Source organism: Dipodomys merriami, unplaced genomic scaffold (genome assembly GCF_024711535.1).
Source record: "Dipodomys merriami isolate MVZ:Mamm:240054 unplaced genomic scaffold, mDipMer1.0.p SCAF_16, whole genome shotgun sequence".
Lineage (NCBI taxonomy): Eukaryota > Metazoa > Chordata > Mammalia > Rodentia > Heteromyidae > Dipodomys > Dipodomys merriami.
In genome coordinates this window covers 4,461,217-4,522,164 of record NW_027202937.1, presented here as the reverse complement: position 1 = coordinate 4,522,164, position 60,948 = coordinate 4,461,217, and the positions used below count along the sequence as shown (strand labels likewise).

Genomic DNA, 60,948 nt, shown 5'->3' with positions numbered 1-60,948 from the left:
GCACGCACGCACGCACGCACACAGAATAATTCACTGGAAAGCAGACATGACCTTAGAGTGCTGGGACAAAGCATACACATCACCCTGCAGTCAGGTCTCCTGTGCTCTGAACCTGCCCACTTCTGCTATTCTTGGCTTTCCATACTTTTCCACAAGCCCACTCAGACCTGTCATCTCCGCTCCTTCCCGATTCTCCCGAATCTTCCAGCATCTTGGCTACATACTTTAAGGCCTCAATAAAAGTGATGTGAGGCTTTGGAGTTAGGAGTAAGAACTCCTCCAAGTCACATAGGCCACGCACTGGTGGCTCACGCCTGTAATCCTTGCTACTCAGGAGGCTGAGACCTGAGAATGGAAGTGTGAAGCCAGCCTGGGCAGGACAATCAGTGAGACTTTGTCTTAGATTATCCACCAAAAAGCTGGAAGCGGAGCTATGGCTCAAACGGTAGAGCACCATCCTTGCGTAAGAAGCCAAGGGAGAGTTTCAAGCCCTTAGTTCAAGTCTAGTGCCAGAAAATAAAAAATGGCATGGAAACCCAGCAGTTGCAGGGCCTCTGGGGTCAAGTCCCAGACCGCATGGCTTTGGGGCCTGATTCCCCAAATCACGAATGCATGGGATGCAGGAATCCTGTCTCCATCTGGACTCTCTCTAGGCCCCCCTCGGGGCTCAGGACCCAGGCCAAGGAGACAGGAGTCATCCCTGGTACATTCGTTGTCCAGAGCCCACCTCATCCCAGTGTGGCTAGGAATCCCAGGTACTGCTGCTTGGTGGCATCAGCTGGAGCCTCAAGAGATCTACCAGCACCCAGATCTGCCAGCACCCAGGCAGGGCTGGGCCAGGCTTCAGCCCTTAGTGAGCTGTCCGCCATTCCTGACTTTTAGAATTAGAACCTGCTCGGTAGGCCGTGCTTGTAAAACTGCTTTCAATAAACCTTGCTAAAGCAGATAGTACTGGATCGCAGAAGATAAGGTTCCTCCTCTCCCCCCTCCTTGCCCCTCCCACCCACCCCCAACTTGCCCACAATGCATAGCAGCACTGGTGCTCTGGGAAACAGAAGCTGGCTCCATCCTCCCCGGGTGACTATCTTCCATCTGCTGGTCTGTCTGTCTGTCTGTCTTGGGGGAACAAAGACTCCTCCGTGTCTAACACCTGCTGCGAACTCCCATCCCCTCCCTCACTAAGCAAGTGCTCAGCTCCAACCCCTTGGAGCAGAGCCGAGGACCCGGGCTCAGGATGCGGCTTTCCGATGGGCCCCGGTGTAGGCATAGGAGATGGGGTGGCGGGTCCCCGGCCGCACGGTGAATGTGTTGACAGGGCTTCTGTAGTGGCCGCTGCCGTGAGGTGACCTGGAAAGAACGAACATAGTGAGGTCCACAGGGGGTGGCCTGTACCCTACCCATCTCCTCCAGGGCACCAGAGGGAGAGTCTCCAGCCCCCCCCCCTTGCCCCAGGGATCCTAGTCTGGCAAAGGGCACTGTGGCCCTCTAGGCCCAGAGAATATGCCTAGGCCCCTTCCACTCAGATCTCTGCGCCCCAAGCTTGGGTCTGGAACCCCTAGGTCTCCTCCCGCTACCCCTCTGGGAGTAGGAGACCCCTCTGCTCACCTGGCTGCGGGAGGGCCGAGGCTGTAGTCCCCGCCGCCGCCGCCGGGGGGCGCCGCGGCCCTGGGCTCCGCCGCGGCCCGGCCGCTGCCCTCCAGGGAGGCGCGGCGCTCGTGGGGGCCGGTGGGGCGCGCGCGGCCCGCGGAGTTGACGCGCCGCATCTCGGGGCCCCCGGGAGGAGGCCCGAAGCAGTTGGGGGAGCTGAGGCTGCGCCCCGTGGCGCCGCGGGGCGTCCCGGGGTGACGGTGGGGCTCCCCGACGTACAGGCGCTTCTTGATGAGGGAACGGCCGGCGCCGGAGAAGCGCTCCAGGCCCCCGGCCCCAGGGTAGCGCGGGCAGGGAAAGCGGGAGAAGCCGGGCGCCGGCGGGGCCAGGTCCAGGGGCCGCCCCAGCTCCGAGAAGTTGTTCCTGGGGGGCGATCGCCGGCGGCCCAGATGCTGGGGGGCCGGGGCGGGGGGCTCGGGGTCGTTGCTGAACTCGGGGGGCGGAGGGATGAGCTCGAAGCCGAGCTCCTCCTGCTCCTCCCTCTTGTAGGCGGGGGAAGGGGGGGACGAGAAGGACTTGGGGAGGCCAGCGGCGGGGGCCGGTCTGGCCCAGGGAGTGGGGGGCTCCCCATTGGTCCACCGGGGCCGGAGGCTGGGCTCGGTGGCCTCCGGGTGAGGCCGGGACACCCACTGTCTGGGTGCCGCCGCCGCCGCCGCCGCCGCCGCCGTCAGCTTGGAGTCCTCGGCCTCGTGGGGTGACTTGGGGACCACCGTGAAGGAGTTGGGGCGCCCAGCGTTGTAGAAGATGCTGTCGGAGCCGGCGGCCTCGGGCTGGCTGCCGTGGCCGTGGCCCCGGAGGCTCCCCGGCAGGGAGGACCGTCCCGGGGTCCCCCCAGGCCGCCCCTTCTGCGCCCTCTGCCTGGCCGCCAGGAGCAGCGCCATCGGGGAGCCGCGCTCCACCAGCTCGCCGGTCACCGGGTGTCGGAGGAGCTGGTCTGGGGCCGGGGGGTTGGCTTCCCTCGCCTCCGCGCGCCCCTCCCCGGCCGCCTCTCCTCCAGCCAGCGTGGGGCTCACCACGGCCACCTCTCTGCTCTGGTTGTTGTGGCCGCGGTGGGGCTTGTAGAGAAAGGGGGTGTCTTCTCGGCCGGGGGACAGCTTTGATGGGAGGGCTGGAGCCCAGCCTGCTCTCTGGGCGGGGAGCCTCCCGGCCTCCGGCCCACGCTCTTCCCAGACACCTTTTACAGACTCGGGCTTCTCCCCCTGCCCGCCTGCGATGAAATCCTTCTCTCTTGGCGATGATGTGATGGGCAGAGGGGTAGCTGTGGATGATGCCGTAGGCCCAGGTGTGGTCTTGGGTGGTATGGAAGGCCCAGCTGTGGCCTTGGGTGGTGTGGAAGGCCCAGGTATGGTCTTGGGTGGTGTGGTTGGCACAGGTGTGGTCTCAGATGGTGTGGAAGGCCCAGGTGTGGTCTCGGGTGATGTGGCCGGCCCAGGTGTGGCCTTGGGTGGTGTGGAAGGCGCAGCTGTGGTCTTGGGTGCTGTGGCTGGCCCAGGTGTGGTTTTGGGTGGTGTGGAAGGCCCAGGTGTGGCCTTGGGTGGTGTGGAAGGCCCAGGTGTGGTTTTGGGTGGTGTGGCCGGCCCAGCTGTGGTCTTGGGTAGTGTGGAAGTTCCAGCTGTGGCCTTGGGTGGTGTGGAAGGCCCAGCTGTGGCCTTGGGTGGCGTGGCCGGCCCAGGTGTGGTCTTGGGTGGTGTGGAAGGCGCAGCTGTGGTCTTGGGTGATGTGGCCGGCCCAGCTGTGGTCTTGGGTAGCGTGGCCAGCTCAGGTGTGGCCTTAGGTGGTATGGAAGGCCCAGGTGTGGTCTCGGGTGTGGTGGCGCTGGGCAGAGGCGTAGTAGACAGAGGTGGTGAATTCTTGGCCGTGGGCATGGTCCCATTTTCAAAGGTTCTTCCCCTGTCTGGCGGAGGTTTGGGCGGCAGAGCCCCTCCACTGGGTCTGGCGTCTTTGTTGGATGAGGAGGACAGCCGGGCCTCCAGCTCCTCCCTGATCTGTCGCACGCTGGGGGCTGGTGTGTCCTGGGGCGTGTAGTCCACGGGGGGAAGGACCAGGCTGCCGGTGGCCTCGTGCTCTGCCAGGCTGGGGCCCTGCCCAGGCGCCCCTGTGGGCATCTTCTTGGGCAGGCCCGGGCCAGCTGGCTTCTCTGGCAGACTGTGGTCCTTCTTGCCGTCTGCATCCCGCGAGGGCCCCACGGGGCCTGGCCTGGGGCCCAGGGCCCTGTCCTCTCTCCGAGGGCCGCAGAGGTAGGCTGCCAGCTCGCTTCGCAGCTTCTCCATCTGGCCGGGGTGGCGCCAGTCCAGGGGCTCAGGCGAGGCCTTGTCGTCCGGGCTGGGGGGCTTGGGTTTGGGGATGGCTTTGAGCGCGGGGGCGCTGGCTGTGGAGCTTTTCACCAATCCAACAGATGGAGGGGCTGCCAGCTCTGCCGCGGGAGGGAGAGGGGGTGCGGGGGGAGGGGCCGGGGGTGCAGGAGGGGGCAGGGGTGGGGCTGGGGGGGGAGGCCCAGCTGGTTCATGGGCCTGGCTGGTGGGGGACAGCCTGAGGCCTGGGCTCTCTGGCTCCTCAGGCCTGGGCTCCCTGGGGAGGTCAGGCTCGGGGACACTGTCGGGGTACACCTGGGAGGCAGGGCGGACGTGGAAGCTGGGAGGCAGGGGGAGGCGGCTGGGGGGCTTCCTGGGGGACCTCGCTTCCTCTGGGCAAGCTCCTGGTGCGTCGGGCACGGGGATGGAGGACGTGCGGACCGGGGTGGGGGGAGGCACTTTGAATGAGCGCGGAAAGGTGAGGTGGGGCTCGGGGCTGGCTCCCAGGGGACCCCCTTGCAGGGCAGCGGGGCTCCTGGGGGGGCTGGTTCTGGGGGTCTCCGGCTGCCTGCCATTCAGTGCTGCCTCTGATTTCCATTTGGTGACTCCCCCAGGGGGAAAGAGCTGGATCCCCAAGGTGTGGGGAGACCGCGGGGCTGGGGCAGCTGGGGGACCCAGGGCGGGCGGAGAGGGATCTAGAGGCGCCAGTGGCGGGGCCGGGGGGATGAAGTCGGGAGGGGTGGGCGTGGATGGGGGGGAAAGGGTGGCTGAGGGAGGCCCCGTGTCCAGCAGTGGGGGCGGGGGTGGGGCCGTGCTGGGTGGGGGAGGGGGTTCCAGCAGCAGGGGAGGAGGGGGGGGAGCCGTGGAAGGGGGTGGTGGAGGTGGGGACTCCCGGGGAGATGGTGAAGGGTCCTGGGGCGGCCCTGGGGCGGGGCCTGGGGGCGGCGGGGGGATGGGAGGGTCAGGGCCATATTGTCCAGGCCTCAGGTCGCCCACGGAGCTGTAGAGGCGCAGGTTGCCATTCACCAGCGAGCTGGGCCCTGGAAGGATAGAGGAGCAGAGATGACAGCGCACCAGGGCTGGGGGCCCCGCCCAGGGGCACCGGGCGACCTCTGGGTGCCTGTGAGGGGCAGAGATGTCCAGCAGGCCCTGAGCTGACCTGGGAGGGGCCTTCCTTCCTCCAGGACAGGGCCTGTGTCTCCCATCCTCCCCCCAGACCCCACAGGCACCTACCCCTCCTGATGTCACTTGCCCGGCCCTACTACTGCTGGCTTTCTAGACCTCCAGGCCCCACCTCTGGCCCTAATATTGGTGCTTGTACTATGAATTCCCATAATGCAGAGGGGTGAGCCACAGTGCAGGGCCGATGGAGGCCCTTGGCAGGTGGTAGCCACATTAGTGCAGCCCATGTAGGCCCGCCAGGGAATGGGGGAGAGGAATGGGAAGTCTCAGGTGCGGGAAGGTGAGGAAGCCCGCGTGCAAGACCAGAGGAAGGAGTGGTTTGCACAAACGGCTTCCTCCTGCTCTCTACCAGTGCTGGTGCTGCACGCCTGTAATCCTAGCTACTCAGAAGACAGATCTCAGTTCAAAGCCAGGCTCTTTATTTGCCAATTAACCACCAAAACGCCAGAAGTGGAGGTGTGGCTCAAGTGGTAGAGTGCCAACCTTGAGCAAAAAAGCCAAGTGAGAGCATGAGGCCCTGAGTTCAAGCCCCAGCCCTGAAAAGAAGGGATGCACACCATTCCGTGCGGCTCCTGGCCTGCCTCTTCCTTGGCCCGGAGTCTGCCTTTGCTGGCAGAGCGGGGGACACCTGGGAAGGTGCACTATGGAAGCTCTGCCCTGTGGTTGTCTAACTGCAAACTACCGTGGCATGAGCCCAGGAGGATGTCAGGTTCCAAATTGGGAGTTGGGGTAGCTGGGTAAACCACGCCCAAACCCCCCACAAAATCCCAGTGGCTCTCGGAAGTTTCGGCTTGAAGAGGACAATAGAACACACAAGGGACAGGATGCATTAGTAAATGATTACCGCAATAGGTAATAAGTTTTCCCCAGGAAGGATCTTAGAGGAAAGAGAAGTCTGGAGGGGTAGAACATTCCAGCCATAGGTGGCTGCAGTGCTGGGGAGATGGGGGGAGAGGGAGGAGAGATGGAGGCCAGTTCTTCTCAGTCCTAGCAACATCCTTTCTTTGGTGGCAGGAAAAGTCACTGGCCAGGTTTGTTTATTTGCGCAGGTTCTGGGGCTTCAACTCAGAGACTGGGCGCTGCCTCTGAGCTTTTGTGCTCCAAGCTAGCAGCACTCTACCACTTGAGCCACAGCTCCACTTCCAACTTTTTGCTGGTTAATTGGAGTTTTAAAAGTCTCAGACTTTCTTTTTCCACCCGGGCTGTCTTTGAACCACGATCCTCAGATCTCAGCCTCCTGGGTAGCTAGGATGACAGGCGTGAGCCACCACTGGCGCCCGGCTCACTGGCCAGTTTTGCACAGTGGTGTAACACGGGATGAGGAGTGACACCCCCACCCAAGCACCACTGCTTTCAAGGTCACTAGAGATGGTGCAGAGGTGGGCTGGAGGTGGGACAGCTAATGTGGAAGAAGCTGGGATTTGAAGCCAGATTTGTCTGACTCCAGAGTTCCTTGATGCTCAGGCCTGGTCCCTCCACCATCCTTCCCTGCCTTCTTCCTTCTGGCTCTCCTCAGTGCCCCGCTACCATGACCAGTGGCCAGACAGCCTCGGGTCTCCAGTTCTGTCACCAGCAGGCGCTTGGCTTTCGACTCTAGGACCCGAGGAAGACAAGACAGACCAGCCCCAAGCCCCAGCCCACTTACCTGTCACTTCTTTGTCTGCAAAGGCTTCTGGGACAGAGGGGGTGGGCACAGCGAGCCCATGGTGCTCCTGGGTGTTCTGCAAGGAACCAGAGAACCATCAGGGGCCGCGGAAGGTGGACAGGTGGTTCTCAGAGCCGCACTGTGAGACCCTTTGAAAGGGTGAGATTTTAAGAGGTAACTATTTTATGGTCTACTCTTTTTCTTCGTGTGGGGGAGGGTTGAACTCAGGGTCTAACTCAGTTTTTCTCTCATGGCTGGTGCTCGTCCACTTGAGCCACATCTCCACTTGTGCCTTTTTACAGGGTAACTGGAGATTAGAGTCTCGTGGACTTTTCTGCCTCAGACTGGCTTGGAATTGAGATCCTCAGATCTCAGCCTCCTGAATAGCTAGGATTATAGGCATGAACTACTGGTACCCAGTTATCCTCTCCATTCTTGCTACTTTGTCAGCTCTGTATTAGCAAATACAGAATCACTGCTCCCAGGGGCATAGTGAGTTAACTTCCTGTAAATGTCTACTCACAGTTCTGTTCTAATCAATACACAATCTGGTTTTGTGTGTTCCTATCTAAAGGCAAAGAAATATGGGGGTGAGGGAGAGAGCGTGAGGTAGGAAAGCGTGTAAGGTCAGCTGAAACAGAAGGCCTGGGCCGGGACCGGGAAGGATGGTGAACTCCGATGATGGGAGTGCAAGCACCGACACAGAAGAAAGACACGTTTAATGTCAGCAAACTGCTCTCACAGCTGTAGACGTAGGTACAGTGTCAGCAGTCTGAGGGCAGAAGAAGGGGCTGGGGTAGGAAAGCTTCAGAGTCACAGCTGGACACTGGAGCTATCCCACAGCCAGGGCAGGCCCTTCTATCGCTGGCTTGCAGCCAGGGAAGACTTCCTATCGCAGAGACAATACATTCCATAGCGACACTTCCGGCTTTCTCTGCTAATGTGGTGCTGAGGAATCAAACCCAAAGCCTCATGCATGCAAGGCAAGCGCTCTACCACTGAGCCACCTTCCCAGCCCCAAAGTCAATACATCTTATAGCTGTCATGTAGCCAGGGAGAATATTCTGTAGCAGAGACCATACATTCTATAGCTGACATCTTGTGATTACCCACAAGAACCAGTGTGTGACCAGGTCTGAGCGTCGGGCCTCCGTTGCTAACACAGCTGGGGCCGGTGGGAATAGCTACAGCGGGGCCTGGTTTGTGGATAACCCAGGGTGAAGGCTGTCAACATGAAACAGGGTAAGTTTACAGGGAGTATTAGGGAGAGGACGGAGGATTGACAGTTTGAGGCCGTTTGGGATATAAAGCAAGAGCGTGTCTCAGAAGAAAAAAAAAAACAGACTTAGTGGCTCATGCCTATAATCCCAGCTACTCATGAGGCAGATGTGGGAGGATTAATGACTGAGGCAGGCCTGGGCAAAAATTATCTTAAAAAAAAAAAAAGGTGTGTGCTGGGCACTGGTGGCTCACGCCTGTAATCCTAGCTACTCAGGAGGCTGAGATCTGAGGATCGTGGTTCAAAGCCAGCCCGGGCAGGAGAGACTGTGAGACTCCTATCTCCAATAAATCACCAGAAAACCAGAAGTGGCTCTGTAGCTCAAGTGGTAGAGCGCTCGCCTTGAGCTGAAGAGCTGAGGGACAGCGCCCAGGCCCAGAGTTCAGGCCCCGCGACCGAACAACAACAAAAAAAAGGTGTGTGTGTGTATGTGGTGGCTTAGTGGTAGAGAGGTGTGTGTGTGTGTGCACACGGGCGTGCATGTGTGTGTGTGTGTTGGCTTAGTGGTAGAGTTCTTGCCCAGCAATTCCTCAGTACCACATACACAGAAAAAGCCAGCAGTAGCTCTGCAGCTTAAGTGGTAGAGTGCTAGTCTTGAGTAAAAAAAGCTCAGGGACAGTGCCCAGGCCCTGAGTTCAAGTCCTGGGACTGGCAAAATTTAAAATTAAAATCAAAGTGATAGGGAGGGGGCTCAAGTGGTGTTTGTACCTTGGTTCTGTGTTCATTCCCAAATAAAGGGGGGAGGGCATGCGTGGGGGGGAGGGCATGCGTGAGGGGGAGGGAGCGGGGGAGGGTGTCCTATTTTTTTTTTTTTTTGTCGGTTGTGGGGCTTGAACTCTGGGCCTGGGTGCTGTCCTTCAGCTCTTCAGCTCAAGGCGAGCGCTCTACCACTTGAGCTACAGCGCCACTTCCCTATTTTTTTTTTTTTAACCTCAGGTGGACCCGTATGCTTTGGGCCATTCAAAGTTTCCCTGTTCTGCGCATGTCTGAGAAGGACTGTGAAAACTATGTTGAATGTTTGATCCCTGGAGTGACAAACAAATTTGAGCCACTAAGCAAACGGCATCTGCAAATACAGAGGATCAACTATGGATGAATTTGATCTCAATTCCAAACAAACCAAGCCAAACACAAAAGAAGCCCCGGCACCTCCCCACCCCCACCCAGGGTATCCCCAAGTTTAAGGCTCAGCCCTGCCCCTCCCCACCCCCCTCTGGCTTAGTTTTCATTAGGAATTTACAGAAAGAACGCGGGCAGGGGTCAGTGGAGGCCCTTCTGACCTCTGGGCACACCAGAGCGCATTTACACAGCTGTAGATTTATACACACTATTTTACATTCCATGTTTTTTTTTTTCCAAACGCACATTTCCATATGTCAACAGAGGGCAAGCACCTGTTGTTTCGTGAGTGGCAGGGCATCTCAGAGCAGCCTGCCGGGCCATCTGTCATCACTACCACCTTCCTCCCTGCCACCCTGCCAGGACCACCACATGTGTCCCAGGTGCTGGGGCGGGTCAGGCCGTGCCCCCCCCTCCACTTATAATAATAATGCTTTTTGTGCTGTGTTCTAAATAACATTCGTGCTGGGCTCTGGGGGCTCACGTGTGTAATCCTAACGAGTTAGGAGGCTGAGATTGGGAAGATTGTGGTTTGAGGCCAGCTTGGGCAGAGCAGCTCAGGAGAACCCTTCCCTCTTCAACCAAACGCTGGGTGCTGTGGCATACACCTGTCGTCCCAGCACTGAGGGGTTGCTGCTCACTTGCTGGAATCGAGACCCTATCCTAAAATGACCAGCCAAAAGCAGATCTGGAGACATGGCTCAGCAGTAGAGCCCCTGCCTGCACAGTACCACCAAAGTGTTATCTTTATTTACTCATAAGCCACATGGGGAAACAGATTTTCTCTCAGAAATATTTGGAGGATTACACAACCACCACACAACCCCAGACACACAACCACCACTACCAAGCCCAGTCACACAAGTACCACTACCAACCCCAGGTCTGTAAAGCTCTCACTCCTGGGTCCTCTGCCTCCCCGAAACCTCTCATCCACCACCTCACGCCTGGAATCCTAGCTAAGAAGGCTGAGATCTGAAGATCCCGGTTCCAGGCCAGCCCAGGCAGGAAAGATTGTCAGACTCTGATCTCCAGTTAACCATCAAAAAGCTGGAAGTGGAATTATGGCTCAAGTGGTGGAGCGCCAGCCTTGAGAGGGAAAAAGAAAAAGCTCAGGGACAGCCCAGGCCCTGAGTTCAAGCCCCAGGACCCAAATGCACGCAGCATGTGCGTGTGCACACACACAAAACCACCCTCTCATCTTTGAAGGACTAGGTAGCCCCCCCTCCCTCTCCCAGGTGGCAGAACACAGGTGAAGGCTGGAACCCATTAGCCTGGAGTCAGTCTGGGCTCTGCTACTTTCTAGCATAGGACCGTGAGTCCTACTTCCCCTCCCTGTGCCTCCACCCTCACCTGTGGGCTTGGATGGTATGGATGGCACAAGTGTGGCCTTGGGTGGTGTGGAAGGCCCAGCTGTGGCCTTGGGTGGTGTGGTACCACTCAAGCAGTGTTTCTGCCTATTAGGGTTATTTAGAAAGCAAACATTACATGCTTCATGCCAGTGTGTAATGGTTAACTAGGTGCTGGTGGCTCATGCCTGTAATCTTAGCTACTTAGGAATCTGAGATCTGAAAATCATGGTTCAAAGCTAGTCAGTCCGGGGAGACAAATTTGAGAGACTCGTATCTCCAGTAAAACATCAAAAAGCCAGAAATGGAGTTGTGGCTCAAGTGGTTGAATGCTAGCCTTGAGTGTTAATAGCTCAGGAACAGTACCTAGGCCTTGCCCCAGTATGTACGTACGTACACGTACACACACACGTACACACACACGTATACACACACACACACACACATACACACACACACACACACACACACACACACACAGCAAAATAGGCCAGGTCCTAGATTTAATCCTACGTACTTAGAAGGCTGAGATCTGAGGATCTCGGTTCAAAGCCATCCCTGTCAGGAAAGTCCATGAGGATCCCCCCCCAACCACTACCCCCCCAGCCAAGTGGCCAGAAAACCAGAAGTAGAACTGTGGCTCAAAGTGGTAGAGTAACTAGCCTTGAGCAAAAGAGCTCAGGGACAGTGTCCAGGCCATGAGTTCAAGCCCAAAACTGACTTTAAAAAGAAGAGTCCAGGGAGACTTTGAATGTGTAATTGTTAGGCATCAGCACCTTTACCAAGTTCATTTCTTGTCTCCGTGTGTTCCACAGCCCCTACATTATTATTGTTAATTACAGTTGGTATTTAATAGGTTCCTACCAAATACAAGACACCATTCGATTACCTCACTGTAGCAACCCAGTTAGTCTTCATGGTAACCCTAAGAGAAAGGTTAGATTTGTTTCACAGAGGACACAATACAGACACGCAGAGGTGACCGACATTGCCATGGTCACTCAGCTAGCAAGGGGCAGGACAGATACTGGGAGCTCAGGCCTGCCCTCTGCTGCTGCAGTATTTATTTACCCTTCCTTCCCCAGGGTATAAGTCATGCCTCCTGGCCATGATCTAGGCTGAGGCTGCTGCCCAGCCTGCCCTGGCCTGAGTGAGGGTTCTCGGTTTCTGAGACTTCGTTGTGGACAATGCAACCAAATGAATCAATTCCTGGGTGAGAATGAATGGCAGGAGAGAACACAGGACAGACAGAAAACGTGTGCTCTGGTACGGGTTCCCATGAATAGGGACCAAAGTGTCTTCTGGCCTCAGTTTCCTACCTCTTCTGTAAACTTGAAATTCTTTTGAGTCTAGGTCTTAGAGTCTGTGATTTGCTCACCTGTGCCACGTGGGTGGTGACCTGGACACACCTGGATGCTCTGGGGCCACCCCTCGGTGACAGGGCATTGGGACAGCTTGCTGTCATTGCTTCTGGGTCATTGTCTAACTCCAGAGAGGTGAGAGGGGACATGAGACCGGAGGAGGAGGAAGAGTGGGAAGGGGAAGATCTGGAAACTGCTTTCCCAGGCAGGCGGAGCTGGGCTACAGGTCACTGCGAGGCTCAGACTTGGGCAGTGCCTGAGGAGCTGGCCATGCTCTCACCCTGGGAAACGACAGACTTAGGTTCCTGGGTGCTGCCTGAGGGCTGACATGGGCCTGGAACATGCTTAGGGTGGAGGGTGCGGCCCCTTGAGTGTGAACCAACCAATGAACAGTGAAGTAAAAGAACATGCAAATGAGTGTCCAAGTCCATGCTGGCCCAGCCAGCCTGCACCTCGCTCTTTGGGCCGCAGCCACACCCTGCACCAGTACCCAAGTGCCCTTGCTCAATGCGCCTGGGGCAGAGTCCAGTCCTGGTCCTTCTAGTTGGGAAACTTCACAAAACTGGGCTCAGCACTTCCTTGTCCCCACACCCAGCAGCACCCAGAAGCTCCTGGGTGCAGAGAGGTGCACGGGCCGGCAGCCCGGCTCAGCACACGATGTGGCCCAGTTCCACCGAAAAGCTTCAGGCACAGATGAGTCAGTCAATCAGGAGGAAGCACAGGCAGAGAGAACACCATCCTGAAACTATTCATATTTCTGTTCTTCCTATACTTGTCTCTGTTTCTTAGATCTGAACAATGAACTTCTCTTTCATTCATAATTTGAAAAAAAAAATACAGTTCTAATTTAACAAAATCGTTGTCAATTAGGTGGAGTGAGGCAGGCTAGATTTGTAGTCTTAACTTTATCATCAAAAACGCTGTATCTACAAGTGGAGGTGTGGATTAAGTGGTAGAGCACCAGCCTGGAGAAAAAAAGGCTAACAGAGAGACCCTGGTCCTGAGTTCAAGCCCTAGTACTGGCATGTCCCCACGCACATACACACACACACAGTACCTGAACCATTGCTCAGTCAGTGTACCCCTCTCCTGCCTGTTGAGACTCAATTTTCTCATTTATACACTGGGGGTGACCCCACCTGCCATGAGTTTCCAGGGCCCAACAGGCTGCTGAATGTCCAGAGGCCCTGAAGAGCAGAAGTAGGGACAGTGCTCAGTGGGTGAGCAGTGACCCCCGGCCCTCCAAAGCTCTGCTCTGAACACAGCCCCACCAGAGTCGAGTCACTTGGAGTTCCCTCCTGTCCACTTGATTCCCAACATATCAAGGTAGAAGAGAAGGGAGAGGTGGAGGAAGGACGCTTTTGGATGATGACTCTTTTGAAGGGGGGGAAACTGAGCCTGCTGCCCACTCCTGCTGCTCTCGGGCAGCTCAGGAGGGCAGGGCCCACCCCGCTGGCCTCCCTGTGCCCTGGAACTGCATCCCCATGCCTGGGATTCCACAGAGCCCAGCCCCCAGGGTGGGTCACCCGGGGCTGGGCCACTGGGTATTTGCCAGTGCTGAGAGTCTTAGTCACCCAGCATGCCATGTGCACCTCCTCACCAGACTTCTCCCAGAGGCGGCTGGGGGGCAGCCCTGGGGGTAGGGGGAAAGCCCCTGGGAGCCCCTCTAGGAACCCAAGATATTGGGCTGAGAGAAGGCTATCTAGCTGTCCCTGGCTTGGGAGGGGGTGCTGTTGATAGGGAGTGAATGGAGGATTAGAAGAATCATGTCTTAGACTTAATCACCCTTTGACCCAGTCCTCCAAGGTCCTGGGTCCTGGGCTATGGGAGGCCCAGCTTTGGCTTTTCCTCCAGCACAATGAGCGAGTAGGTCAGGGGTCCTAGAGTTCTCTGCTTAAATGCCCCAAGTCTGCTCCCAGGCCTCTGCACTGCTCAGTCCGCCGGCCGGACGTGGAGGGAGGGAGCTCACACACGGGTGGCCATGGGGTTTGTGGGTAAGGACAGAGTTCAGGCGGAGGCCCTCACGGTGACTGAAGGGGCGGGGCCGGGAAAGATGGGGAATGGGCTACACGTGGGCAGGGCTCTGTATTCTCACTGCAGGTCTTTTAACACCCACCCCTCCCACACTCAGCACACAACTCAAAGCCAAGGAGGCCTGCTCTGCCTGGCTTGAACCCCACCTCTTCAAGGAGCTTGGGCCTGCAGTTGGGAGCTGAGCTCCCATGGTGGGTGGGTTGAGGCTGGCAGGCCCCGCAGCCATTGCAGCTGTTTCCAGATGATTCTTTGAGCTCTGGGGCACCAGAGGGCTGGAGGGAGGGGTCCTGGAGGGAGGGGTCCAAAGCAGGTAGGGGAAGGGCCTCCCTGCAGCCCGGGATCCCTCCCCTGGCAGAGGCAGGCTTGTCTGACTCACGGGTGTGGGGTGCGGTGATCAGCCCCGGGCACCCTAGGGTACCTGTCCAGCCAGTTCCCCATGTTTTCCACATGGGCATTTAATTTTTAATTCTGCACATGCATCACCCTGGGGAGGGTGGATTGAGATGGGGGAGAATGAGGCAAGCATGAGAAAGGTCCAACCTTTCACAGAAGCAGAGGGCAGGCTGCGGCTTGAGCCGGTTCCTCTCTCAGGTGGGCCTCCCAGGTACAGGACTGGCTTGGAGGGAAGGCCCTGCTCCCGCCTCGCCTCTGCCTCACCTCTGCTGGTCTTTGCTGTGTGGCCTGAGCAGCCCCTCTGGTCATTTTGATGACAATGGGCTCCACCCAGGTCAGAAGTTTCCAATTCAGGTCTCGGTGCTCTCTTTGTCTCCCCAGCAGGAAGATGGGGTGACCTTTGGGGACCTGCCTAACTTCACATTAGGGATTCTTGTGTGTGTGTGTGGGGGGGGGGGTATTCCTGAGGCTGGAATCCGGGGCCTTGCACTGTCATTTGGCTTTTTTACTCAAGGTTTGTGTTCTACCACTTGTGCCGCGCCTCCAGCCCGGTATTTTGCGGGTTCCTTGGAGATAAGGGTCTTTCAGATTTGTCTGGCTTCAAACCTCAATGCTTAGATTCTAGCCTTGAGTGGGTGAGGTTACAGGAGTGAGCCACTGGAGCCTGGCCAGGGAGTTAAGTCACTTTAACACCGAAACTCAACTGGGGACACCCTGGTGGATCTCAGCAGAAGCTCAGTTAGTGGGTGAGGAACCAGAGGCGCAGAGAGGAGAAGGGCCTGGCCTTCATCATCATCATCATCATGGAGGACACGGCTATCTGAGGACCACTCCCCAGGCCCATCCCAGGCCCATCCCAGGCCCCGAGCGAGGCCCCGCCCTTCTCATCCTTGTTTTTTTTTTTTTTTTTTTGTCTCCAGGTACCTGAGACATACCTAACATTTCTTAGCCCTCAGCGCATGCTCAGAGCAGGAGCTCCAGTCGGCGCGCGGGGTGCAAGTCCCTGTCATCGATCTCACTCCTCTCAGCCCTACTCTCGGCAGGCAGGCAGAGGGACTGACAGGGAGGGGACATTCACAAGATGGCCCAGGTCCCGAGAGAGCTCTGAGGCCCTTCCTGGGCCTGTTACCTGCCTCCCCTGCCGCAGGTGGGCCTCACTTGGCAATGTGGGAGGAGGAGGACAGGGAGGGGCGGAGGCCCGGCTGCTAGGCAGGGCTTTGGCGCTGGCTGAGCTCACATGGGGCAGGGGGCAGAGTGTGCATGTGCAAGCATGTAAGCACAGCTCCACCCCAACACACACACACACACACACACACACACACACACACACACACACACACACACACACACACACACACACACACACACACACACACACACACACACACACACACACACACACACACACACACACACACTTCAGTCCTCCCACTTTGCCCTGTTCTCCTAGTCTCCCACCCCTGCTGGAAGCAGGTGTGAAGCCTGGCCCAGAACCCACAGCAAAACCCAGGAAGGGTCAAAGCTGCTCCTCGAGTCCCCCATTCCGAGAGCAGGCAGTGAAAGATGCGCGAGTTACTCCATATCTTGTAACCTAAAGCAGAAACAGAACTGCCTCTGAGATCAGGCCTCTGGGCCAAGAATTCCTAACTTCAAGACATTCTGTGGTGGACTTCCAGAAGAGTCTTTTGTTGAAACATTTAAATAAAACTGTGAGCGTGGCCTCTCATCTCACCGTGGCATCAAAGAGTCTGTGTTCAGAAGAAGCAAGATGGTGGCTCAAGCTCACTATTGGGAGGCGGCCCACGCAGGGAATTCTATGAGATTCTTACCTCCAGTTAGCCAGCAACACGTCTGAAGTGAAGCCTGGTGCTGGTGGCTCATGCCTGTAATCCTATCTACTCAGGAGGCTGAGATCTGAGCATCCAGGTTTGATCTCCAATTAAACACCAAAAAAAGCTGGAAGGAGAGCTGTGGTTCAAGTGGTAGAGCACTAGCCTTGAGGGGAAAAGCTCAGAGAAAGCACCACAGGCCCTGAGTTCAAGCCCCAGTACTAACATGGGGGGGGAGGGGAAGAGTCCTGGCCACTCAGAGAAGGGAGTAGGGAAGCCTGAATACCCTTGGACCTTGAAGGCTGGCTGCAGGGATTCAGATCCTGCCTCTTTCTGGAGTCATTTTCCTCCCTCAGCGTCATTGCCTCCAGGTATAAAACCTGCACCAGCCTGGTTTTGGTGCTCAGCTCAACCACGTGCTGGCTGTGGTCACGTGGCCATGCCACTAGATGGGAGGGGCCAGGCCAGGGGCTCCACCCGGCTTTCCTGGGTCAGCCAGAAGGACTGTGACTGTCCCCTTTCCCAGCTTCTATAGACAGTCCCTGACTCTATAGACAGAGGCTCCTCGATAGGGCCTCAGCATTCATTCTCTCAGGCCCTCCCCATGGAAGATAGGGATACACCCCGTCCCATGGACTAGCCCTGGGGATCACTCAGAGGGCTGTTCCTCCATCCTGGACCTGACACCAGGCATGCAGACCAGGTCGCAAGCAAAAGGGACCAAAACAGAAGGGACCTAAAGTAGGTGGAGAGGTGGGGGAAGATACAAGAGAGCCAGATCAGAAGGTACTTCATTAACCCTTTAGACGCTGGTTCTTGGATGGGTCGAATCAGGGAAGGAGCGGGTCAGCAAGAGCCAGCCAAGGGAAGCAGCCATCTCTACCCATGGAGAATGTTCCTATTTAACAAGCAGAACAGGTATACATGAGCTGGCTCTTGGGCATACGTGTGTGTGTGTGTGTGTGTGTGTGTGTGTGTGTGTGTGTGTGTGTTGAGGAGTGGTAAGGGGAATTCACTTCCTGAAATAGAGCGTGTCAAATGGATTTCATCAGCTGGGCACCAGTGGCTCACACCTGTAAAGCTAGCTACTCAGCAGGCTGAGATCTGGAAGATGGTGGTTCAAAGCTAGCCTGAGCAGAAAAGTATTTGAGACTCCATCTCCAAAATAACCACGGAAAAGTGAGGCTGGAGGTATGGCTACATTGGTAGATTGAATACGTAAGCAGAGTCAAGCAAGTCATCAGAGCAAGTGGGGCTTTGAGTCCAAGTCATGATACCAGAAAGAAGAAAAAGAAAAAAGATTTTTATCTGCACTTCTGAGTACAATGGCTCCTACAGTTATTTTATGCATCTCTAGAAACAAAGGCGAGGGCTGACTTCACACCTTTTAAATGGTGGTGGTTTGCATTCTGTATGTCTATAATGTCCATGAACTGCTTTTCTAAAATGAATGACTTGAAGTCGTGTACCCAGAGATGTGTGTGCTCAGCCATCCTCACCCCCACTTTGCTGGCCTTGGAATACGAATGCAGCCGGCTGAGGTCAGATCTTGTCTCAGCTAGAATCTCAGGGTCTGGCTGGTAGGTTTGGACAAACTGGAGAAATATCAGAGATAGAGAGGGAAGTGGTTGTACCGGGAGGGAATGTGCCAGTACCTGGGGCCAGAAAGTGGCAGGCTAGGAAATCTTAACAGGCCCCCAGAGCTCAGCCGGGACGAGGGGAGGCAGGTGTGGGTGCGAACCCCATGGAGCGAACCCCAGGGGCGGCTGGGCCTCTGGTGACAGTCCGGTCTCCACCAGGCCCCTCACCTGAGAGCCAGGAACAGACAAAGTCAGCTGTTTACATCTGGGCTAGCTGATACACCAGCCACTGGCCAAAAGCAGCCATCGAATACTTGAAATGCTACTGGTGGGAAGTAGGGAGCAGATTGAATGTATCATTAATTAATTTTTTTTGGTGGCACTAGTGTTTGAACTGAGAGCTCCTGCTTGTAAGGTGGCTGCTGGACTGTTGAGCCATGCCTCCAGCTGCTGGTATATTTTTTGCAGTGCTTGCTAGGCAGGTACTTTACCCTGAGTTACCCTGAGTGCCGGGGGTGGGGGGGTGGGGGGGTGGGGGGGGGCGGGAAGCATCTAGTCTTGCCTGCTTCTCCCATCTAAACCTAAACACAGCATGGATGGGGCCGTGTGCAATGGGCCCCTGACCCAGCAAGGGGGGGGAAGGGAGGGCGGGGGAGGGAACTGGTCCCTGGGTCCCCCTCCAAGATTCCTGGGACTCCCAGCAGCCATCTCTCTCTTGCTACTCACCATTCTGATGACTCATCTAGAACATTCTGAAGCACGCATGAGCTTTGCATTGTGTTTCTAAGAGACAGTACTCTTGTGCAGATTGTCTCAGTCTTTCCTCTCTCAACCACAGATTCTCAAACGGTTCCTGGCTTCCTGTGCTTTCAGACTCACAAATCTATCTCAAGTGCTCTTCTCCCAAGGGTCACTGCTCTATGTTCCATGAGACAGCTCAGGAGTCACCTCTTCTAGGAAGCCCTCCTGACTACCACTTGCTGGCCCAGTTATGCTTGCCCAGCCTGGCTTCTGTTCTAATCATCTAACAACCATCTCAGTCACCCCTGCCTGCACCAGCACCCAACACACCCACCGGCTTGAGGCAGTGATCAGCGTCGGTGAAGAGCAAACCACTGAGCTCGGTACTCACACAAGTTCTCCCTGGCGCCTCTTTGGGCTTCAGCCCTGAAGGAGCCGATGCTCCTCATCCCAGCCTTTCTGCCTTAAGCCTCAGCCCTGCCTGCCTCTTCCCAGTAGGGAGAGAACAGACACCAGGGTGAGGCTGAGGAGCAGTAGGGCCAGGGCAAGGCAGATGCCGGCCCTGAGCCCTCTGCAGACCCTGGAGCAGGGCTCTACTCACCAGTGGAAGGAAGGTCAGCAGCGGCCGGACTCGGGGCCGAGCTTTCAGGGTGGCTGTCCCCGACTCGCTCACCGTGTCGAAGCGATTATCTCCATAATAGATGCCATCTAGAGGACACAAGTTTGGAGACACAGTGATCAGAGGCAGGTGCCTAGGCCCAAGGAGTTGTCTGCCCTAGTTCCAAGTGAGGGAATCCGGCCCCGGGGTTGCTGTCACAGCCCCTCTAACACAATACCAGCCTGGAGATGCTGTGGTGGGATTCAAACTAACTGCTCCACTATTCAGGGGACTCTCAGCCACCCAGCGGCTATTTCTCCCCTCCTCTCCAACCCTCACAGATCTGATTACTCCTCCCAGAGGGCCCCAGCAGCTTGGCCAGGGCCCCAGGCAAAGCTTATCTCAGATAAGGAAGAGAACAAGATGACAGGCCTCTTTTCTCTCCTGAGTGTTTGAATTTCAAATCTCCAACACGCAGGGCCAAGGCTACCTGCTTGTCTTCCACAGCCAATGCCCCTCCTCCCCCACTCCTGGATCCCTCCAGCTGACCAGCTCCTCAAACCACTACTGATCCATGCCTGACTCGCTCGCGCTGAAGGATCAGGACCGCAGGGCCTATGGACCAAAAATCCCAGCTCTGAGCCGGGCGCTGGCGGCTCACACCTGTGATGCTAGCTGCTCTGGAGGCTGAGATCTGAGGATCGATCTGAAGCCAGATGCGGCAGACCAATCTGAGAGTCTCTTATCTCCAATGAACCAGTTAAAAAAAAAAAATCGCCAGGTGCCAGTGGCTCACGCCTGTAATCCTAGCTACTCAGGAGGCTGAGATCTGAGGATTACAGTTCAAAGCCAGCCCGGGCAGGAAAGGCTGTGAGACTCTTATCTCCAATGAACCACCAGAAAACGAGGAGTGGCGCTGTGGCTCAAAGTGGTAGAGTGCTAGCCAAGAGCTGAAGGACAGCACCCAGGCCCAGAGTTCAAGCCCCATGACCAGCCCCCGCCCCCCAAAAAAATCCAGCAGTGAAGGTGTGGCTCAAGTGGTAAAGCGGAGCAAGAGTTCCAGGCTCTCAGTTTAATCCTAGTACACGGTACATGAGCATGCACACGCATGCACCCATGCACAAAATCCCAGCTCTGCCATTGGCTGGCCATGCTGCTGCACCTCTATGTGCAATGGGGGTGATGATAGTTAATAAGACAGCTGTGACTAGCATATACAAGTGCTTGTCAAATGTGTTTCCTTCATCTGGGAACAAAGCCCCACCCCTGCCTCCCGCCCCCAGGCTGTGGACTGGGCTTTCCATAGGAGGGAGCAGCCAGGCTCATCTTAAGTGTCTCCCTCCCAGCCCTTGACATTCACTCATTGATAAGAATTCCTCATTCCCTCCCAGGCTGCCACTGCCGCCGTAGAGGCGGGGTTCTCTGTGGGCCCCTGCTATGTGGGTCAGGAGCAAAGAGGACTTTTGTCCATTTACCAGGGGTGCGGGACTTTGCTCCTGCTCTGTAGCCAAAGAGAAAAGAGAAAAGTCCAAATCCCAAGAGAGGGGCTGGGAAGGTGGCTCAGTGGTAGAGCGCTTGCCTGGCATGCATGAGGCCCTGGGGACGATTCCTCAGCACCACATAAAACAGAAATAGCCGGAAGTGGCGCTGTGGCTCAAGTAGTAGAGTGCTCAGCCTTGTGCTGAAGAGCTGAGGGACAGCGCCCAGGCCCAGAGTTCAGGCCCCACGACCGACAAAAAAGAAAAAAGGAAAGAAAAAAAATCCCAACTAACCAGAAACTTGCTACCTGGAACAATGAGCGGACAGGCATTTCTCTTCCCTATGCCTGCCTTCGGGAGGAAATTACAAGAAAACCAAGCAACCAACTCAAAAGAGCCTGGGCTGGATTGGAGGTCAGGCCGTGTGCAGCTCCAGTTCTACCTATTGATAGCCACAGCCCCCATGACAATGGAGGATTTGGATGTTATTGGGAGAAAGTTGGCAGGAACTGTCAAGACTCTCCATCTCTCCAAAGGAACCGAAATGCCAGGCGCTGCCCAAGGGTACTCACCCATTCCTGGAAGCCCCAGTTCCCAGTACTGCCCTGCCCCGTGCACTCAAAGCAAACACCACTCCCCGGTTGGCACTGCCAGGTTCATGTGCCCAGGCAGAGACTGGCCAGGCCATAGAGGAGGAGGAGCAGATTTGGCTCAAGGTACAGATTTGGCCCAAACAGAAACCACAGGGCAAAGATAACTGAACGGCGCCAACAGCTCCCGCTAAAGCTGCCTGGACCTCCTCAGCTTCTGAGAGTCTGAGAGTTGGTAGCAGGAGCTCCTGGGGTTCTGGTAATACATGGAGGCCTGGCCCCTAGGCGCATGCTCTGATCACCTCGGTTTATCTCTGCACTGGCGCCAAGCTCCTTTCTGCCCTGACGTTATCCAAACACTAATGGCTGCTATGATGGTAGGGCCTACATCTAAGTAAGCGGAGACTTTAATAGAAATAAGAAGAGGTAAAACCTACTGAGTATTTTTACTGGTCTGGGCACTGTTCTAATCACTCTATGTATTACGAATTCATTTAATTTGCAAAACAGCTCCATGCAAATTGTTTTATAGATGAGGAAACTGAGGCACTGGGAGGTCCAGTAACTTTCCCACTGGAAGTGCTGAAGCTAGGGGTCTTCCTGGAGGGTCTGGCCTCTGAATTGTGCCCCCTGCAAAGGGAGGACTCTGAATCCCCTCATTTATCTGCGTGGGATGGAAAGGGTAGGGGCGCTGTTTGGGGTGAGGGAGGCTTGGCTGTGGATGGGGAACAGTCTGGGGAGCGGCAGCTAACCCAAAGCCACACCCGGGTCAGGACAAAGCCGTGGCTCTGAGTTGTGGCCATCTGATCCCCCAAACTGGCCAAGTGGGCATTCTACTACCTCCCCAAGATTCCGTGACCCAGCCCTAACTCCAGGTGCCGGTGCTCTGCGAGCTCGGTGCTGGCTGGGAGTAGAGGATTCCTTTCTAAGAATACAATTGTTCTCTGCAAACTACCCCAAAGTGACTGAAGGGGCTGGAATGGATGGTGGAGACAGAACAGAGGTGCTCCCCAGGGTGCTCCCCTCCCTCACAGAAAATCCAGTTTGCTTTGCTTTGCTTTCCCTGCACTTAGGTGTGGCTAGAGTCGGGTCTGGTGATAAGATATGATAAGGACTCTGGGCCCTGGCTTCGTGGTGGGAGGGGACTGCCACCCAAGGAATGGTGGCTGCCTCCTTCGAGAGAGCAGGGAAAGTGGAGAAAATAGGCCCCTCCCCTAGAGTCTCCAGAGAGGAGCAAAGTCTGGTTTGCACCTTAATTTTAGCCCTATAAGACTTCTAGTGTATGGAATTCTACAACAATGACATAATGAACAATAATTTACACAAAAGAAAGAGAAAGAGAGAGAGAGAAACAAAGAAACAAAGAAAGAAAAAGAAAAGAAAGAAAGAAAAGGGGGTAAAGGAAGTATGGTTAGACCAACAGGTTTGTCCCAGGCTCTTGGCTCAGTTCCCGCTGGCTCTGGGGATACCATAGAGGGGGCGCTGGTGGCCTCCACCTTAAACCTGGTCCTCCAAGGGCTCAAGGTCATGCTGAGGCTTTCCCAGCCTCAAGGTCAAGGACCAAACTAAACTGAAAGTCATCAGAGTCCAATCTTGGGGTGTTTCCTCTGAATCCTTGCTGGGTGGTGGCTGCTGGAACGGACAGTCCTGGGAGCCAGTGCCCTCCACAGGCAAGCGATCAGGAGCCCAAGCAAGTTCCATGCTCCAGGAGAGGCGCGGCAAAGAGGTGAGGGCTGGGAAGGTGGCTCAGAGGTAGAGCGCTTGCCTAGTGTGCATGAGGCCCTGGGTTCCATTCCTCAGTACCACATAAATAGAAAATGCCAGAAGTGGTCCTGTGGCTCAAGCGGTAGAGCCTTGATCAGTGCCCTTGGGACAGTGCCCAGGCCCTGAGTTCAAGCCCCAGGACTGTCAATAAAAAGGTGGTGGGATAGGGGCTGCAAACTCTCCTTACCCCTCTGTTCTGGGAGAAACGGGCCCTGCAGTGGATGGAGACTGAGCTTTTCCCCAGGTCAGAAACACACAGGCACCAGGTGTCAGTGGCTCACACCTGTAATCCTAGCTACTCAGGAGGCTGAGATCTGAGGACTGAGGTTCAAAGCCAGCCCAGGCAGGAAAGTCCATCAGACTCTTATCTCCAATGAACCACCAGAAAACCGGAAGTGGCGTTTTTGGCTCAGTTGGTAGAGCAAGCACTCACCTAAAGGACAACGCCCAGGCCCAGAGTTCAAGCCCCACGACCGACACAAAAACAAAACACAAGGCAAGGCAGGTCCTCATCTGGGAAGACAAGCAGGTTCTTGTAGGGTCAGGGCTACAGATTTACAACTTAACTTAGGTTCCTGTCCCTGCTGGTCACTTAGCTGTGGGGTCCCTAGATCTCTCTGAGCCTGTTTCTTCACCTCTATTAATATGAACTAACAGTCCCTACTAGATGGACTGGCCTGAGGCTGAATGAGGGCATTGATGATGTGTGCACAGTGCCTAGCAGATAGTTTTTCCTCAGTGGCTGCATGGGTTGGTTGTCATGATCATCATCACCACCATCACCACCATCACCACCGTCACCATCACCACCATCACCACTGTCACCATCACCATCATCACCATCAATATCACCACCATCACCACCGTCACCATCACCACCATCACCATCACCACTGTCACCATCGCCATCATCACCATCACCACCACCACCATCACCATCAATATCATCACCATTACCACTGTCACCAGCACCATCACTACCACTGTCTTCATCTTTCTGCCCCACCTTTCTTTCCCCCACCAAGTGGTGCGTCGGAAGCGGCTCAAGCCTACAATCCGAGCTACTCAGGAGGCAGCCTGGGTAGAAAAATGGAAGAGATTTTTAACCAAGAAAAAAAAAACCTCAAAGTGGAGGCATGGCTCAAGCTGTAGAGCTCCAGCCACATGAGAGAGCTCAAGACCTTGAGGGCAGGCACCAGCACCAACTTTGAGCTTGAACCGGGTCATGTGACTTGCAGACTGAACAGCTGCACCCACAAACTCAGAGCCATCAGGGCAGTCACCCTGTACTCTCCTGCTGGAGCTCATTCTGAGTCCTGGTATTTGGGGCCGGCTTCAACATTGCCCTTTGCAAATAGAGGGTCTCTGGGGTTGGGAAGCCCAACCCCATGAAGCCTTGGTGGACTTGGGCTCCTCCCTTGACTTACAGTGTAAGGTTCTAGAACACACTTGCAGCGCCTTCGACCCGGCCAGTGCTCACTGCTGCCCTCAGAGCTGGGGCAGGCGGGGTGGGGTGTGTGCATGTCACCCAGGAGATGCTCTGGAAAAGCTAAAGACCAGCTGGGTGCCAGTGGCTCCACTTGTAATCCTAGCTACTCAGGAGGCTGAGATCTGAGAGTCACAGTAGGAAACCAGCCTGGCCAAGAGACTCTTTTTTTTTTTTTTTTTTGTGGGGGGGGGGGGTCCGGTCGTGGGGCTGAACTCTGGGCCTGGGCGCTGTCCCTCAGCTCTTCAGCTCAAGGCTAGTGCTCTACCACTTGAGCCACAGAGCCACTTCCGGCTTTTTTCTTTTTGCTTATGTGCTGCTGAGGAATCGAACCCAGGGCCTCATGCATGCAAGGCAAGCGCTCTACCACTGAGCCAACTTCCCAGCCCTGGCCAAGGGAGTCTTATCTCCCATTAAGCAGCAAAAAGACAGAAGTGAAGTGGTGATGTGGTAGAATGCCAGCCACTGAGCTCAAACTGTCCCCGCTCACGGCCCACCCCCCTCCACAAAAGACCGGAATCAAAAGCCCAGCCACCATACACTAGACTGGGCCTCCCCCTGGTCCCAGCAGGAAGCCAGCAGGGTGCCAGGCCAGAGTCATGGCCCGGATCCCCAAACTCCCAGGAGCCCCAAGTGACCTCAGGAGCATTGGCCACAGCCAAGGATTCCTGGGGCTTAAGAGGGGTGGGGCCTTGGCTGAGGAGTTTATTGCCTTGATCCACAGTGACTTAGAACCCCCAAACAGGTTTCTCCCTGCTTTTTTGTGTGTGCCGGTCCTAGGGCTTGAACTCAGGGCGTGGGCACTGTCCCTTAGCCTTTTCCCTCATGGCTAGCACTCCACCACTTGAGCTGCTTTTTGATGGTTAATTGGAGATAAGAGTCTCACCGACTTTCCTCCCTGGCTGGCTTTGAACCTCAATACTCAGATCTCAGCCTCCTGAGCAGCTGGGATTACAGGTGTGAGCCACACACTGGGGTACTGGACTAAGTAGTATGACTCCCAATCTCCATGAAGGGAGCGGCCCCCCTCCCCCTCCCAGGGAAGCAGCAGGGAGCCCTATGTGAATGCAACCCACAAATGACATTAATGAGGCCCTTTCCTTGCTAATTAGCAGGTTCACATGACAGAAACCTGAAAAGACTAGTTTGTCCCAGCAAGCCCCAGCAGGCCTGGCCGGAGTGAGTACTACAGAGGCCTTTGTCCAAGGGCAGAGGGGACGCTGGAGGCTGGGCTGAGTGCAGGGGAGGGGCAGCAGGGTGACACAGAGCAGAGGAGGAGGGGACAAGAGGGACAGAGCCCTGGAGTGGCAGCTCAGTGTACAACACCCCCCCCCCGCCCCCGTGTGGGGACTGAGGAAACCTTAATGTCCAGCCCAGTGGGATGACTTTACCTGGAATTTGCTAGAAACACAACTGCCCTTGTTGCCAGCCTACTGAATCAGGATGGGCTCCTAACAAGACCCCAGGTGACTGGATTCCTTTCTGGTCTCAGCTGCCCTCAAGGACTTGACTTTGAGCCATTCAAGGACTCTGTGCCCTTCATGCCACCGCTCAATCCAGATGTGTAAGAGTAGGTTTTAGCCCAGGGCCTGGTTCAGGAAATGGTAACAATAAAGAGGGGGGAAGGGGCCACTCATGGTAGAGCACTTGCCTAGTATGACTGAGATCTGGGCTCCATCCCCACTACTGACCCTCCCCCCCAAAGATATTAATTGATTGGCTGGGAGAGAAAGGACACTATGGCTATCTGCAGGGTCAAGAGTTGGGGGGGGGCGGCTTCCTGGAGTTGAGCCATGAGAGGGAGATGGGGAGAGGGACAGACACAGACACAGAGACAGAGAGACAGGTGCTCATGTAACAGGGCCCTGGAGAGAGGTGTGTACACAGAACTTCCCACACAGTACAGCACACCTCCAACAGGTTGCCTGCAGGGGCCAGGAGTAATAAGTCTTCTTCCAAGCCAGGCCTTGGTGGCTCACACCTGTAATCCTAGCTAGTCAGGAGGCTGAGATCTGAGGATTGTGGCTCGAAGCCAGCCAGGGCAGGAAATATCTGTGAGAGTCTCATCTCCAATGAACCCCCAGAAAAAAACCAGAAGTGGCACTGTGGCTCAAAGTGGCAGAGAGCCAGCCCTGAATCAAGAGAATTTCAGGGACAGCACCTAGGCCCTGAGCTCAAGGCCCAGGACCAGCACCACACACACAAAAAGGCTCCTTCCTACACCTGCAAACCTCAGAAAGCCTCAGCTTTCCCTGGAGCTGGAGCTGGCTGGGCCCTGGCTGGAGAAAGGTACTGGGGGGAGTGAGGGGGGCACAGGGCTCCCTACCCTTTAGGCTGGGGACCCCCAGAAACAGGGACCTTCCCCCTAGGGGACTGTTGTGCTTTCCAGATTAAGACCACATTCCTGGCACTTTTTCTACCTGCAGCTTTCCAGGCAGGGGTTGTCAGGGGTCCTGAGGAGCCCAGCTCCTAGGAGTTTCCAATCATCCTGTATGAAGACCTGCCCGGGAGCAGGATTAAAAACCTAACAAGCCAGAGCCTCAGGCCAGCAAGTCTGACTTGGGTGTCTGAGATGGATCTGCACTTGAAAACAGTTTCCTAAGGGGAGCAGAGATGGCAGAGAACTGAGTCCCCAGCAAGGCATCTGGTTGCTGGAGTAAGGGAAGGAGGGGGGTTTGGAGCAGGAGATAAAGAACCTCGCTCATTTAATCTGAGGCAATCGAGGAGTCCAAGGCAAGGCCCGCTTTGTCTCTTATCAGAGATTTGCAAAATATCCACAGCTCAGCTTTCTCAAACATTCAAAGAAAATTGCCCAGCCTCTGAAGAAAGACCCTTGTTTGGGCTGGGGCTGGGCAGAGGCTTAATGAGGATTGCAGTGGCATTCAAAGACCCAGAGATTCTTTCCAGAGAAATGTTACCCATCACCCCCTGCACACGACAGCTTGCATTTTTACTCTGCTGCACAGATGCCAACCCTTGTGCAGGTAGATTGTTCAGTGCAGGGAGTTTACACCTCAGTTCCCTTCCATACTTCCAGCCGTATTCCCCCCTGCATCCACAGCCTGTTCTCCAAGGGCTGGGTACCACTTCACCCCTACCTAGGGTACCAGAGAGTGTCATAGATGTGGCGCCCCATGGAACTTGAAACTTTTTGGGGGGGGTCGTGGAGCTTGAACTCTGGGCCTGGGCACTGTCCCTCAGCTCTTCAGCTCAAGTGCTCTACCACTTGAGCCACAGCACCACGTCCGGTTTTCTGAGTGGTTTATTGGAGTCTCAAGGACTTTCTTGCACAGGTTGGCTTTGAACTGTGATCCGCAGATCTAAGCCTCCAGAGTAGCTAGGACTATAAGTGTGAGCCACCAACACCCAGCCGGAACTTGAAACTCCTTCCTCTGGTGCACACAACTTCCAAAAGGCAAAGGAACTGTAGCAGGCAGGTATAGACAGTGCTCGAAGTTGGGAATGAGCTGAGCAAAGTGACACATGCTTGTAGTCCCTGCTACTTAGGAGGCTGAGCTGGCAGGATCTCTCCAGCCCAGGCAGTAGTACTTTAGGCAGTCCCCCAAGAAGTCTTCACACTCTACACATGAAGAAAACTGAGGCCCAGAGAGAGTAGCTGGCACCATATAATCAGAAACAGAACCCCAAGTTAATGTGGGCATATCATGCCATTTCAGAATACCCAGCACTGGTCCCTCCCCTCTCCAACCCAAGCATAGCAAGGAGGAAGGCCCCTGCCACACCCACAGACACCCTGAGGAACACCCCAGAACACTAGTGAGCCAACTTGCTGGGTGCATGCAGATTCCACCCCCTCCGTGTGCGGACCCAGCCTGGCTGAGTCAGCTGGAGGCCCGGCCCTGCCCTGAGGCCTGGGAGGCCCCACCCACTGGTGACAGGGCACTGCCAAGTCGGCTACTACCAACACCCTCTCAGGGAAATGGCCAGAGGGGTAGACTGAGGAACTACCTTGGGGAAGGAAGCAGCCACCCACCCCAAGTGTCAAATTCCCTCAGAAGGACCTAAGAGGTCCTTCCTGGGTTCAGAGGCTAGCGGTACCTCTCCAAGAACACTGGCTTCACAGAAATCTCCTCAAATTATACTTATGATAACAGTACAACTCTAAAAGTCAGCTGAATATCGCCCACTTGTACACCCAGGGAGACCTCAGATCCACCAGTAAAGCTGTGTCATCTCTAGCCTGCTATGTAACCTCTCAGTGCCTCATCTGTCAAACAAGATTGCTAATAATAGTGCCCGGAGCTGAATGCGGTGGCTCACGCCTATAATCCTAGCTACTCAAAAGGCTGGGATCTGAGGATCATGGTGTGAAGCCAGTCTGAGCAGAAAACTCCAGGAGACCCTATATCCAATTAACCAGCAAAAAGCCCAGCTAGGGGTGTGGCCCAAATGGTAGATAGAGCCCCTGGAGACAGGAAGTAAGTCCAGTGAGAGCATGAGGCCTTGAGTTCAAGCCTTAGACCCACCACCACCACCATCATTCCTGCCAACAAATCAACCCAAAGCTTTTATACAATGAGGCCTTGTGCGCAGGAGGAGATTTGTAAACATTGCTATGCAGTTCTTCTTCACTCAGGCCAAGGGAAGTGTCCCCTCTTATAAGGAGGCCTACCAGTACCTGGTATCTCTAAGTACCGATGCCAAGCCTCCACTTTGCCCTACTCTTCCTTGCCTTTGCTCCTCCCATTGTTCTATCAGGAGTGCCCTTCCCCTCAGCTCAAATGCTAATTCCTGTGCGGCTGTAATCCTAGCTACTCAGGAAGCTGAGGTCTAAGGATTGCAGTTTGAAGCCAGCCCCACGAGGAAAGTTCATGAAACTCAAATCTCCGGTAAACTACCAAAAAAGTCAGAAGTGGAGTTGTTGCTCAAGTGGTAGGATGCCAGCCTCGAGTGAAAAAAAAGCTAAAGGACAGAACCCAGACCCTGAGTTCAAGTCCCTGTACTGGCACCTATCAGTCAATCAATACTAGTTCCCCTTCAAGTTCTCCCCCTTCCCCCTCCCCCAACCCTCCCTCTCTCTCTCCCTCTCCCTCATATATTTAAGAATTACAGCAAAGGCTCAGAAAGAGCCAAATTGCTGGTAGCTTGTGCCTGTAATCCTAGCTACTCAGGAGGCTGAGATCTGAGGATCGTGGTTTGCCTCCCAGACAGAAAAGTCTATGAGACTCACATCTCCAATTAAACCCTAGAAAACCAGAAGTGGCACTGTGGCTCAAATGGTAGAGCACTAGCCTGGAACAAAATAGCTCCTGAGTTTAAGCCCCATGATTGAAAAAAAAAAAAAAAGCCAAGGGCTGGGAAGATGACTCAGTGGTAGAGCGCTTGCCTTGCATGCTTGAGGCCCTGGGTTCGATTCCTCAGCACCACATAAGCAAAAAGATAAAAGCCGGAGTGGCACTGTGGCTCAAGTGGTAGAGCACTAGCCTTGAGCTGAAGAGCTGAGGGACAGCGCCCAGGCCCAGAGTTCAGGCCCCACGACTAGACCCAAAAAAAAAAAGAAAAAAAAAGCCAAATGGTGAGCCCTGGTCACTCCCTAGTCCAGATGACATTTCGTGTGCCTTGCATTAACTGGGGCACGGAGGCTGAAACGGCGTCCACAGCAGAGGCTGGACATCCTTTGTCCAGCATGGTGACCAAAAAGGTCAATGAAGACACAGATGAAGGCCAAGGCACTGATGGGTGACCCTCCTCACCCCTACCCCCCGGGTGTCCCCTGGTTATTGGGGTACAAGCTGCGAGGCCGTGTGGAGTAAGAGGGTCCACAGCTGGGCCTGGGCTGGCCGGTGTGTTTTCAGCTCAGATTCCTGGGCAGGCAGTGGGCGGGAATGCCCCCCTGGTCCACCCCCCAGCCCACAGACAACCTGGCTGACCTGGCCAGGGCCAGGTCCCCAGGAGACGACATGATCACACAAACAGACTGCAACCTGCGGCCAGTGTTGACTTTTCCCACCTGTCGCATGGGCAGGCAGGACGGCAGCGCCTCTCAGCACAGCTTGGGAAGAGGAGGAAGAGGAAAAGCCCAGGGGTCACCCCCACCCCAGATCTGACTCAGAGAAAATGCCGACGTGGGGTGGGGTGGGGGAGACACGGGCAACCGCAGGAAGCCCTTTCCGGCCACAGTAACAAGCCCCACCAAGGAGAGAGAATGACGCACTGGGACCGCAGGTGGGGACCTCGGAGCCCTCCCACTTGACTATGGTGGTGGGGGTGTCCCCTCTTTCCTCCCTGGGCTATGGGGTGTCCCCGCCGCCGCTCTGCCCCTCGGCTGCGCCCGGGCCCCCTCCGGCTGCGGGCCTCTTCCCCTCTCTCCTCGGCGCGCGCGCAGGTCCCAGCTTGTCCCTTCCCCTGCCCGGTGCCAGCCTTCCCCGGACCCCGGTCCCCCCGAGGGCGGCGCCACCACGAGGTGCACTCACCCAAGCGCCGGGTCCCCTCCTCCGGGGCCTCGTGGGTGAAAATCCAGGGCGGGTTGGTGGCGTAGAGGGACGCGGCGGCGGCGTGGCCATGCTTCTTCCCAAAGAGTTTGCTGAAGGTGCCCTGCACCGTCGTCTGGTTCTTCTTCATGTCGCAGGCCGCGCGGGCAGCGCGTCCTGCCCTCGCCCTGCCCGGCCCGGCCCGGAGCCCCGCACGATCGTCCCGGGGGGCTCTACCGGGCCATGCTCCCCGCGCGCCCCGCACGCACGCCGGGACGCCGCAGCCGCGGGCGCCGCTCGCCGGGAAATGCGAGCTACCTGCCCAGGTGAGAGCCCAGGTGAGAGCCCAAGCGGCGCCGCCCCGCCCCGCCCCGCCGCGCCGCGCCGCCCAACTCCCCCGGCCGCATTCCTTCCCGCGCCTCTACAACAGGCCATTGTTGGCGGGACAGGTAGGCTGGGGACTTCGCCCGGCCCGCGCCCCGCCCGTCCTACGAGGCCGTCCCCGCCCCCAGGTGCCCGGCCGGCCCCGCCCCCTGCTCCCAGGTGCCCGGCCCCGCCCCAGGTGCCCGGCTGGCCCCTCCCCCTGCGCCCCGCCCACCCCAGGACAGCCGGCCCCGCCCCTGGCCCCGCCCCCAGGTGCCAGGCCCCGTCCCCTGAACCCCGGCCAGCTCCAGCTCCAGAAGGCGCCCCACCAGCAGGCCCGTGGGGACATTTCGGAACCAACTCCAGGACAGGCAAAGCATCCCACGGCCCTCAAAATGAGCGGCACAAGGGGGTCCATGAATACAAGAACCCAAGGTAATGTAATATAAAAGAGCAACTGGACCGAGCGCCGGTGGCTCACGCCTGTAATCCTGGCTACTCAGGAAGCTGAGATCTGAGGATCACGGTGGAAGCCAGCCGGGGCAGAGAAAAGTCTAAGTCTAGGAGACTTATCTCCAATAAACTACTCAGAAAAAGCCAGCCTTGAGGGGAAAATTCAAGGCCGGGGTTGAGGCCCTGAGTTCAAGTCCCAGCACTAGGGGGGAAAAAAAACACCAGAACCCAGATGCACTATTACACCTGGATATCATCACAACCCGCCCAAGTGTTTTACATGCTCAGGAACAGGACAGGGCAGGACAGGATGGGAACTCTCCCATCTTGGAGAGCTCCAGGCCTCATATCCAGTATCTGGCCTAGCAAAATCACCAAGCAACTGCATTCACAAGCACTGTTACCATGTACCTAGTACTTTTTGTTTGTTTGTAAATAATACTAAGATTTGAACTCAGGGCCACTAGCTTAACAAATCGGTATTCCAACACTTCAGTTATACTCCTAGATCTGTTCTTGCTTACTTTTAAAATCAGGTCTTGCTTTTTGCCTGAGGCTAGCCACCAGCCTTGATCCTCCTACCTAACATCTCCGTCACACTCCAGTTTATTGCTTGAAATGAGGTCTTGCTTTTTCCCCTCCAGGCTGGCCTCAAACCTAGATCTTCCTAATCTCTGCTTCCTAGGATTATAGTTCTGAGCCACTTAATAGTTCCTCTTAGCTAATATTCTTGAAAAACACAGTGTGCCCAGCTCTGGGCTTCAAGGGAACCAGAGGAATCAAAGACCTGGTCCTTCAGTGCCAGTTGCTACAGCCTATTTGAGGAGACAGGCAGAGAGACAGGGAGAGACAACCCAAGTAAGGAAGTAATGAGGAGGAGGAAGGGGGCAGAGAATGCTGATGGTGGAACAGAAGATCAGGGAGAGAGCCAGCAAGGCAAGCTTGGAGATCAGGGTGAAGCATGCAAAGACAAGGCAGAGGATGTCTGTAGGAATTAGGATGGTAGAGCCAGAAGGGAGAAGGGAGGACAGCAAGAGGTAATTGGGCTGGGTACTAGTGGCTCATGCCTGTAATCGTAGTACTCAGGAAACAGATCTGAGGATCACAGTTCAAAACCAGCTCGGGCAGGAAAGTCCTTGAGACTCTTATCTCCAATAAACCACCAGAAAACCTGAAAGTGGCTCGTGGCTCAAGTGATAGAGCCCTGGTCTTGAGCTGAAGAGCTCAGGGACAGTGCCCAGGCTCAGAGTTCAAGCCCTATGACTGACAAAAAAAAAAAAGTAATTGGTCAAAACAATTATGGCTTGCTTACTTTTACCAGATGTGGTCACATATGGTAAAAGGTTCCTGTAGTCCTAGCACTCAGGAGGATGAAGTAGAGGGAACACTTGAACTCAAGAGTTTGAGACCAGCCTGGCAATATCACTAAACACCATCACCCTCCCACTGGACATCAATGTTTCACACCTGTAATCCTAGCTGCTCAAGTAGCTGATATTAGAAGACTGAGGGTCAAAGCCACTCCAGACAGGAAAGTCTATAAGACTCTTACCTGCAATTAAGCACTAAAAATTCAGGTAGAATGTGGCTCAAGGTGGGGTAGGGCACCTGCCTTGAGTGAAAAACCTAAGAGACAGCACCCAGGCCCTGAGTTCAAGACTTAGTATGGGTACATGTGTATGTGGGTGTGGGTGTGTGTGCACGCACGCACATACATGCACACACACAGGTGGAACTCTAAAACTGAATCAGCTGACTCTATCCAGTTATCTCTTAGATGAACTGATTAACTGCTAAACAAGCTGAATGTGTGTGTAGCAGGTGCCTGCTGTTTGTGACGGACAGGAGGGACTGGGTATGTACAGTCTTATTGGCTTATTTTGGCACAGAACAACTTTGGAGAGATTCATTTAAAAACTAGTAGAAGGGGCTGGAAAGGTGGCTCAGTGGTAGAGCGCTTGCCTTGCATGCATGAGGCATTGGGTTTGATTCCTCAGCACCACATAATCAGAAAAAGCTGGAGGTGGTGCTGTGGCTCAAGTAGTAGAGTGCTCACCTTGAGCTGAAGAGCTGAGGGACAGTGCCCCAGGCCCACCATTCAGGCCCCGTGACCCACCAAAAAAAAAAAAAATAGTTCAGGAGACCCCATGCTAGGAATAAAGTTCAGGCATGGTAGCAGGCACCTGTCATTCCAGCTACTTGGGGACTGTAAACAGGAAAATCCCAGTCTAAGGAGGCCTGAATGTAAATTCAAGACCCTATTTAAAAAATAACTGAAGCATGGGCTGGGAAGGTGGCTCAGTGGTAGAGTGCTTGCCTTGCGTGCATGGGTTTGATTCCTTAGCACCATATAAGCAGAAAAAGCCCGAAGTGGTGCTGTGGCTCAAGTGGTAGAGTGCCAGCCTTGAGCTGAAGAGCGGAGAGACAGTGCCCAGGCCCAGAGTTCAAGCCCCATGGTCAAAACAAAAACAAAAAAGCAAAACCCTGAAGCAAAGGGAGTTGGGAGTGTGACTCAAATGGCAGAGTACCGGCCTACCAAGCACAAGGCCCTGAAGACAAGTACTCAGAAGGTTTTGATCTGGAAGAGCTCAGTATAGTCTCTGAACTGGCAGTTCTAAAGTCTTACAAGAAATTTGGAGCCTTGAGCCTGAGTGCTGGGTGGTGACTCACCCCTGTAACCCTCACTACTCAGGAGGCTGAGATCTGAGGATGAGGGTTTGAAGTTAGCCCAGGCAGGAAAGTCCATGAAACTTTTACTCCAATAAACCACCAAAAAACTGAAAGTGGAGTCATGGCTTAAGTGGTAAAGCACCAGCTGTTGAGGTGTATGTACACTAACACCTGAGAGGCTCTGGCCTTGGGCCAGTGCACCCAGGATGCTCCAGGCCAGAGATTGATGCAAAACAACTGTGTTTGTGTTGAGGCTAGAGCCCAGGGCCCTCTGTTTGCTAGGCAAGCACACACTGAGCCACAGCCTCTAACTGCTGTGTTTGTTTTTGTTCTTTTTTGCCAGTCACAGGGCTTGAACTCAGGGCCTGAGCACTGTCCCTGAGCTTCTTTTGCTCCAGGTTAACACTCTATCACTTGAGCCACAGCGCCACTTCAGCTTCTTCTATTTATGTAGTACCTGGGGCTTCATGCATGCTAGGCAAGCACTCTACCACTGAGCCACCTTCCCAGCCCTAACTTCTGCGTTTTAAGGATCTTCATCTAATAGCTGCATGGAGGATGCATGGAGGATGAATGGGAAGGAGAAAGGCCGAGGTGCTAATTGATTTGGGAGAGAATAAGAGCTAGGCACATAGAAGGAGCATGATCATTAGCCTGCAGGTGCACTTTAGGAAGAAAGGACAGGCTGGGTAACAGTTGGACTATAGGGGAAGTACTCTGTGTCCCTTTCTTCCTGGAAGTATGGTTGCGTCCCTTTCTTCCAGTGTAGCATAGAAGGAATAGCCGTAACAGCTTCTGGGTTGTGCAGAAGACCAAACTATATGAAGTGTCCAGCCCTGGAGCTCGCACCCAGGGGATATCTTGAAGTATTTGTTTATTTTCTGGTACTTGGGTTTGAACTCAGGACTCATACTTGCTTGGCTGGTGCTCTACCACCTAAGTCATGCCTCCAGCCTGGTTTGTTGCTGGTTGGTTTGGAGATGGAGTCTTGAGGACTTTTCTGTTGGCCTCAACAGTGATCCTCTGGATCTCAGCCTCCTGAGGCGTTTCAAGTGTGAGCTATGATGTCTTCGTTGGATGTGGAGTCTGTTGGGGGCCAGGGTGGCTCAGGAGCACCGGAGGTCTTCGAGGCTGCAGTCTGGGTATTAGGGCATCACTCACTTGTTCCCGGTTTCATTGCCTTTTGGCCTGGTGACCTGTTACCAGAAGTCCTAGTCTGGGAAGTGAGCGGCCCCCCCACCCTCTCCAGTGCCAATTTGGTGGCCAGTCAGCATCGGAGGCCAAGCCCCCCGGGCAGAATCTCGGTCTGATTTTGTCCAACTCAGCATCCTGCGTTGTCTCTGCTCAGCCCAGTCATCTAATCCCGCCACACGCCTGCTCCTCCAGCGAAGGAAGCAGACAAATGACAGGCTCCCCTCAGCAGGCAGAGACCCGTGCTATCAGCCCATCAGCCGGGTGCTTACTCAGTGGCCTGGCCAGCCGGAAGCCGCAGCCTCCCCGCAGACTCAGCTAGACCTTTGTCCAGTTTGGTTGGAGTCTTTCCTCCACCAAAGCCAGGAGAGCTGACTTAGTCAGGGGAAGGAATGGGGGGGGGGGGGAGGGAGAGACATCATCATCCCTCCCCTCTCCTCCTCTCCCATCCCCTCACCCCTCTCTCTATCTCCCCACAGCTCCTCTTCCAGAATTTTTTTCCCCCAGTCCTGGGGCTTGAACTCAGGGCCTGGGTGCTGTCCCTGAGCTTTTTGGCTCAAGGCTAGCACTCTACCACTTGAGCCACAGCACTACTTCTGGTTTTCTGGTGATTAACTGGAGATAAGGGTTTCCTGCCCAGGCTGGCTTTGAACTGTAACCCTCCAATTTTAACTGTTTTTTGTTTATTTTTTTGCCAGTCCTGGGGCTTGAACTCAGGGCCTGGGTGCTTTTGCTCAAAAAAGCCTGAGCTTTTGCTCAAGGCTAGCACTCTACCACTTGAGCCACAGTGCTACTTCTGGCCTTTTCTGCTGGACTTCTTCTTTTTTTTTTAAATCAGACTCTTATCTCCAATAAAGCACTAAGAAAACTGGAAGTGGTGCTGTGGCTCAAGTGGTAGAGCACTAGCCTTGAGCTGAAGGGACAGCACGCAGGCACAGAGTTCAGGTCCCAGGCTCAGAGTTCAGGTCCCACGACCAACCAAAATAAAAAGGAAAAGAAGCTAGGAAAGAGACACTTGCCTAGCAACGCAGACAGCTCTTCAAAAACAGCTGGGCAGGATAAAAATCTTCAACACAGCTCAGAGTACTGAAAGTCAACAACAGAACAAGATCTAAAATACACAGTGCCACTAATGTAAATGAAAACTACCTGCACACGAAACAACAGTATCTATTTAGCAAGAACACATGAGCAAGAAGGTACTCATTAAGCGCGCGAGGATGACTGCCGCTGGCTGAGGTGTGTGATGGGAGCAGGGCAGTAACGGAGAAAAATAAATGAATAGATGATGAGGGGAAGCCTTTGTGGAACCATGATAATAATACACCAGAAGGCGGGAGCAAGAACAACTCAGCCTTCTGTGCTAGAGCTACAACAAAGGAAAAATAAGGATGAGAGAGTTTAGGCAATTTGCCCAGATCACTCATGTAAAAAGAGCTGGAGAGAATGTCCATCCAACAGAGCCAGGTACTTCCAACCATTTGCCTAGAATTCCTGGAGCTCAGAGGGCAGGTGGGGAGGAAGCTGGGGGCGGGGGGGGGGGGGGGGAGAAGAAATGGGCAGGAGGGGGGAGGGGGAGCTTCCTGTCCCCAGTGCTCTCCTAGCTTGCAAACACCCCCTTAGGACTGTGAGGCATGGATATGAAATGAGTCATGCCGGGAGCCGCACAGGGAGGCCAGCAGGGAGGCCTCCCGGAGTGGCACAGGGAGGCCAGCAGGGAGGCCTCCCGGAGGCCTGAAGCAGCCTAGTCTAAGGGCAGAAAGTCGTGTCAGCATAACTAAACTCTTAACCTACCCAGGAGTGGCTACGGCCCTCCAGAAACTGCCAAAGTTAGTGGCGCTGTAGCTCAAGTGGTAGAGCGCTCGCCTTGAGTTGAAGAGCTGAGGGATAGCGCCCAGGCCCAGAGTTCAAGCCCCACGACCGACAAAAAAAAAAAAAAAAAAACTATACAGAAACTGCCAAAGTCAAGGTTGTTACTATCCCCACCCTGGAGATCAGGGACTGAGGCACAGAAAGATCAAGTATCTTGTGGGAGTCATACAGCTGACAAGAGGCAAAGGTTAAGAGGTCAGAAGTGTGTGTGTGTGTGTGTGTGTGTGTGTGTGTGTGTGTGTGTGTGTGTACGCGTGCGCACATGCTAGTACTGAGACTTAAACTCAGAGCTTGTCAAACTTGGCTTTGTCACTCAAGGCTGGCGCTCTACCACTTGAGCCACATCTCCACTAATTGCTGGTTAATTGGGGATGAGTCTCATTGACTTAATTTATTTTTTATTTTTTGTCAGTCACGGGGCTGGAACTCAGGGCCTAGGCACTGTCCTTGAGCTTTTGTTTTTGGTGTTGTTCAAGGCGAGTGCTTGTGGTTGGAGATAACAGTCTCATGGACTTTGCTGCCCGGGCTGGTTTCGAACCATGATCCTTAGATCTCAGCCTCCGGAGTAGTAGCTAGGATGACAGGCGTGAGCCAGGGCGCCTGGCTCTGCCAGGGACGTCTTAGGACATGTTGGGAGCCCAGAGGGACATTGGTGGATGATTGTCACCCATCCACCCCATAGTGTGCAGACTCTAAGGAAATGCAGTGTAAACCAATGTCCAGGCTTCTAGGCCCCTCCAGGCCTTGAAATGTCACTTCCCAGCCTGGCCCCATGTCTGTTTAGGAAGACAGAGGGGGTTGTGCTGTAAAGAGACATCACAATGCCCCCCTAACCAGAACCCACCCGAGAGCCCCAGACCACCAGAACTAACATCTTACCACCCAGGAAGACCAAGGTCAAGTATGTTCAAGGTGAGACGCAATCACGGGGTGGAGCCCGGCAGCCCAAGGCCATAAGATATGGCCGGAAGGAGGCAGGCTCATTGAGGCCTCTTGCAAAAGGCTGGGGTGCTAGGCCCCTGCCTGACTCCTCCACTGTCTGTGTCTTTGGGGTGAGAAGGGGGGGCTGCCGTCCAGCTTTCTCTGACGCCCCCTTGGGCAGTGTGCCTAAGTAGCGCTGTAAGAGCTCAAGTGTGAGGCCTGGAATAGCCCAGGAGACCCTGTAGGTAACTCTGTGGGATGGAGCTGCTTAAAGGCCCGCTTCACAGGATGGGCAATGGAGGTACAGAGGGTCCAGCAGCTAGAGAAGTTGGCCTTTGATCTGTAGCTGACTCCAGGCCCAAAGTGAGCCAGACTCACCAAGAAGTGGAAGCTCCAGCTCCCCGTCTCCCCCTGCCCCGCCTGCATCCCTACCACAGCCAGCCAGGGAGGAGGCTGATCCATCCCCACTTCCCAGTGGGAGCTTAGAGGCGCAGCCTGACCTGTAAGGCTGGGGCGGCCAGCGTTCAGCCCTTCAGATGGCAGAGTGGGGCTCGTTCCACTGCATCAGGTGCCAGGGAGGGCATGGGGGGGCAGTCTCCCCCCCCCCCCCAGGGGCTGTTCACACAAGACCTCACACTTGGTTTGTTTTGTTTTGTACCAGTCCAGAGGCTTGAACACTGGGCTTGGACACTGTCCTGAAACTTTTTCCGCTCAAGACTGGCCACTTGAGCCACAGCTTCATTCCAGCTTTTTGATGGTTCATTAGAGATCAGACTCCTGACATTTTCTGCCTGGGCTGGTGATCCTCAGATTTCAGCCTCCTGAGTAGGTGGGCTAACAGGCTTGCAGGTGTGAGCCACTGGTGCCCAGTGGGCAGATTTTAATGGTGAAATCGTGTGCCTGGTCCAGCCAGATGGAAGGTAGGAGATTGTACCACAGGAAGGGCTGGTCCTGCTCAGAAGGCTTTGAATCACCCCTGCCCATTATAAATCCTGATAGGAGGGACTGACCAGCCCACTGGTTACTTGGGTTCTAAAAGGCCTGTGGCCATGGGGTGTGGAAGGAGAGAGCCCACTCTGAATCCCTGCTTTTGGTTCTCATTAGAAAACAGAAATTAGGGCTGGGAATATGGGCTAGTGGTAGAGTGCTTGCCTAGCATGCATGAAGCCCTGGGTTCGATTACTCAATACCACATACACAGACGTGGTACTGTGGCTCAAGTGGTAGAGAGCTAGCCTTGAGCTGAACTGCTGAGGGACAGCATCCAGGCCAAGAGCAAGCTCTATAACCAACGATAGAAAAAGAAAGGAAGGAAGGAAGGGAGGGAGGGAGAGAGAGAAAGAGAGAAAGAGAGAACAGAAATTACAGCTAGGTACCAGTGGCTCATGCCTGTAATCCTAGCTACTCAGAAAGCTGAGATCTGAGGATCATGGCTCAAAGGCAGCCCAGGTAGGAAAGTTCATGAGACTTTTTTTTTAAATTGTGAAAATACCATACAGAGGGGTTACAATTACATGGGCAAAGTAATGAGTACTTTTTTTTTTTTTCCGGTCGGTCATGGGGCTTGAACTCTGGGCTTGGGCTCTGTCCTTGTGCTCTTCAGCTTGAGGCGAGCGCTCTACTGCTTGAGCCACAGCACCACTTCCAAGGAGTACATTTCTTGTCTCATGAGACTCTGATCTCCAATTAACCACCAGAAAAACAGAAGTGGCACTGTGGCTTAAGTGGTAGAGCTCTCCTGGATCTGAAGAGTTCAGTGACAGCGCCCAGGCCCAAAGTTCAGGCCCCAGGACTGACAAAAACAAAAACAAAAACAGAAATTGGGGAAGGGAATGGAAGGGAGGGGAAGCTCACGACTATAATCCTAGCTACTCAGGAGGCCAAGATGTAAGGATCAAGGTTCAAAGCCAGCCTGGGCAGAAAAATCCCTGAGACTCTTATGTCCAGTTAACCACCAAAAAGCCAGATGTGGAGGTATGGCTCCAGTGGTAGAGCACCAGACTCAAAGCGAAAAAGCCAAGTGAGAGCACCAAGTTCTGAGTTCAAGCCCCAGTGAGGGAGAGGAGGCCTGGGGCCTCCCCTGAGGTTTTAGCTGTGAGGCTCCCTGTGGAGTGGAAGGCAGGAGGGAGAGGTAAGTGTCTTCCTCAGAGCTCTGAACCAGGCCTCCCCCATGCTACTGACATGGGGTGCTGGGAGTTCTGTGTTGGGGGCCTTCAGAGCATATAGAGGTGTTGCCGGTAGTGTCCCCAGGTTGACAACCAGCAATGTATCTAGGCATTGCCAAGTGTCCCCACACACACACCTTTTTTTTTTTTTTTGGTCAGTCATGGGCTTGAACTCTGGGCCTGGACACTGTCACTGAGCTCTTCAGCTCAAGACTAGCGTTCCACCACTTGAGCCACAGCGCCACTTCCGGTTTTCTGGTGGTTAATTGGAGATGAGTCTCTCACAAACTCTCCTGTCCAGGCTGGCTTTGAACCATGATCCTCAGACTTAGCCTCTTTTTTTGGGGGGGGGTCCTGTCATGGGGCCTGAACTCTGGGCCTGGGCACTGTCCCTCAGCTCTTCAGCTCAAGGCTAGCGCTCTACCACTTGAGCCACAGTGCCACTTCCGGCTTTTTTTCTTTTTGCTTATGTGGTGCTGGGGAATCGAACCCAGGGCCTCATGCATGCAAGGCAAGCGCTCTACCACTGAGCCACCTTCCCAGCCCCAGACTTAGCCTCTTGAGTACCTAGGATTACAGCCACAGGTGCCCAGCTTGCCAAGTGTCCCTTACACGCACGGGCACACGCACAGACACAACAGGGAGGACATAGTTAAATGAAAGCAGATGTTAACCTGGAACTCCACAGTCAGCCCCGCCCCCACTTCTGCCCCACGCTGGCTGCACTCGCCTAGTGGAGGATGGGAGGATGGGGTGTTCTCCGCTCACTGAGGTTACTCTTCTTCTTCTTTCTCTTCTACACTCCCCACTCCCATCATGGGGTTTGAACTTGGGGCCTGGGCACTGTCCCTGAGCTCTTCAGCTTAAGGCTAGCATTCTACCACTTGAGCCACAGCTCCACCGCTCCATTTCCTGTTTTCTGGTGGTTAATTGGAGATAAAAGAGTCTCACATGGGGGTTCAGCGGTAGAGCGCTTGCCTCGCATGCATGAGGCCCTGGGTTTGATCCCTCAGCACCACATAAAAAAGGCTGGAAGTGGCGCTATGGCTTAAGTGGTAGAGCTCTAGCCTTGAGCTAAAGAGCTGAGGGACAGTGCCCAGGTGCAAAGTTCAAGCCCCAAAACCGATCAAAAAAAAAAAAAAAAAAAAGTCTCACAGACTTTCCTGGCTTTGAACAGGGATCCTCAGATCTCAGCCTATGGAGTGGTAAGTAGGTTTCTTTTTTCCTTTATTGAGATTAAGTAATTACATGGTAAGTAGTTTTTTAATCATAAGAAGGCCCCCTTCTCTACCTCAGTGCCAGAGGACAGAGGAGTGTGAAGTTGGCAGAGAGAAAATGGTATCTTGTCCTGTGCTCACTCCCAGGGGGTCAGAAGCTAGCCAGGCTGATACACAAGTGGATGATCACAACTTTGGGGCTGTACTGTCATGACTAGGAAATTGTCCACTAGAAAGGGCCTGGGGTCGGGAGGAGTGTGTGGAGTTTCCAAGATGAACAAGATAGCTCCATCCCTGGACAGTCAAGAAGGATGCTGAAGGCTGGGAATGTGGCTTAGTGGTAGAGTGCTTGTCTAGCATACATGAAGCCCTGGGTTCAATTCCTCAGTACCACATAAACAGAAAAGGCTGGAAGTGGCTCAAGTGGTAGAGTGCTCACCTTGAACAAAAGAAGCTTAGGGATAGTACCCAGGCCCTGAGTTCAAGCCCCAGGAAGCCAGGCATTGGTGGCTCACATCTGCAATCTTAGTAGCTACTAAGGAGGCTGAGATCCGAGGATGGAAGATTGAGGCTAGCCTGGGCCAGAAAGTATGTGAGACTCATCTCCCATTAACCACCAAAACGCTGGAAGTGGAGCTGTGGCTCCAGCCTTGAGCTAAAAAGCTCAGAGATGGGGCTCAGGCCCTGAGTTCAAGCTTCAGGACTAGCACAAAAGAAGAAGAAGAGGAGGAGGAGTGAAGGTGGAGTTAGTAGATGTGGGGATGGGGTCTCTAGAAGTGGGCAGATCCAATGTACAATCGCGCAGGGACGATGTGGAGGAGATGGGAGGGTGGCGGGCAGGAGGCAGGTTTGGTAACAATGAGGATGTTCTGGAATGTTCTGGAATGGGCCTGGCTGGTCAGAGGAGCTGTTGCTCTGCTCTCCAAAATCCAGATGAGTTGAACTGGGTTCTATTTATTGAACACGCTTGAAATGTCTTGGGTTGAAGGAAACAGTGGAGACGTTGAGAGGCTGTTAAAATCAGGGGTAAGAAAATCTATAAAGGGCTGGGTACTGGTGGCTCACACCTGTAATCCAAGCTACTCAGGAGGCTGAGCCCTGAGGACTGAGGTTCAAAGCCAGCTTGGGTAGGAAACACTGTGAGACTCTTTATCTCGAATTAATCATCAAGAAGCCAAAACTGGAGCAGTAGCTCAAGTGGTAAAGCCCTGGCCTTGAGTGAAAAAGTCAAGCAAGGGTGCAAAGCCCATAGCTGGGCACCGGCAGCTCACGCCTGTCATCCTAGCTACTTGGGAGGCTGAGATCTGAGGATGTGGATCAAAGCCAGGCCAGGCAGGAAAGTCTGTGAGACTTTGATCTCTAATGAACTACCAGAAAACCAGAAGTGGTGCTGTGGCTCAAGTGGTAGAACACTGGCCTGGAACTGAAGAGCTCAGGGACAGCACCCAAGCCCAGAGTTCAAGCCCCACGACTGCCAAAAAAAAAGATTGGGGAGCAGAGGGACTAAGTTAACTGGGTAGAAGAGAGGCCAGATAGGAGGCCTGAAGAGGAGGGAGGAGTCACTGTGGGAGAGAGAACCACTGATGTCAACGCCTGCCCCCTCCATTACCCTCCCCCAAACATAGCCAGCCAAGCCAGGCTCTGGGGCGGCTCTGGGGGCTTGGGTTCCACTGCCCTCCCTCCTGCTTCCCACCTTCATGGCTGACTCCCAGGCTTCCGCTGCCAAACTCCTCCCTTCTCTCCTCAGTACTTCCAGAAACGCTCAGATGGTGACCGATGGCCAAAGACACCATCAGGCCTGAAGCTGAAGCGTATGACCTCCCAGCTGCCCCGCTCCTGGATGCAGGACCGCCAGCAGTGCCTGGCCGCGGCCTACATGCCGGTCATGGTGAACCATCGGGAGCAAAACTCAGACAAGCTCAGGTTCCACTTCTACACCCCCCAGTATCGCAATTCCCTGAACCCCTTCTGCACACTGCAGAAGCCCACCTGCGGCTACTTGTACTGCAGGGACATTGACCACACCCGCAAGCGCTTCGACGTGCCGCCTGCCAACTTGGTCTTGTGGCGCTCCTAGGCTGAGACCAGCTGGAAGCCTCTGACCTGCACCCTCACCCCATGACCTCCACTCTGGAGGGGACCTCTATCGCAGGGGCCTCCTGGAGTAACAGCCTCTATCCAGGCCAGCCACCTGTGCCGTGCTTCCCTGCCAACCACCACAGCAGATGGTACCTTCTCAGAAGCAATTAAACCCTGTTCTTTGTTTTCTTGGCATCTGAATGGCTGGCTGCAGGTGGGTATGCTGAAGCCAAAATTGTGTCCAGAGAAGCTTGAAGTCTTCTCTAAGAGAGAAGCCGCCCGGGCTGGGAAGGTGGCTTAGTGGTAGAGTGCTTGCTTAGCGTGCATGAAGCCCCGGATTCGATTCCTCAGTATCCCATACACAGAAAAAGCTGGAAGTGGTGCCATGGCTCAAGTGGTAGAGTGCTAGCCTTGAGCAAAAGAAGCTCAGGGACAGTGCCAGGCCCTGAGTTCAAGCCTCATGGTTGGGGGTGGGGAGAGAGGAACCCCCCCCCCACCTCTTCGCTACAAAGCCTGATTCTCAGCCCTGGCTGAGCACTTCAAACCCCTCCAAAGATACATCAGCTGACTAGGACCCTGGTGTCTGGGAGCAGCCACTGTAAAGTGGGGAGCTTTGGGAGTAATTGCAGTCTTCTAGGGAGCATATCCTCTCACCTCTTTGTGATATGGCCTCTTCTGTCTTGTGGTTTGCACTGAGGATCTCTCTGGCTCAGAAGAGCGGAGCCCAAGACTCACAGGTCGAGTCACAGAGGAAAGCCAAAAGCTGGCGGCTCACGCCTGTAATCCTCGCTACTCAGGAGGCTGAGATCTGAGAATCTGGGTTCAAAACTGGCCCAGGCTAGAAAGTCCATGAGACTCCAAGGAACCACCAGAAAATCAGAGCTGGCTCTGTGGCTCAAAGTAGTAGAGCTCTAGCCTTGAAGAAAAGACCTGAGGGCAGTGCCCAGGCCCTGAGTTCAAGACCCACAACCAAAAAAAGTCATGGTTACCGAAATGAGTTCCCTTCCCATAGCTTAGTCCACTCCTTCCCCTCTCCGCAGCTTAGCATGCTCCCTTCCTAGGCAAGACCAGGCCCATGTAGTAAAGGCAGTAGGAAATCAGCCTCCAGCCCCCTTTACCTCGGGATGGCAGCCACCACCATAGAAGATAACAAGAGCCCCTGAGAGTGACCTCAGGCCTGGGCAGCTGCAGGAGCCCTTATCTACTATTAGGACAGCAGCCATAAATCCTCGTCCGCCATGATGAAGCCTCCGGTCCACACCAGGGTCTCTGCCTCCTGCCCCTTCCAGCCCCTCCTGAACCTCCTCGGTTATGTAGGTCACCCCAGACAATAGCTTCTCACACTCCCTTGTGAGAAGGAGTCCTGCGGGCCCCTTTCCCGGCAATAAACCTTCCTGTGTTCTCTGTACCTGGATGTTCTCTGCAAAGTCTGATTAATCTTTTACTTAAGCTTCAGTCATAGAAGAGGGGTGTAGAGGCAGAGGCTGCTAGGCCTGAGGAACCCCCGATCATGCCGTTCCGGGGTCAGCACAGAGCAGGACTTGACGCCATGTCTTTAGCAGATTCATGAAATTGGAAACGTTGAGAAAATGGACACCACGGAAATGGCGTGTGCCTGCAAACTGTCCGTTTCCTGCCCGAGAGCCAGTCGACGTTCACTCATCCCCTTGAGCGCCTGTGGCGCCTCTCATCCTGGGAATCACAGTTCATACTGTGACTGGCGGTGGCTGGCTCACGCTGTTAGCAACTTAGGAGGCTGAGATTTGAGGATCACAGTTTGGCGTCAGCCTGGGTAGAAAGGTCCTTGAGACTCATGTCTCCAATTATCCAGAAAAAAATCCATAAGTGGAAGTGTAGCTCAAGTACCACCTGCCCCCCCTGTATACACATGTACAGATACACACCTGCAGGCCAGGCGCCGGTGGCACATGCCTATATTCCTAGCTACTCAGGAGGCTGAGATCTGAGGATTGTGGTTCAAAGCCAGCCCGGACAGGAAAGTCCAAGAGACTCTTATCTCCAAGAAACTGGAAGTGGTACTGTGGCTCAAGCAGTAGAGCTGAGTGACAGCACCCAAGCCCAGAGTCCAAGCCCCACAACTGACAAAAAAAATAAAAAATAAAAAATAACAACATGCACACAGAATAGGTATAGCACACAGAATAGGTATAGCGGCGTATGCAGTAGAGCATAGTTCTTGCACATGTTTCTTTCAGAGAAAAGAGGATGGTAGGGAAACTAGAGAAGGGAGAACCCCTAAAAAGAGGCGGCTCTAGTGGCAAATGATCTACGTGTGTTGTGTCTGCTTGCTGTGCGCTTTTCCAGTTTCCAGCCCTTCCTCAAATGCCTACCAGCCCTTGGCATGCCCTTCTGCCCGGCAGTCAGTGTGAGATCAGCCTCACACAGGCACCTCTAGTCCAAACCTCTAGTCAGTCTCCCCCCTCCCTGCCTCCCTCCCTCCTCCCTCCCTCCCTTCCTTCCTCTCTCCTTTTCCCTTAGCTTTGTATTTTTTGGCAGTTGTGGGGCTTGAATCCAGGGCCTGGGCACCGTTCCTGAGCTTTTTCACTCAAGGCTAGCAGTCTAACACTTTGAGCTATAGTGCCGCTTGCTGTTTTCTAGTGGTGGTAAATTGGAGATAAGCTTCATGGACTTTCCTGCCGGGGCTGGCTTTGAACAGTGATCCTTAGATCTCAACTTCCTCAGGAGCTAAGCGGTGCCCGGCTGTCCCTGAGCTTTATCCATCAAGGCTGGCATGCTACCACTTGAGCCACAGCTTCACTTCCAGCTTTGTGGTGGTTGGTTGAAGATAATGTAGACTCTTGGACTTTTGCCGATGCTGGCTTTGAACCCCGATCCTCAGGTTTCTGCCTTCTGAGTAGCTCAGATTACAGACCTGAGCCTCCAGAGTGGCAGCATAGGATTGATTGACGCCCTGCTTTGCCAGCCCTCAGCGAACACCAGAACAATGCCCACTGCTCTTTTTTTCTGCCCGCACATCCTGCATCCCAGCCTTCAGAGCTGCCTGGTACATGCGGCCCGGGCATCCGCATGACTTCCGTGGCAGAATTTGGTGTTTTTGCATCAGCCTCCTCCCTATCTTTGTAAACATCGAGGTTCTATTTTTTGTTTTTGTCGGTTGTGAGACTTGAACTCAGGGTCTGAGCACAGTCCCTGAGCCTCTTTGTGCTCAAGGCTAGCGCTCTACCACTTGAGCCACAGCGCCACTTCTGGTTTTCTCGTGGTTAACTGGCAATCAGAATCTCAAGGAGTTTCTTGCCCAGGCTGGCTTCACACTGTAATCTGCAGATCTCAGCCTCATGAGTAGCTAGGATAGCAAATGTGAACCATAGCTCCAGAAACATTGAAGTTCTGATCTTTCCAATCTGGTAACATAGCCACCGCCTGTCTCTCTGCTTCCCAGCATGTTAGTGAAACAACTTTTTTTTTTTTTTTTTGGTCTGGTCGTGGGGCCTGAACTCTGGGCCTGGGCGCTGTCCCTCAGCTCTTCAGCTCAAGGCTAGCGCTCTACCACTTGAGCCACAGCGCCACTTCCGGCTTTTTTCTTTTTGCTTAGGTGGTGCTGAGGAATTGAACCCAGGGCCTCAGGCATGCAAGGCAAGCGCTCTACCACTGAGCTACCTTCCCAGTCCCCAGTGAAACTTCTTGACTGTTAACTTCTTTACCTTTGGGGATTAAAAAAAAAAATGTTGGGCTGAGAATGTGGCTTAGTGGTAGAGTGCTTGTCTAGCATGCATGAATCCCTTGGTTGATTAAACAAATATCCAGAAATGCCGGGCGCCAGTGGCTCACGCCTGTAATTCTAGCTACTCAGGAGGCTGAGATCTTAGGATCGCGGTTCAAAGCCAGCCTGGGCAGGAAAGTCCTTAAGACTCTTATCTCCAATAAAAACCACTAGAAAACCGGAAGTGGTGCTGTGGCTCAAGTGGTAGAGCGCTCACCTTGAGCTGAAGAGCTGAGGGACAGCGCCCAAGCCTAGAGTTCAAGCCCCACAACCAACCCCCTCCCCCCCCCCAAAAAAAAGAAAGAAAAAGCCAGAAGTGGCGCTGTGGCTCACGTGGTAGAGTACTAGACTTGAACTAAAGAAGCTCAGGGACAGTGCTCAGGCCCTGAGTTCAAGCCCAGGACTGGCAAAAAAAATGTATTTACTGCCATTTTAGTGGGATTTTGAAAGCAGAGATAAGATACATTTCTGGTCTATTCGTTCAGTAAGTGGTTTTCCTCCAGCACTGTGAACCTGGTACTTAAGATACAAAGATGCAGACATGAAACATCTCCACCTCCCATGCTTTATGGCCTGCTTGTGGGGTAAAGAACAGGGCCCACAGCCAATTTTCAACTCCCCCAGCAGAGCCAAGTCCCAAACCTGGGGGAGAATGGGCGCCCTCTCCAGGCTAATCTTAGTAGTGCAGTCAAAAGATGCCGTTTAAAGAACTGGTGATGGATGATTGCTTTCAGAGAGGCCAAGGCATAATTCCAGGAGGACACACCAATCTCCAGGCCCTGCGGTGCTGTGTGGAGGGACCATGGATAGACAGGCATTAGAGTGGATGAGACAATCCTGGGCTCGCTGCTCACCCTGTCTTTTTTCTGGCCAGCACTTCTGCCTCCCAGTACCTGCTCTTCGCTTCTCCTGGGCCCTTGCAAGCCAGGTGCTACTCCTCCTCTAGTGAGGAACCTGTCTCGGTAGTGATCACTGCAGGCAGAGCAGCTGGGGAGTTCACAAGATCTCCATACCACCGCATGATCCACACACTCCAACTCTCCATGCCCTTGTCAGTCCTGGGTCCAGGCCTCTTCCCTGTGGCCCTGGTGTGAATCCCACCTAGGCCCTAAGAGATTCCATGCCCACGTGAGTGCTCCCTGCCCACAGTGCAACTGTTGGCACACTGGCCATAAGGGAAAGGCTGAAGGAGAGGGCACAGGATGGGGGACCTTTGAGGGTCTGGAGCTCCAGCCCTTCAGAGAGTTGAAAACTTAGTGACCACGAACTGGAGAAGGATGGTCTGTCACTTGGAAGTTTTGTGAGTCTGGACCGGTGATTGTTTTCTACTTTGTATTCCTGATCTTCTGGGGCAGCAATGCCTACCCACTGGGAGCCATTGGTGTGGGGAGTCCGTCCCCCTGGCTCAGAGTGGCGCCAGGTGCAGATAACTGCTTTCTGCTGTCAGTCTCCTCCCTTAGCCGCCTTCCACCCCCTCTCTAGTCATGCGGTCACGCACGCATGTGTGCACGCGCAGGGTTGCATGGAGCTCCAGCTCTCCTCCGCCCATTGCTACCTTCAAAAAGATCACCAAGGAAATGTTAAAACAGTAATGGGTGGGCTGAGGGGAAAGTCACTGAGGAGCATTTGATAAGGGGACTAGAAAGGGGGAAATGGGAATAGTTGGAGAAACAGTCATGACACCACTGTCATTCTTGCTGGGTAAAGTGAAGGGTCTGTGACTTCTGGAGCTGGGGGCTGAAGGTAGAATAACACTCCCCATCCCCCGCCCGGTTCAACTCCAAACTCTGGGAGCCAGCAGTGAACAGGTGAAGACAAGGCGATCTCCCGCTTTCTTCCGGTGCTGCTTATTGGATGAGCTCAGCTGAGAGCCAGAAGGCAAGGTGAACCAATTCATGGGGACCAGTTTCCTGGGGGTGGGGTAGTGGTGGTAGAGGGGGGTCAGCTTCCTGGAGGCCTGCCTTCAGAGGCTCATCTGGCTGCATGAGAAATGTAAAGCACACGGCGATGGATGATATGAGGTGTTGGGAAGTTACCAAAATGAATCACACAAATGGGTTCTACCCTCTGTGAGCTTCCAGGTTCCCCAGCAGGCTGGCCAGACATGGCTGCTGGAAATTTCAGAAGGAATTATGTCTCTCGTTACCGAGCAAAGGTGAATGCCATCACAGTCCGAGGTGACCCCAGTGATTTCCACCTCCTGTCACCCTCTCTTGGTTCTGTCCCCTCCCTTGGAGTGTGGGTAAAGCCTGGGGCTGGCAGTTGACCCACAGAATATGGTTGAGGCTATCGGTCACCACACCCTCCAGTAAGCCAGGTTGTATAACTCAGTAGAATGGAGAAGCCTCCTGGAAGACTTGATGAAATACCCAGGCATGCTGAGGGCGTCCAGGCCACAGCAAGTTGTCCTGGCCTCTAGAGATCACAAGCTAGATGACCTTCCTGTGTTCTCCAGACATCAGTTAGCAGAAAGCTGAGGGCCTTGGGCACACAGCTGTGAGGAAGGACACTCTACCCGCAGCTCAAACAGATCAGAGGTGGGTTCTTCCCCAGCCCAGCTTCCAGATGAAAACAGAGCCCAGTAATGTTCGGTCTAGAGAACCTGACCAAAGCCAGGACTTCCTGTCCCTGTGCACCCCAAGTCCATCCTTCAGGCAGTTAAACAGCCCTGTTTGGCTTCTTTATTTAAAGTAACTATCCTCTCTGATTATGTGAATGACTAAATTACTAAAAAGTACAGAAGTTAGCCAGGCACTAGTGGCTCACACCTGTAATCCTAGCGACTGAGATCTGAGGATTGCAGTTCAAAGCCAGCCTGGGCAGGAAAGTCCGTGAGACTCATCTCCAATTAACCACCAGAAAAACCAGAAGTGGTGCTATGGCTCAAGTGGTAGAGTGCTTGCCTTGAGTAAAAAAAGTTCAGGGACAGCACTCAGGCCCTGATGAGTTCAAACCCCATGGCCAAAAAAAGAAAAGAAAAATCCCTCTCTTGCTTCAGTTGCAGTGGCTTATGATCATAATTCCCAGCAACTCAGGAGGCTGAGGGCTGAGGATTGTAGTTCAAAGTGAGCCCAGGCAGAAAAATCCCTGAGATTCTTCTATCCAGTTAAATAGCAAGTAGCTGGAATTGGAGCTGTGTTTCCAGTGTAGAACATCAGTCTTGAGTAGAAAACGCTAACTGAGAGCATGAGGCCCTGAGCTCAAACCTCAGTACCCCTCTCCCCCCACCAAAAAAAAAAAAAAAAAGAGCAGCAGCAGAGGGAATACTTGTTTTGGAGCTTTTCAGGAGCGACAGGGCTTAACCTCTACCTGCATTCTCACGCCCTCACATACCCGGGGGGCCTGGGTACACCTGGGTACGTCACTAATACCATCCATCCCGTGCCCTGCCGAAGATGGTGTCAGATTCATAGTCAGATGGGGCCTCCCATCTAAAGTTGTGTGTGTGTGTGTGTGTGTGTGTGTGTGTGCATGCGCGCGTGCATATGCATGCATGCCCGTCTATAGCACAGGTTAATGCAGAGGGGAGGGCTCCCTCCAGCCGCCCTTGCTTATTAGCACAGCCATGGCGCAATTAGGGAAAGTACAGTGCAGAGCGGATCACTGTACAAGGCCGTCCTACCCAGGGCCCACGGTTGGTCTGTCTTTGGAAGAGATACCAAGTCTATCTTACGTCCATCTCCAATATCTTGCCTTCCTGGGAGGGCAAGATTCCAGAACATCGTGAGCCTATCCAAAATAGGCTAAGAAGGGCGCAGAGGGCGCAGGATCAGAGCGGCTCCGTGACCCCCACCCTCTGGGTCTTGGTAAGAAGGGATTAGGAGACTGCCAGCTGGGTAAGGAAATCCTCAGGCCCCCAGCTCTGCGCTGTAATCCGGGCTCTGCCTCCCTGGACGTATCCCATTTCTGCTGTCCTCACCCTGGTCCAGACTCCGCTGGCTGGGAGGATTCTGGGGTGACGTTTAACATCGGGCCCCTGGCTTGCACGTGGACCAATCCCCGTCCTCTCTGTCACCTCCTGGTGACATTACAGCTTGGATTCTGTGAGAGAGCAAGGCGGGCCCGGTTTCAGGCCAAGTCTCCATTGCTGGAAGAAAGGCAGCAGGAAGAGGCACTGGTCAGGCTTCACAGCTGCTGGCTGCAGGCCTGGACCATGGGCAACGTGATGGAGGGGAAGTCGGTGGAGGAGCTGAGCAGCACTGAGTGCCACCAGTGGTACAAGAAGTTCATGGTCGAGTGTCCTTCAGGCCAGCTCACCCTCTACGAGTTCCGCCAGTTCTTCGGCCTCAAGAACCTCAGCCCCTCGGCCAGCCAGTATGTGGAGCAGATGTTTGAGACTTTTGACTTCAACAAGGTAGGCCAGGGCTAGGAGGATGGGGATGGGAAGTTGGGGTCCCCAGGAGATGCTTCTGGAAGCTTGAGCAGCCTGGGGGCTAGGAGGCAGAGCAGAGAGAATGGAAGTGTCAGGGAAGAGACACGTGGTACATATGGTGGTTCCTTCATCGGACATTAAGACCTTGGTTTATGGGCTGGGAATGTGTCTTAGTGGTAGCGAGCTTGCCTAGCATGCATGAAGCCCTGGGTTTGGTTCTCCTGTACCACACAAACAGAAAAAGCCAAAAGTGGTGCTATGGCTCCAGTGCCTTGAGCAAAAGCAGCTCAGGGACAGTGCCCAGGCCCTGAGTTCAAACCCCAGGACTGGCAAAAACAAAAACAAACAGCTGAGTGCCGGTGGCTCACGCCTTTAATCCTAGCTACTCAGGAGGCTGAGATCTGAGGATTAGGGTTCAAAGCCAACCTGGGCAGGAAAGTCTGTGAGATTCCAATAAACCACCAGAAAACTGGAAGTGGTGCTATGGCTCAAGTGGTAGACTGCTAGCTTTAAACTGAAGAGCTAAGGGACAGCGCTCAGGCCCAGAGTTCAAGCCCCATGACGACAAGAAACAAACAAACAGAATTTGATTTATGCAGAGTTTGAGTTATCTGAGCTCAGACCCCATCCTTCATTTCATGGGAGAAGGAGACTGTGAGAGCCTCAAGTTAGTGGATGAGGGGCTGAGAATACAACGTCCTCTGCCTGGCTGCGAACTGTCTAACGCAAGTGTGAACCGGGCCTCCCTCTCCAGGAGGCTGCTCCTGGGTATGGAGCTAAGGCAAGGACCCACAGCCCTGCAGAAGAGGTGTGCAGGGCTAGAAGGATCAGACCCTCAGGGCCTGGCTCACCCATGAATGTCCCTGGGCCCAGCATATTTTCAACTCCCAAACATGCAGTGACCTCAGCTCACATCTTCTGAAGGGCGTCTGAGAGTCCCCATGGAGGTCAAGTTGAAGGTCAACTTGCACACACACAGACCTGAGTAACTGCCAAGATGCCCTGGGTAAGGACGTCTGGCCAGAGTGGCCATTGGGATATCTCAAACATCATTCGTGGGCTTTGTGAAATGATGAGTCTGGGCAGACAGGCCACGGTGGAGGGGCCCAGGGCAGCTGGGAGACACGCACCTGCCATCCTGTCACGTACCAAGTGAGGCATCATGGAGTCTGAGGGCCAGATGTTTCTTGCCTCTGTATGGACAGGAAAGGGGAGTTTGGGATCCCAGTTCCCTCCCTCAGTCCCCCCTGAGCCTTGACTTGTCTGCCTGGATCAGCCATGGAGGTCGGTTAGAGGCTGCTGGCCCCAGTAGCAATCTTCCATTTCTTTGGGATAAATAATTCAATCAGATGGAGTTGAGAGGCTCCGCACCACACACATGCCAGCTCCTAGCCTGGTGGTGGTGATCATGGCATGTGCCCACTGCGGGCCCAGTGAGGTTTCCCCCCTCCCCCGCCAGTGCTGTCCAGGGGTCCAGACATTAACACGGGGGCAGGGCCTAGGGACGCTGGTCTCTGGCTATTTAAAGCCCATGAGCACAGGGTTTGAGGGCCAAAGCGGATTATGGGCTTTGAGCAGCAGCCCAAAGGGCAATGGCCTGGTCGCTGAGGTCTCTCTGGAGGGGACAGGATGGCAGCGTGCTCCTCGCTTCCTGTCTCCTTGCATGCCAAGAAAGCCCTGTGGGTCCAGACATACCTGCAGAAAACCCTCCGGAAGCCACAGTGGTAACACAGGAGGGGCAGCCATGAGCCCTGTAGTTTGGTCACCTGAATCTTGTGCCATCTCTGCTAGTTTTGTCACATGCAGACCTGATTCTTTCCTTTCCATCTGAAGTAAACCAAGTTCTTGACTCTCCTGGATCTGGCCTTGTCCACACTCCACCCTGAGGACTTTGCTCCCCCAGAGTCTGGGGGCTCATACCTTTGCTGTCTGGGAGCGTTGGCGCACATTCTCTTCACACCACCTGCTCTGGCGTCCTGTTTAAACTCCATTTGAAACAGGGCCTGACCCCATACTTGTGCATTTCCTAGTCTCTATGCTTTTTCTCTTCACTTTTTTGTGCCAGTACTGGGCTTGAACTCATGTCTTGGGCGTGCTCTCTTTTTCTGTTAAGGCTGGCACTCTCACCATGTGAGCCATACCTTCAGTCTGATATTTTGCTGGTTAATTGGACATGAGTGTCTCACAGACTTTATTGCCTTGATGAGCTTCAAACTGTGATCCTCAGATCTCAGCCTCCTGAGTGATTAGGATTACAACGGCACCCAGTAAGGTCAAAAACTTCAAGAGAAGACCCAGTTAGTGCCCATCTCCAACCATCTGCCGATCTGTAGATCTGCTGATCTGCCCTTCCTGCTTCCCCCACTTCACCCCCCCTCCCTCCAGCCCTCTCACTCCCCTTAACAGCAAGGAGAGCTGTGAGTGACAGCTAAAACCAAAAGCCTGTGGCCATGCACACCCAGTGCGCATTGGGAGAGGTGGGCTAGGCAGGGCTCCCAGGACAGAGGGGTGCTCCAAGGAAGGCTCCCCCACCGCCCACACTGGAGTCCTTGCCTCTTCCCTTCAGCATCCCTGAAGGTCTTGTGGCTGGGGAAGGGTGTTCCTGGGTGGGCCATGGGGCGGGGCTTTTAAGCGGTGGTGGGTGTGGCCTCTGGGGCAGTGATGGGCGTGGCCTCGGGTAGCAGTGGGTGGGACACGGGGTGGGGCCTGTGTGGTCGGGGTTCCAGGGCTCACAGGCCACGCCCCTTTTCCAGGACGGCTATATCGACTTCATGGAGTACGTGGCGGCGCTCAGCCTGGTCCTCAAGGGGAAGGTGGAACAGAAGCTGCGCTGGTATTTCAAGCTGTACGACGTGGACGGCAATGGCTGCATCGACCGGGATGAGCTGCTCACCATCATCCAGGTAACTCCAGAAGCGGCCTGGGACAGTGGCCCAAAGCCAGTGTCCCGGAACTAAGAGCCTGGGGGAAGGGGCCACAGTCTCAGGTTGGGATGGGATTAGGGATGAGGGTGCTGGTGACAGGCCTGACTCCCCACAACATCATGATCTGAACCCTGTCACTGGCCCTTGCGGCCTCAGTTTCCTCACTGGAGACTCTAGAAGCTTGACTGGTGTCTAGGACTTGAACTCAAGAGTCTTGAGCTCTCCCTTAACTTTTTCACTCAAGGCTGACACCCTACCTTGAGCCACAGCTACACTTCCAGGTTTGTTTGTTTTTTCTTTTGGAAATCAGAATCACACAGACTTTCCTGTCCAAGCTGTCTTTGAACTTTGATCCTTAGATCTCAGCTAGGGTCACAAGGGTGAGCTACTGGTTCCTAGGGAAGGTCTATGTCCTTTTTTGTTGTTGTTGTTGTTTTGCCAGCCATGGGGCTTGAACACAAGAGCTGGGCACTGTCCCTGAGCTTCTTTTGCTCAAGACTAGCGCTCTACCACTTGAGCCAAGCCCCACTTCTGGCTTTTTCTGTGTATGTGGTACTAAGGAATCAAATCCAGGGCTTCATGCATGCTAGGCAAGCACTCTACCGCTGAGCCACATTCCCAGCAACAACTCCAAGTGGTGTTTTCTATTTTAGTTTGTTCTGGTCGTGGGGCTTGAACTCTGGGCCTGGGCAGAGTTCAGCTTTTCAGTTCAAGACCAGTGCTCTACCACTTGAGCCACAGTTGTTCCATTTCAGGTTTTCTGGTGGTTTATTGGAGATAAGAGTCTCAAGAAGCTGGGCACCGGTGGCTCACACCTGTAATCCTAGCTACTCAGGAGGCTGAGATCTGAGGATCGTGGTTCAAAGCCAGCCCGGGCAGGAAAGTCGGTGAGACTTTATCTCCAATAAACTACTCAAAAACCAGAAGTGGCACTGTGGCTTAAGCGGTAGAGTGCTCACCTTGAGCTGAAGAGCTCAGGGACAGTGCCCAGGCCCAGAGTTCAGGCTCCACAACTGACCAAAAAAAAAAAAAAAAGTCTCATGGACTTTCCTGCCTGGGCTGGCTTTGAACTGCGATCCTCAGATCTCAGCCTCCTGAGTAGCTAGGATTACAGGTGTGAGCCACCAGCACCCAGCCCCAGCTTCAAATCTTAAAATCAGGCTTTGCCTGATGCTGGGGGCTACCATGACCTTCACTCTTCTTAGGAGTCAGACAATCACTCCCTCCACCTCCCCCACTGAAAGGGGGCATTGGGACTCACTCCCTCCGCCTCCCCACTTCTGGTCTCTTCTTTCTTCCAGGCCATTCGAACCATTAACCCTTGGAGTGACCTGAGCATGAGTGCAGAGGAGTTCACAGACACCGTGTTTGCCAAGATCGACATCAATGGGGATGGTGAGGGGGTACAGAGGGGAGCAGGGAGGGCGGAGGGGGACAGGCAGAGAGCAGAGGGGAGGGAGAGAGACATGAAGACCAGGGTCCTGCTCACCTCCTGCAACTACCTCTGCCCCAGGAGCAGAATTGGCTTCTAGAGGTTTCTAGACCAGACTTTGGGCTCAGGATCCTCTTGCCTATGCGCCCAGGCCTCTGTCTAACTCTGGGCTCCACCATGAACAGGATCCTCCCATTGAATTCCTCTTCTTGTGCTCCAGGGGAGCTTTCTCTCGAGGAGTTTATGGAGGGCGTCCAGAAGGACCAGATGCTGCTGGACACACTCACGCGAAGCCTGGACCTCACCCGAATCGTACGCCGGCTCCAGACCGGGGAGCAGGAAGAGGCCGGGGCTGGCGATGGAGATGGAGCGGGGAAGGCCGCGGGCTGAGCCCCTGCCCGGCTCTACATTGGGAGATGGGGCCCTATGGCCGTGCCTGGCCTCCTGTTTGTCTTAATGTTCTATAGAATCTGCTTATCCCAAGTCTCAGCCGGCCTCCCTGGCATGTGTGTGGCAGCCCCGGAGCAGAAGTGGGAGTGAAAAGCAGACACGGACGGCGCCTGGGCCCTCGGGGATCGGCTGCTGGTGGGGCACTGTTCAGCATCCCTCTGTTCAGGCTCCTCCTTTGACCCTCCTGGCACCTGACCCAGCTTTTACCAGCTTCCCCATGGACTTTTTCCAGCCCCTGCCCTGCTAGACATGGAAACCCTGAGGCAGACTGAGGCCCTCCTGAGTCCCCCAGGGGCGACCCTAAAATCACTGGCCACCCCTTCCACCCTGACGCTACAGTTCCCTCCTCTCAGGACCCCAGATGTACTTGCGTGGTTTGTAAAGATTCATTCCTCCAACAAGCATTTATTGAGCACCTAATGTGTACTAAGACTAGACGTCAGCTATACAAAGAAGGCAATTCCCAACCTCAAGTGCTTACAAGCTAGTGGGAGATGCAGAGACCAGCATCAGTAGAATAAAATGTGCTCAGGGAAGTTAGGAATGTGGGGCTCCTGAGACTCAGCAGCACCACAGTGGCCTTGGACTTTGAAAAGGTGGTTGGGGGTGGCACATGGAGATGATGGGGGGTGGTTGACTTCTTTGGGGTGTACATATGCACAGGTGGGCCTTCATATAAGCAGGGGCACTCTTAGGAATAAATTGGAGGTGGCCCGTAAGTTTAAATTTTACCAAATTTAGAACAATAAGGGCCACCGTGTTTGTATTAGGGGGCAGCCCCTAGGCTAAGCCACAGCTCCTTCAAGATGTATAGAATCAGGTGCTGGTGGCTCACATCTGTAACCCTAGCTACTCAGGGGGCTGAGGTCTGAGGATCTCTGTTTGGAGCCAGTGCAGGCAGAAAGTCCCTTATCTCCAGTTAATCAGCCAGAAGTGGAGGTGTGGTTCAAGTGGGAAAGCACCAGCTTTGAGCCGGGGAAGAAAAACCCAGGCAAGAATAGGAGGCCCTAAGTTCAAGTCCTAGTACACACACACACACACACAGAACAGAACCATACCAAGATGGAACATTTGAATGTTTGGATGACAGCATAGCTCAACTGGTTGTGGTGTGTGAGTGCACACATGCGTGTGTTCAGACCTTCTGCCAGGCTTTGCTCCAGCTCGGCCTGGGCCAGAAAGTAAAAGAAAGGGAGCGGCAAGGCAGAGTTCTCATTTATCCAAAGAAACGCTGATTCTTTCTAGAAGGGACTGCACACGTCCTTCATATTTTGCATACTCAGTGGCATATGGCGCCCCACGCTTTCCCACATCTGCAGCTCACCGCAGATGACCGACCATCCCTGGTCTGACCTAAACCCCTCGTTGCAGGATGCCTCACACCCATTGGGATGTGGGGCTGGTTTTTGCACACCTCAGCTTTAGGCACACCCCCCTCAGAGAGCCACCCCTCCGCGGGGGTTCAGCAGCTCTGCCCTGTGTCATAGCGCATGGCTGCCACCGGAACGTGCGGAGAGCCCCAGGCTGAGCACGTGACCTCGGGCTTTCTCTTGAGCCGGAGTCTTCACTTTAGCAGAGTGAGCAAAAATCCAGAGGTGACCCAGGAGTTGGTGGCTCACGCTGTAATCTTAGCTACTCAGGTGGGTGAGATCTGAGGATTGTGGTTCAAAGCCAGCCTGGGTAGGAACATCTATGAAACTTGTTATCTCCAATGAACCACCAGAAAACCAGAAGTGGCGCTGTGGCCCAAGTGGCAGAGCACTCGCTTTGAGCTGAAGAGCTGAGGGACAGCGCCCAGGCCCAGAGTTCAACCCCCCTGCCTCCCCCATCAAAATCCAGAAGAGAAAAGCGGAGGGTGTGTGTGGGGGGGGATGGAAGGAGAATGGAACATGAAGTCGGAGGTTAGAGGGCGTGCTTCGCTCACCCCTGTCCCGCCCATGACCTCCCTGGACGGGGAGGTCAGCTGGAACCTGAGCAGCAGAGATGGAAGCGGGGTAGGCAGAGCTGAGGACAGCTCGGAAGAGAATGGGCACTGCGGGTCCTGCTTCCTCTCCCCCTGGCTGCCTCGTGGGGGCTCCTGAAGGTAACTGGGACTGTGACTGCGGGGAATCAGGACAATTTCTCCTTCTCACCATCATGGTACATGTGTCTGTGTTCCACTTGAGATAGTATTAATATTCACTAATTTTTTTTGGGGGGGGGGTGCAGTCCTGGGGCTTGAATGCAGGGCCTGGGCTCTGTCCCTGAGGGTTTTTGCTCAAGGTTAGCACTCTACCACTTGAACCACGGCTCCACTTCTGGCATTTTTGGGTATTTTTAGTGGATATAAAGTCTTATGGAAGCCAGGAGTTGGTGGCTCACGCCTGTAAGCCTAGCTACTCAGGAGGCTGAGATCTGAGGATCACAGTTCAAAGCCAGCCTGGGCAGGAAAGTCCATGAAACTCTTATCTCCAATTAACCACTAGGAAACCAGAAGTGGTGCTGTGGCTCAAGTGGTAGAGCACTTGCCTTAAGCTGAAGAGCTCAGGGACAGCACCCAAGCCCAGAGTTCAAGCCCCATGAACAACCAAAAAAAAAAAAAAAAAAAAAAAGTCTCATGGACTTTTCTGTCTTAGCTGGTTTTGAACTGAGATCCTCAGACCTCAGATTAGTAAGTAGCTAACATTACAGGCGTGAGCCACCAGTGTCCAGCCTACCGCTGCATTCTTTTTTCTCTTTCTCTTTTTTTTCCTCCAGTATTAGTGCCTGAACTCAGGGCCTTACACCCTCAGTTACCTTTTTCTGCTTAAGGTTGGTCCATCACCAATGGAGTCACAGCTCCACTCCTAGCGTTTTGGTGATTAATGGAAGCCAAGAGTCTCACGGACTTTCTTGAGAGCTGACTTTGAACCATGATCCTCAGATCTCAGCCTCCTGAGACAGGTATGAGCCACCAGCACCTGGCTCTGACACTGATTCAAAAGGGAGTTTAGGAATTGTGACGGAACATCACATGGGACATCATACTTATAAAGCCTCGGGCTTATTAGCTTTATTTATTTTTAAGCTAAAGCAAATGTTTTTCCAGGCCCCACAGGAAATCACTGCATAGGCTGAGCACCGCCTCCTCTTCCTGTTCTGGGCGGGGCCTCCAGAAGCTGCAGAGCTGCCAGAGGCCTGAGCCCCGGAGGCTCCCCTGGAATCTAGTGTCTATACCAGAGCTGTAGAAGAGTTTGTGTGACAACAGTGAATCCTACACCTAAAAACACGATGACCTGCAAATTGCCTCTCTGGTCTGCCTGTCCCAGGTTAGGGAAGAGAAGCGGTTCTTTGGGGTCACTCAGCTGTTATAGACCAAGTCTGGTCTGGAACTCAGGTCAGCAGGCCCCTGGCCTCCCTATTGGCAGAAAGCATCTCCATCCTTTAAGAGAGTCATGCGTTTATGGCTGCTGGGCAGGCACTCTACCGCTTGAGCCATGCTCTCAGCCCTGAGGTTATGGCTGGGGATGGTGGAAGGTCCATGCTGAGCACGGCAAGAGGGAGGAAGGATGCAGGGTGAAGGGTAGAACAGAGTGGCAGCAGTGTCTGGGGGCAGCACTGGTCATTAAGATCACAGCCTGAGCCGGGCGCCGGTGGCTCATGTTGTCATCCTAGCTACGCAGGAGGCTGAGATCTGAGGATCGTCGTTCAAAGCCAGCATGGGCAGGAAAGTCTGTGAGAGTGTTATCTCCAATAAACCACCAGAAAACTGGAAATGGCGCTGTGGCTCAAGTGGTAGAGTGCTCACCTTGAGCTGAAGAGCTGAGGGACAGCGCCCAGGCCGAGTTCAAGCCCTATGACTGACCAAAAAAGAAAAAAAAAGAAGAAGATCATGGCCTGTTCACTTATTCACTGTTGTGCTGGTGTGGATGGCTTGGGAATGGGCAGGGAGGGCCTCCCCATGACCAGGGCCTAAAGCAAGGGCAGGGGTATAACAAGGATCCCCTTTAGTCTTCAACCCCTTCTAGCCCCTGCTCCCCACCTTTGCTCCCTACTTTATTGTGGATATTCTCCTTGCGGACTTGGACGGCAGGACGCCCCCACCCAGTTAGGCCCTTGCTTCCAACTAAGAACATTTAGAGATCTGAAGGCGCTCCACACCCGCCTAGCCAAGGCATAGTTCTCCCAGGATCGGCTGAGGAAGCAGAGAAACGGTCTTCTAGGCGGAGTCCAGAGTCAATTGGCCTCATCATACCCAGAAGTCATCGCTGGTCCCCACTCACCCCTGCACAGGAGGAGCCCGTCCACACCAGCGTGAGGGGCCTGAGGAGCCTGTGCCAGG

The 60,948-nt window shown here is 54.4% G+C and overlaps 4 protein-coding genes across 6 annotated transcripts in view; 2 read left to right on the top strand and 2 right to left on the bottom strand.

Moving 5' to 3' along the window:
* Nucleotides 1–1,022: 1,022 nt before the first annotated feature.
* On the bottom strand, nt 1,023–31,205 carry CUNH6orf132 (chromosome unknown C6orf132 homolog). Its single transcript, XM_070023744.1, has 5 exons — nt 30,801–31,205; nt 19,052–19,158; nt 6,766–6,841; nt 1,606–4,978; nt 1,023–1,347 (listed from the first exon to the last, which is right to left on the bottom strand). Exons 1-5 carry the CDS (start codon nt 30,946–30,948, stop codon nt 1,230–1,232), a joined length of 3,822 nt encoding a protein of 1,273 aa, XP_069879845.1. The 5' UTR covers nt 30,949–31,205; the 3' UTR covers nt 1,023–1,229.
* On the top strand, nt 30,912–43,923 carry Cimip3 (ciliary microtubule inner protein 3). Of its 3 annotated transcripts, none has more exons than XM_070023745.1 (2): nt 30,912–31,123; nt 43,397–43,923. In XM_070023745.1, exons 1-2 carry the CDS (start codon nt 30,947–30,949, stop codon nt 43,724–43,726), a joined length of 507 nt encoding a protein of 168 aa, XP_069879846.1. In that variant the 5' UTR covers nt 30,912–30,946; the 3' UTR covers nt 43,727–43,923. The 3 variants fall into 3 exon arrangements, with proteins under 3 accessions (XP_069879846.1, XP_069879848.1, XP_069879847.1); XM_070023747.1 differs by lacking the exon at nt 30,912–31,123 and adding an exon at nt 38,194–38,258; XM_070023746.1 differs by lacking the exon at nt 30,912–31,123 and adding an exon at nt 42,540–42,675.
* A 7,697-nt stretch (nt 43,924–51,620) lies between these two features.
* Guca1a (guanylate cyclase activator 1A) lies at nt 51,621–56,588 on the top strand. The gene is made up of 4 exons (XM_070023349.1): nt 51,621–51,824; nt 54,596–54,745; nt 56,068–56,161; nt 56,419–56,588. The coding sequence occupies exons 1-4, from the start codon at nt 51,624–51,626 to the stop codon at nt 56,586–56,588; spliced, it is 615 nt and encodes a 204-aa protein (XP_069879450.1). The 5' UTR covers nt 51,621–51,623.
* Nucleotides 56,589–59,829: 3,241 nt separating this feature from the next.
* Nucleotides 59,830–60,948, bottom strand: part of Guca1b (guanylate cyclase activator 1B) — a 7,447-nt gene continuing 6,328 nt past the window's right edge. Inside the window, exon 4 of the mRNA XM_070023347.1 lies at nt 59,830–60,948. This exon is cut by the window's right edge and continues 225 nt beyond it. The gene's annotated coding sequence lies outside the window, so the exon portion shown is untranslated.

Coding starts and splice junctions, on each gene's coding strand:
- CUNH6orf132 (XM_070023744.1), bottom strand. CDS start 30,948: ATGAAGAAGAACCAGACGACGGTGCAGGGCACCTTCAGCAAACTCTTT. Junction 19,159..30,800: donor GGAGGGGACCCGGCGCTTGG/GTGAGTGCACCT, acceptor TGTGTCCTCTAG/ATGGCATCTATTATGGAGAT. Junction 4,979..6,765: donor TGCAGACAAAGAAGTGACAG/GTAAGTGGGCTG, acceptor CTATCCTTCCAG/GGCCCAGCTCGCTGGTGAAT.
- Cimip3 (XM_070023745.1), top strand. CDS start 30,947: ATGTCGCAGGCCGCGCGGGCAGCGCGTCCTGCCCTCGCCCTGCCCGGC. Junction 31,124..43,396: donor AATGCGAGCTACCTGCCCAG/GTGAGAGCCCAG, acceptor TTCTCTCCTCAG/TACTTCCAGAAACGCTCAGA.
- Guca1a (XM_070023349.1), top strand. CDS start 51,624: ATGGGCAACGTGATGGAGGGGAAGTCGGTGGAGGAGCTGAGCAGCACT. Junction 51,825..54,595: donor AGACTTTTGACTTCAACAAG/GTAGGCCAGGGC, acceptor CCCCTTTTCCAG/GACGGCTATATCGACTTCAT. Junction 54,746..56,067: donor AGCTGCTCACCATCATCCAG/GTAACTCCAGAA, acceptor TCTTTCTTCCAG/GCCATTCGAACCATTAACCC.